The 72,089-nt window shown below is 42.8% G+C and overlaps 1 protein-coding gene across 1 annotated transcript; it reads left to right on the forward strand.

Moving 5' to 3' along the window:
* Window positions 1-5,342: 5,342 nt before the first annotated feature.
* On the forward strand, window positions 5,343-60,018 carry LOC126347400 (proline-rich protein 2-like). Its single transcript, XM_050002272.1, has 4 exons — window positions 5,343-5,414; window positions 28,796-29,569; window positions 49,696-49,912; window positions 59,987-60,018. The coding sequence occupies exons 1-4, from the start codon at window positions 5,343-5,345 to the stop codon at window positions 60,016-60,018; spliced, it is 1,095 nt and encodes a 364-aa protein (XP_049858229.1).
* Window positions 60,019-72,089: the final 12,071 nt, after the last annotated feature.

The raw sequence follows: 72,089 nt of genomic DNA on the forward strand, positions 1-72,089 counted from the left end.
TCTATGTCTACAAATGCTAGAAACGTAGGTTTGCCTTTTCTTAATCTTTCTTCTAAGATAAGTCGTAAGGTCAGCCTATCACTGCAAAATCTGAGGATGTCAATGTTTTTATGTTTGTATTTCTCCTTAATGTAAGTGGTATCTCCGGCTTCAACTTGACTTTTCAAAGTGGTTTGTGCTCCCTGAATAAATATGTTTCAACGTGAAGTTCTTACTCTAAGCGGGCATAGCTAAATGAAATAAATCTACATAACAACACTTCATACCCAGAAATGATCGCGCCGGGGCAGTCATACTGCCCAACGTCGCATGCGATTCACCGATTTCCAAAGGAGTGACAAACGACTAGCGATTGATCGCTGCAATCTATGATTCGCGCATAGGCGTACGAGGTGCCGTGGCTTTGTTTTACATAATATTGCTACCACATAAAGCCATGTCCTTAGAGCTTCACTTGTTGTATGCAACTAAAAGAAAAGAAATAGGAAAAATTAGTAGATAGACAATGAAAGCTTAGATTTATTATTTTGATCCCGATTTGCTGCGGTAACCATGCATTTCTGTTTCATCTAGATGATACCTTGAATGACTTTTATTAGAATGACGTAGGAGCTTAATATGTTCCTCTACGATTCTCAATGCATGTCCAGTGTTTATAAAGTTTGTTGATGAAACCAATTTTGTGTAATGAGTGTGGATTTAAATGTTAACCTGTTTAAAGTATTAAATTTGGAAAACTTCTCCCTCTCTGTCTTGTATATCAGGTAGAAGGAACTGAACTTGTTGTTTTGTATCTTCCTAAATCCATGAGCTGTTGTCCCTTACTGGTCATGTTTTGTCACTCTATTTAGATAGTTCAAGGAGGTCGCCCCGATGTTTGAGAAATTTGGAAAACGATCGTCGTGCGTTACGGAAACAGTTGTTACCGCAGTTCATTACTTCCACTTCTCGAATTTTTCAAGAGTTTCGGAAACTGTTTTTAAATTTACAGGCCTCCCAATGACTCCACATACAGAGAGATGTTAGGACCCTCCACGAAAACGGCTGTTAGTAAACAACCAGGAAGCCCCAGATTCTTTAAAGAATACAACTCCCATGTATAAAACAGCTTCAAAGTCTGAATACTTTACAAATGATTTAATGTGTTAAACTGGAAGGAGTGACAAACTTTTCCGTGTTCTATGAAGTTTCAACTTGTGCAGGTTAATGTTACACACTGTGATACACATTTGTGTTGAGTGAAAGAATGCTTTCAGTTTCTCACTTACTTCTGCAGGGCCCCAAACAGAAAATGATAATTTTCATCTTCATCGTGTTTATATTCTGAAAACAAGTGTTTCTCTGATAGTAATCGTTGCACACTATGTATTACTGCCCTTTTTATAAGACCTTCTTTGAAATCGTTTGAATCACCGGAAGTGAGGTAATTTCCTCTTTTTATAAAATGGTTTTACTAACAAGCACTTTACTTTATGACGAAAGTGGCTCTTCTAAAGACACCTTGCGTAGGCGACTGTGTACAGCAGGGGAGACTGCTGTACCTGGAGGATAGTGTACGTAGGAACACATGATGTTCCTGGGTGGTATTTCAGTCCAGTGACCGATGTTAGAATCACATGAAGGAACGCACACTAAAGACCACTTTAAGCAGTTTCCGGCATTGTCTACTTTCCTCTTTTTTTAAATTTTACAATTTGAACATAGTTAAGTATCGTATAATATACATCGGTGTGTAAAACTCAAGAACGAAAGTAGCTTTAGCATGATGAGTCACTGCCAAGTGACGTAGCTCGCTGAAACTCGGAATATACACAGAAAGAACTGCTTCGGTACAGTATAGGAGGTAACTGAAAGAAATACACAATGAGACGGAAAACATTACTCTTTCACTCATAGACAATAACTACAGTGAAGTCACCGTAGATCATGTTGGTCTCCTGCACATTACAAAAGTTGTGACATGGTTCTTGAACAGGGTGTGTGATCAGGTCGGCGAGCAGTGCATGTTCTGCAACGGGTTACTATGCTGTCCACTAGGTTGGTAAGGTGTTCCTCTGGTAGGGAGTTCCATTCCTTCACCGCTGCCCTTGCCAGCTGCTGGATGGTCGTTGGTGCATGTGGAGGGACTGCAGTACGCGTACCTAACGCATCCCACACGTGCTCGTTGTGATTTCAGTCGAGAGAAATGGCAGGCCAGTCCATTCGCCAAATATCCTTTCGTTCCAAGAGCTAATCCACCTGCACTGATCGAAGCGGTCGCGCATTGTCATCCATAAAAGTGAAGTCAGCGCCGAATGCACTCCTGAAAAGACCCTCATGGGAAAGGAGTATAACGTCATAGTAACTTTGACCTGTGTGTGCACTGCTTTTAAAGATTGCAATGACAGTACACCCATGCAACATTGTAGTACCTCCCAACACGTGGACCACCAAAACGATCACGTGCTACAGTGTTCCTGGGTACATTAGATGTTCCCACCTCTCACCGTAAAAGAGTAAGTTCAGTATGATCGCTCGTTCGTGGCCTAATGTTCGTCCAGTAAAGATGGCGACAATAAAGCAAGAGAATACGTTTTGCCATATGTGTTTTAACAGATTACAACTGTGCGGCGTGTTTGATCAATGATCTGACCCAACGATGGATTGGTCGTAAGGAGCCTACGGTAACCGAATTCCAAGATTGGACTGCAAGGTCGTCACAAACTTAAGTCTAACTTAAAACTGAAGTCACGACAGCCTGTGTTTTCATTTTTAAACACTATATGAAATGATCAGACACAAATTAAAACCTGATTATTATTTGCTATAAAACACAGTTTGTTACTTTTGAATTCTATAACTTCGGCCTTCATTTCCATAGTTTCTGAGCTATTTACAATTGTTAATATTGGATGATGACGACGAACAATTGATTAATGCCGCTTTAACCTCAAAACTCGTTATGGTGTAGCAAAATAAATACAGAAATCAAACGTGGCTGAGGAATATTTATACCCTGAAACAGAAAGGTATAATTAATGGGACAGACAAAGATTTTAATATGTGAAAACTTTGTCGAGAAAGTTAGGCATATAATGTGTATATACATGGGAAATTAGTACAGGATGAGAAAGTGAGAAGGATGGAATCAAATAAGCTATAACAAAAGATGGACCCGGTTTGCTTAATACTGTGGCAGGTCTCTATACGGAGCGTATGTATCATGAGGCAATGTAATCATTATAGCTGTTCGTAGATAAACTCCTCGTCACACAAAATGAAGTATGAAATATGTAATTTATTTACGAGAATTTGTGAAAGTCTCCATGCATGCGCCTCCCCTTCCAACAACTTTGAACTGCAACGCTGCGTAGCAAGGAGCAGCAGTGAATGCTGTTCCTCCATACATACTCATAACAATACGGGACGGCGTCTTAATGCATGACTTACATCCACTGGAGGGCTTATTACATATTTGTGAAAGGTAAACGAAGACATTGATACTAAACGTAATTGCAAAAAGTACGCCGAGGATGTATGTGCATGCATTTGTAACTTATATCCATGTAAAATTGGAGGGAGCTTCTGAAAAAAAAATGTAGTGCTATTTAACTAAATTTCGATATTTATTCATGTAGAAGATACTTTATAGTCCTGTGAAGCTGAGAGAATTTTTTGGAACATCATGTACAATTCACGAATTTATTAAAGCTCAACGACAACTCCTATATGGAATAGACTAGATAGGGCTATATCTACATCTATAATGTGTAAACCATTTTACGGTGTGTGTGTCGTAAGGTACATTGCGTAGTACTTTCACCTTCCCCCCTATTTCCTCCTCCAATACCTATTAGTGTGCGGAAAGAAAGACTGTTGGTAATCCTCGATGTCAGCTCGAATCTCTCTAATTTTTCCTCATAGTGTTTCTGCAAGATATACGTAGGAAGGATGAATATACTGTATGACTCATCTAGATAAGTACGTTCTCGAATTCTCAACAGTAAAATGATGGTATGGCATTACTGGCTAGCAGACTTCATCTGAAGTTGTTCGGCCGCCTGGTGTAAGTCTTTCTGAGCGCAGACGATCTTCGACATGGCCGGTACACGAAGGTGAGACATTGCGACCTACTACCCCCAACTACTGACTTTCATCACTAAGCCACACCGTGGTGCACGACGCTTGCTAAACGATCCTGCGGTTAAACGTGCTGCTCTTTTTTGGATCTTCTCTCCTTCCTGTATACGTCAAGCTGGAGAACAGCTCTCAAGTATCGGTCTGCTGAAGGTTTTGTAAGGTACCTTTTCTGTGGGTGGATCCTTAGAATTCCTCCAATGAATCTCAGGCATCTGTCTCACCTGAAGTTAGTTTTATGTGGCCGTTCCATTTAAAACAGTGTCCATATATGTAACGGATATGACTGCTCGAGTGTTTGTTCTGCCATCGTGGAATCATACAGTAATGGGCTTTACCGCCTATTCATGATTAGTACATTATACAGGTGTTCCAGGAGGAATGGACGTTGTTCAGGGATATGACGAGGACAGTCATTCGAAGCAAAAATTGTAAATATGGGCTCTGAAATGCAAACCTTAAGAGCTATGAGCGCTTCCCCACCTTCTATACTGTGAATCAAATCTCTCCTACTGCAAGCTCTTCGCTTTCCATATTTTGAGAGGTGGTAGTATGTAACAAAAAATAAGAAACTTTCCAGTAAACAGGGGCTCTAAAGAGTATGACAGAAGAGGTATGAGCTCTTGTTCAACTTCGCTTCTGTGAAACACATCTCTTCTACTGAAGAAGTACTCAAAGCTCATGTTTGCTGGACTTCTTTGTTTCGAATGATCGATCCTGTGGTACCCTTAAATGTCGACCATTTCTCCTGGGACACAGTGTATTTGTTTATGAGGGAGGTCAACTGCCAATTTCTGCAAACAAGTGCCCACCCTCTCCACGTCTTTCTCCATTTCGTTGTAATTTTCTAGCATTCCGACTTCTCTGTACACAACAGCAACATTATTAATGCTGTGAACTGGCGTGTAAGATCCCTTTCGGCACGTCTGGACTCACTTTAGTGTCAGAAGATTTCTCTCCTTTAAGAATGACGCGCTGTGTTCCATTTCGTAGTAACTCTTCATTCCATCACGGAGTTAGTCTGGTAATCCGTACGCTCGTATTCTGTTCATTAGGCGCCTATGCGGATCCGTAGTGAACGCATTCCGCGGCCAACGCTTGAACCGAGGGGATGGCGGAGATGCGAGTACGGAGGGCGCGTGGAGCCTGACCGCTGATGGTGACGTCTGCAGGACTGGCCGCTGCCGCCGCCTATATACGGCGCCTGCCCCGATAGCCGCCAGGAGATGGCGACCCGTCAACGCCCGCGGCCACCCATGCTGCTGCCGCTGCTGCTTCTTCTCGCCTCCGCCCTCCAGGTATTGTCTCTGCCTCCTCACACAGGCCACTATCACTTTATAATCTTATAAATACTTCCTATGCTTGGAAGTTTATTATAAATGTGCAGGGCTTAATTTCGGCCTGAATGGCGTTTCGTTACCTCCCAGGTATTTTTTTTGGAACAAATCAGCACCGGAGATATAACATAGTACCCCGGCATTAAACTGAGAAGTAACTATAATAGCTGAGATTCGCTCCTTAGTTGTTATCGGCACATATCGGTAATCTTCGTGTAGGGCTATAGCTGTATCTTGTTTACGACTGCCAGCAACCTCAGACATCTACAGAATAACCAAGCTAAGTTGAACTTCGTTCATATTATATGGACATTTGCAGTGATGGATATGAACTTGGATCAGTCCTTAGTAATAACGCCCAATTTGTAGAAGACTAGCGACATTTATAGCATTTACTAAACATCTAACTTGGTATCTCTCACGTCACATCGTGTTTTGGTTTTCCTGACTTTTCGGGAAGTCGGAATTGTACGAGACCTCGAGGGGCCAGGAATTTCTTCATCATCAATCATCGCTAAATACTTTATTAGGTCATGCTGGACACACGCTCACCGAGCAACTACAACGCAACTGTTTGAAGTTTACGCTGGCAGCAGTTGGAAACGTGACGTCAGAAGCACGAAGACTGCCGATTTGTGCCAATACGTGTCGAGCGGAGCTATGGAGTAAAGTGACTCTGCTATGGGGACAGACACCTATTGTTTATATTAAATCTTGTGAGTTTATTGTTTAGATTCCAAGAAACTACATTTCACAAACCTGAATTTCGGAACTGTATTTTGTAAAAAATGATTTCTTATTGTATCCTTTAATACAAGTTTTTAAAAATCGAAATTTGTATTTTAACGACTGCAGGGGAGGAGTGGACGGGAGGGGGTGGGGGTGGGGGGGGGGAGGTAATATGGTTGAAGAGATGCGTTCCGATACCTAAAAGTTGTAGAAATTAAGCACTGTAAATAGGTATAATAATTTCATTAGATGCAGATATAGGCCTACACTCGCTTTATAGAGGTCTACCGTAATCTTGTTAAGTAGTCATTTTTTGTTGTAGCTTCTTATAATCGCCAGTCCTTACTACGTTTACTGAATTCTCCGTCGCTGCCCGACAGAACACGGCAATAATGTTAAAAAGGAAAATCTGACCTGATGTTTGATCGCGAATTGGCTTTCAGCTTCTTAGGCCATGGACATTAACAACTCAATTCCGAAACCACCATGGCGCACGACGTATAGAGATATTACTAATATAGCTATAAAACATACATGACGAGATTCAGATGCTTACAAACGAAAAGAATAATTTTTGAATGTTTTATGGCAATCATTACTTTTAACAAGAAATGAAAAGAGGAATTCACTGTTGAACTCTAAAATTTTCGTAACTCAAATATGATTTAACAGGTGGGAGGGATATTGTGTTTGGCCATTTGAAACTAACCTAGCATTCTACGCTTTTCTTGTAAACAATATACGAACAGTCTTAGTTTTAAACGATCCAAAACAATTTCCTGTTACATACTCTATTAGTTTAAGTTACGTAAACGTTAGATTTAAATAGTAATTTCATCTTTCCTTGTCTTTCTTGTTAAATGTGACTACTTTCATACGGTATAAAAAAGCAATATTTTCCTAGCGAAACCTCTGTATTTCATCATGTTATGTATCTTCTGTGGCTATATCAATAATTAATGCATTAATCGCATGCCTTTGTGTTTATAGCTGTGACATTCAGTTATCACCTTACCATGGCATAAGAAGCCGAAAGTCACTCCGTCATCCAATAAATAATTGAACAGCCAACCGGTTCCGCTTAAACGGTGGGTACATTGGCCTAGGTTTCGATATCTACTAGGGGTGTCTTCATCAGAATAATATATTCAGAATATTTTATTCTGAAGAAGACACCCCTAGTAGGTATCTAAACCTAGGTAAATGTACCTACCGTTTATGTGCAACGGGTTGGCTGTTTAATTCTATGTTGAAACTAGTATACGGTTGCTGAATATCAGCCTTGTTCAAAACTGTAAAATAAATAGTATTTGCAGAACATATCGAAAGTGTTTCCTTTTTTATATTCGTTAGTCTGTACACCCTCCCTGTTTTTTCACTTTGTGTTCTAATCTTGTCATATTCATATACATTTTGTGCCTAACGTCATCGATAATGTTTTGTACATTTTCAGGCTTTCTCTACCTTCACAATAATTGCTTCCTATTTCAGGGAATAAATCCTCTTTAGCTACAGTTGAGTCTTTTGTTTATTTATTACATCATAGCCAGTTTCGTGGCTTAAACCTGTATAATGATCATCATACAACCTCAACAATTGTAAAGAGCCCAAAAAGTATGAAAATGACAACTAGAATTGCAGCTAATTTAAAGCTGGAAAATCTAGTCTGAACCACACATCCAATAATAAAATAAGCATCATATTACATAATTCCATACGACTATTGTACATGGGTATATGAACTGTGGGCACCGTCTTCAGTTTGATGTTATGCTTGGGTATGGGCACAGCCTGTGATTTCTTCAGCTTGTTGTGAAATGTAAATTTGGCCTTCGTTTCCTTTTTTTGAGGCTTCTTCACAGTTGCTAGGTCTTTATGATAACGACGATCAATTAAAGAAAGAATAAATAATAAAGTAGTCACCGTAGCTGTAGAAGTGTTATTCCCTGAAATGTTATCAACTGCGTAACTACGATGTTTTTTCCTGGAAGAATAGAGAAGATTATGAAGCATTATCGGAGAAGAATTTCCATAGGCTTCTTTCATTGCCTCATATTTTTAGTACTTCTTCGTTTACTGTCTTCCCTGTCGACCTACACTTTCAAAACGGCTCTCTTGCACTACTTTTCAAAAGTTTTCAGTTTGTTTTCTGCAACTTTTAGTTATCAAAGTTTCATGTTTACTCAGTTCTGTGCTCCAGATTTATGGATTGCTCAAAGACGTATCAATATCTTTCACTTGTGCAGCTGCTTTATTGCAGATAGTTTCCTTTGGTTACGCCAGTCTTCTTTTGATGCCACCTTTTATAGTAGAGCTATGTCACTTGTGGTGTCAAAGATTCGTTTCTGCCTGCCTTGCAATTCCTTTCTCCTGATTTGAAACTTTCTTTGACTGTCTTACTTGTGTCTTCGGCATAGAATCTAAGTAATAATAGTGTTAGACGGCAAACCTCTATCACTATACTCACAATGTGACTTCACACGTTGGTCGGGGTTTGCTGGGATCGATTCTCGCCTCTGTCGAACAGTACAGTTTACATATTTTGGCACACTTCCCTGATACTCACGCGTAGCACGGAAAGATTTAATCCTCAAAACATGTAATAAGGCGGTACTTCCTTGTAACGAATTGAAATGTAGGAAAGGAAAGTTAGAACCTGGGTTGTGAGCTGTGAGCTATCATGTTTCATCTTTGTTTGTAAACGTATTACCATTCCGTTCATCAACAGTGGAAACAACCATCATTTTTCCAGTCTCTATTTCGTTACTGAACTTTCCGTGCCCCCTTTCTGTTGCTTGTAAGTACTAGCACTCCATATTTCATGTAACGGATACACAGTTTTAATCGCTATCTGTCTATTAAAACTGATTAAGAAGGCCGCGTCCAGTATGGTGGACCTTTCTTATTATTTCCCTTTGGGAGTAAAGTTCCGTCTGTTAAATAAACTGCCGTATTTGAGAGACGGCATTATACACTAAGCGAGTGTGTTAGAAATATCTCAAAAAGAGATCTGAAGTAGACATTGTAGTTTGGTGGACATCGGACTTGTTTCTCGGTTAAAGTTTTGTTTTGGACGAGTAATAAGAATCGAAGGGAGACGAGAAGGAAACTTGGTTCCTGCACATATCCTACGTCTCTCGAATTGCACCGAATGGGACTACGATCTTGACGTCCGTGTTTGTAGAACTGGATCATCAGCGACACTTTTTTATGTTTTCACTATAGTATGTAAGGTCATTTAGATATGTCTGGAGGGAAGTATTTTTTACCCTCAATCATCATACCAGGTGCATTCTAGCTGAGAGCCATTATATTTTTAAGGTTTTCGACGTCAGGCCTGGAATAATATGTGGCGCTATGTACTTATTTTACAGTGAAAAGCGACAACAAACTATTTTTCAGTTTCTTGGAGAAGTTTAGGATTCTCCCAATACTTGGACTATTGAAACTAGCTTAACTTACGAAATCCGTTGCTGACATCAATAACACTTCTCATTTGCGCCTACATTTGTTCTGGAAATAATAACTTTGTTTCTCAAGAGATTTTTTAAATTGATTAATCTGGTAGGCGGTGTCGCCCTTTTTCATCAGCACCGTGCAAATGAGTAACATTGCTGCTATAAAGGATGATTCCATGATGATGTTACAAACTTCCAGGGATGATGAGGAATGGTAAATCTACCAATTCGAGGTAAGGAACACCGGTACAGAAACGACCGAGTCGGAAGTTCGAAGAGAAAATTGTTCTGATTCCTCTCGCAGTGGAATACATATACCAGTACTAATATACTAAGACTATATGTTGGGGAACTTTCTGGGATGGAGGTGTGGACCAAAGCAAGATAAAAGCCTAGTGAAAATGGGCTCTTAAATGCATACTTTAAGAGTTATGAGCACTTGTTCATCCTCTATACTGTAAAACACATCTCTTCAGCTGGAAACTGTTTTTCCCCATATTTTAGGAGGAAGTATTGTGGACAAAAACAAGAAGAAATTTTCCAGTAAATATAGGCTCTAAAATGCGTATCTTAAGAACTATAGTTTAGACAAGAAGAGAATAGACGCTTTCGAAATGTGGTGCTACAGAAGGATGCTGAAGATTAGATGGATAGATCAAATAACTAATAAAGAGGTATTGAATAGAATTGGAGAGAAGAGAAATTTGTTGCACAACTTGACTAGAAGAAGGGATCGGCTGGTAGGGCGTATTCTGAGGCATCAAGGAATCACCAATTTAGCATTGGAGGGCAGCATAGAGGGTAAAAATCGTAAAGGGAGACCAAGAGGTGAATACACTAAACAGATTCAGAAAGATGTAGGTTGCCGTAGGTACTGGGAGATGAAGAAGCTTGGACAGGATAGAGTGGCATGGAGAACAGCATCAAACCAGTCTCTGGAATGAAGACCACAACAACAACAAAACAAGAACTATGGGCACTTGCTCGATAGAAGAGATGTGTTTCACAGTAGGAAAACAAATAAGTGCGCGTTGCTCTTGAGGTACATATTTTAAAGCCTATATTTATTGCACAATTAAGTCCCGTTTTTGTCCATACTACCACCTCTGAAAATTTGCTACCCAACAGCCTTAGCAACAACAGTACCGTTATATGTATTCCAACGACAGCGGTATCAGAACGACTTTCGCTTGTAGCTTTCGACTAGATCGTTTCCGGGTCAGGGTCCCTTACTTCGGATACGTTTACCCTCTCCATCATTCCTGAATATCTGTAACATCATCAAGCAGTCACACTGTACGGTGTACCATGTGTGTGACTTATATTGCTGCAGCGAATCAAACAACTATTCCAGGAAAACATATGTTCCGTATGATTAGAAGGGCTGGGAGCTGAAGAAGGTGTCACAAGGGTGACTTGTAAGCAGTCCCGTTCACTTTGCCGATTTTGCATACCATGAGTGATGAACAGTATAGGGTGGGCAGGAAGGCAGTGAAAAAGGTGCAATCGAGCACCGCGATGTCGCAGACGATCGATGCTGACATGAAACTTTCTGCTGCCGACGACACACTCTTTGTAACGGCTCGGAAGACGATAAGCGCAGCGTAACCTAAGCGCTGGCTGACAACGGTCCTCTCGACTGCTGCTTGACAAACAACGACTTTCATAACGAGAGCACTCCTCAAACGTAGCAGCTTTTCATGCTTTGTGATCACCACGTGGTGACTGAAGCACCTCTTATGGTTGTGTGAGTTGCCCGTGTAGTCGGGACTCCTCCACTCAAGCCCATGTGAAAAAGACGTGAGGGGGACGTTTAATATGCACCTCTGTGCACTACATGATCAGGGAAAATTCTTGTATACGTGTAAGGATTAAAACAGAAAGGGAAAGGAAAGAACTCATTCGAGAATCTTTAAAAGAAGCTGTGTCAGTATGGACATGCGATAAGACATTAGTGATCAGCTAATATGGTGACGGCGAAACGTAGCAAACATACGTTTCAATGGGCGTTGTGAGAGAGGGAACAAGCAGAGCGCATTACATTTAGTGCGCTGTTTGTTTTAGCAGTGTGTATGTTAACAGGGACAACAAGACACGAAAAAGCACCAGAGCTACAGCGCTGCTCGCTTGTCAGTCGCTGCTATAGCACCAGCTCTTCTCCGTGCTTTGCTGCTCCCGTTGACACACACTGCTAAACCGCATATCGCACTCTACTGCTTTGGGAGCACTCTACCGGATAGGCACATGAAATTTTAGTTTAAAATGCGTTGTATTTGCAACGAGAAACGAACCGATTTTTATTCTCGGCTATAATGACTATGTTTGTGAATCGTGACTGTCTGGGATAATTATCTATTTGTAATTTCTGCAGGTTAGAATCCTGCCTCGGGCATGGATGTGTGTGATGTCCTTAGCTTAGTTAGGTTTAATTAGTTCTAAGTTCTAGGCGACTGATGACCTAAGAAGTTAAGTCTCATAGTGCTCAGAGCCATTTGTAATTTCTGCTACCAGTCACTTTTTCAGTTTTTGTTTTATGTTTAATCTAACATACACCATTGGCCATTAAAATTTCTACACCAAGAAGAAATGCAGATGATAAACGGGTATTCATTCGACAAAATATTATACTAGAACTGACATGTGATTACATTTTCACGCAATTTGGGTGCATAGATCCTGAGAAATCAGTACCCGGAACAACCACCTCCGGCCGTAAAAACGGCCTTGATACGCCTGGGCATTGAGTCACACAGAGCTTGTATTGTGGTTGGCAGGAGAGCCAACACCGTATTGCTAAAGGAGGCCGAAATGCACGCGTCTCAGCTCACGCAGGCTGGCGTGAGGTCTGGAACATGACAAGGGAATTAGAATTGAGAAAAACGGACGTAGCTGGTCGAATACTTAGCTTTAATCCATTAATGAAGAACGTCGCTCGTGACAGTACATGATTCACAATATCAATGGTAACTGAATATGGCACCTTGCTACGTCGTAGCAAATAACGTAACTGAAGGCTATGCAAATGAGAACGTATTTTGTCAGTGAACCATTGCTAGCAAAGTCGGCTGTACAACTGAGGCGAGTGCTAGGAAATCTCTCTCTAGATCTGCCGTGTGGCGGCGCCCGGTCTGCAGTCACTGATAGTGGCGACACGCCGGTCCAACGTATACTGACGGACCGCAGCCGATTTAAAGGCTACCACCTAGCAAGTGTGGTGTCTGGCGGTGACACCACAGCTTGGATGGCGTGTACAGGTACAGCTGCCCATGCAGCTTCAACACGATACCACAGATCATCAAGAGTAGTGACTGGCGTATTGTGACGAGCCAGTTGCTCGGCCACCATTGACCAGACGTTTTCAATTGGTGAGAGATATGGAGAATGTGCTGGCCAGGGCAGCAGTCGAACATTTTCTGTATCTAGAAAGACCCGTACAGGACCTGCAACATGAGGTCGTGCATTATCCTGCTGAAATGTAGGGTTTCGCAGGGATCGAATGAAGGGTAGAGCCACGGGTCGTAACACATCTGAAATGTAACGTCCACTGTTCAAAGTGCCGTCAACGCGAACAGGAGGTGACCGAGACTGTAACCAATAGCACCCCATACCATCACGGCGGTTGATAAGCCAGTATGGCGATAACGAATACACGCTTCCAATGTGCGAGCACCGTGATGTCGCCAAACACGGATGCGACCATCATGATTCTGTAAACAGAACCTGGATCCATCCGAAAATAATGACGTTTTGCCATTCGTGCACCCAGGTTCGTCGTTGAGTACACCATGGCAGGCGCTCCTGTCTGTGATGCAGCGTCAAGGGTAACCGCAGCCATGGTCTCCGAGCTAATAGTCCATGCTGCTGCAAACGTCGTCGAACTATTCGTGCAGATGGTTGATGTCTTGCAAACGTCCCCATCTGTTGACTCGGGGATCGAGACGTGGCTGCACGATCCGTTACGGCCATGCGGATATGATGCCTGTCATCTCGACTGCTAGTGATACGAGGGCGTTGGGATCCGGCACGGCGTTCCGTATTACCCTCCTGAACCCACCGATTCCATATTCTGCTAACAGTCATTGGATCTCGACCAATGCGAGCAGTAATGTCGCGATACGATAAACTGCAATCGCGATAGGCTACTATGCAACCTTTAACAAAGTCTGAAACGTGACGGTACGCATATCTCCTCCTTACAGGAGGCATCGCAACAACATTTCACGACGCAACGCCGGTTAACTGCAGTTTGTGTATGAGAAATCGGTTGGAAACTTTTCTCATGTCAGCACGTTAAAAGCGTCGCCATCGGCGCCAACCTTGTGTGAATGCTCTGAAAAGCTAATCATTTGCATATCACAGTATCTTCTTCCTGTCGGTTAAATTTCGCGTCTGTAACACGTCATCTTCGTGGTGTAGCAATTTTAATGGCCAGTAGTGTAATACAGTGCGTTTAGAACATGTTCGTCTTCAGGCGTTTATACATACAAACATACAGATAAATGTTACTTTAAAATAAAAAGTCTTAAACTAGATTAATCTAGAATTCTTTGTCGAAGGCAGTGATGTCTCCTGCTGCTTTTCTTCCTTCTGGTTGACTACGTACGAAATCACAGCCTGAATTCTTTTCAGTGGACGGTGGGCTATTCACAAAATAAGTGAAGAGCAATATTTGATCAGGCTGACCATTTCAACACGTTCCAAAACTAAATTGCAAATATCTGCTGAATTACTTGAGAAAAGGTGCCTGGAGACTTTTGGAGAGGCAGATAGTACTTAGCTACTCCATCTGCCTCAACCCTCGTCATCAGCTGCTCACAATGACTTAAGCGCAAGCCCGATTGAATCTTCTTGTTTGAAGGATTTCCAATTTAATTCTTTCCTTGCTAATTTTATCAGACGGCAGGGGTGGCCGAGCGGTTCTAGACGCTACAGTCTGGAACCGCGCGACCGGTTCGCTCGCAGGTTCGAATTGTGCCTCGGGTATGGACGCGCCTGACGTCCTTAGGTTAGTAAGGTTTAAGGAGTTCTAAGTTATAGGGGACTGATGATCTCAGAAGTTAAGTCCCATAGTGTTCAGAGCCATTTGAACCATTTTTGAACATTCTGTCAAATCGTCATAATATTAGCTTCCCTAACTTTTCTGTCCTTTATAAATCTCGTCGACTTGCATCTTTATCAGTCTTCTACTGATGATTGTTAATTTCTTTAAACAGTTAATAACTATTTAACACAGCTCTGTCGAGTTTATTTTCTAGTCCATATAAGTTTATTGTTTTAAATGCACGATAATCAGTTTGTAGTTAGTAATTTTGAGAAATTGTATAACACACGTCAGCAGCTCACGTATGCGGTGTAACAAAAATTCACAAGTGGCATAACAGAAAACTAACATAGTAATTTCGCAATTGAAATGTTACATGATGTCAGACTGTTACAGACATAGAAGTTGGTGTATCGAATGACGCGTGGCTACTGATCCGTACAGAACTTTGTATGTTTTTGAATGAAGTCATTCCACTTTACATGTCGACTTCCGAATGTGGGCTAACTAACATAATAACTGTACACCTTGACTACTCAACCACGACATACTGCCATATTACGCGCCACCTATTTATAGATGCTTGTGATACAGAGGTTACAAAAGCTATCACTGTTTATATTTTCACGTAAAATGTAAAAAAAGAAATGCATAAATGCACTAGGAACGAAGTAAATTTGCATAACAATAAATTGTATCCTCTTAAACTACTAAATATAATGGTTCTATTTTATGAGGCGCATGTTTTGGCACACACCTGTGTCTAAAAATTCCCATCAAAAATTTACTGAAAGTTAAATTTACTAATTCGAACTATTTCCTAAATTAATATGTTATTTTAGAAAGGTTATACATTTTTGTTGACCCTTAAACATTTATTAGTGTGATGGGTTCTGAAGTGTACGAAGTTCGCGTGATTAAAATTGTGAATATCTCTTTAACTATAATTTTACAATATAAACTAATTGTGCCATTATCATCAATAGTGTGAAAACTATGCTGTGTGTAATGAATTTTAGCGAAGTACAGCTTGTGAGAGAATTAGGATATTTTATGTATTCAATGTCCTGTTTTGTGTACGGAACAGAGAACACGACAAAATAATTTGAGTGGAATGATAGTGACTGAATCTAATCCAGCTTGCTACATTTCAGTAAGCACTGCTGATTTCATGATCTCAGTCACCAACAATATTCTAATCGTCAACATCATCAGTCAAATGTCTCTCACTGCTCGATAAAGGCGTTATTTAGATTATCCAAGCATTTCGTTTGCCACCGATACGGATCCATAATGCTCTTGCATGTTTTCTGTCATCTGTCCATCATCCAGTAGGTCGAGATTGTCTTGAAGTTCAGGTGAGACCTCAATTGGTCCCTCTACCATTTACAGCTAATCCTCGTGACTGTATATCCTTTAATACCTAAACCAAGTCCAGGCAGAACCTAGTGTACTGACGGACGGGCACCGTCGAACATTGCGGGAAGCGGTTAAAGGCCCATTAAATCTGCGGTAGGAATCACTCGCGAGCTACAAAGTGCTATCAGCAGTCCAGCTAGTACAATGATTCTGCGTTGGGAGTTATAAATAATGGGGTACAACGGTCGAGCAGCTACTCATAAGACACATATGTATGCAGTCAATGCTAAGCGACGCTTGAGGTGGTGTAAAGAGGGTCGCCAACTGGACAGCGGATGACTGGAAGCTAGTGATTTGGAGTGTTGCCTCACGCTATACCCTGTAGCAATCCGATGGTAGTGTTCGGATTTGGCGAAAGTCTGGAGAAGCTCACCTGCCACAAAGTTGAATGCGAAGAGTGAAGTGTGGAGGTGGTTGTGTTACGCTATGTGAGAGTTTGTCGTGTTAACGGTGTGGTCGCTTTACTGTGCTTAAGGAAAGACTAAATGCTGAAGGATACGGACGAATTTTGTTGCATTGTGTACTGCGTAGAGCAGAGGACCAGTTCGGAGACGTGGTTGTTTGTATCAGCGTGACAACGCTTCGTGTCATAAGGCAGCATCTGTGGGGCAATGTTTGTGGACAATAACATTCCTGAAGGGAAGTGATCCGAACCTGAACACAATGGGACACTTTTGGGATTTAGAACGTCAACTTCTGTCCAGACCCTAGCGAACAACGTCACTACCTCTGCTGGTTTCATCTCTTGGGCAATAATGCGCTGCCGTCCCTCCGCAGACATTCAGACAACTCGCTGAGTGTGTCTCCAGCAGGCGAAGGATGGGCAGAACCAATGTTAATGTCCACTAACAGGTGTCCTATTACTTTGGTCACATAGTGTATTTGACATCAATTATTGGATAAAGGCCTCCTCAATAGTTTGTCATCGAATAAGTGTTTCAGCTATACGCATCTTTGTCTTTTCTTATCTCTTAGAATCCTTGGTCCACATGCAATATTCATTCGCCTGGTTGCATGTCCCGCCCAAATTCTTTTTATTTTCTTTACAATCATTATTACGTCTTCCGTATCAGTCTGTTCCCTGTTCTACTTGTTAGTTCTGTTCCCTGTTCTGCTTGTTAGTTCTCCTGTCTCTTCCAGTAATTCCAAAGACGCATGTCTCCATTACTCACTTCGCAAGTCTAAACTTTTCAATGATTTTTGTATTAAAAGTATATGTCTCATTGGCATAATGCCTGCATTAGGGGAAACCGGAACACAGTCCAGAAGGACTGTTTTCGAGCGTTTTAGAGCTATAACTATTATTTGTGAAAATATGAGCATTCTGGACAAGATAAAAAATCACTGGCAGACGAGTGATACCTGGCATTTACGTGCAGCTAAGTGCAGTTTCCAAGGAATTTCGAAGGCAACAAACGATTAACCATTCGGCAATTTTAAAATAGTGTCATAACATCTCTAACAGTCTTCAGTTCCATAACGAAAAGGCTGTGAAAATTACTGTCACACAAGAAATGAATTTTTTGAGCTCATCTGTCAATTATAAAATGTTACAATCGAAAGTGTCATCATTCTGTCTAATTTATACCTGCAGTTGCATCAACGAGTGTCGAAATATGTTCAACGGAACTGTGCCTGGAACATTGTTGGCATAATTCTGAAACTAAGGTTACAGATTCTGATCTTGTCTTTTATACTGAACCTGCGACTTAAGTTTCAGGTGCATTTCCTCTGTGTATGCTGATGATATCTAAATTTTTGCAGCGCAGTTCTCCATTTTCCAGTACTTGATTTCTGTGTTTATTGCAAGATAGCCTACACTGCATAATTTTGAACTGACTTTCCGGATACTACTTTAGAAAAGCCTTCATTAGCAGTCCATAGGAAAGGACGCAAAAGCGGATTCATCGGTGTAAATTAGATAAGCTAGAAAAATTAAGAGGAGTAATTTGTAGAAAACACGAGTCATATATTCATATGGCATGCACAAGTATTTAATATTTACTTTGTTTCTTACCAGTAAGGTCACATCGTGTAAAGACTATTTCTTGCAAATTTAGTTCGCTGCAAAAAATAGATTTTATAAATTCCTCAGGATAAAATAATTAACTTTACTGGAAAACAATTACCAATAATAATAATTTATTTTATAGGGGAAAATATGCTACATAAAACAAGGACTATGAGTTCTAATGTAAAATAGAGTTACTCCTTACGTCACCTCTCTCTTACATGGGCTACTATAACGGTCTGTTGCTTTTATGATGGCATTATCTTGTTAAGTGAGTAAGAATGAATTTATGTAGGACCGTGGTGCGCGAAGAAGGACATGGAAAACAAAATACAAAAATCAAAGCAATATGAGAGTAACAAAGTGTTGAACTCTAATCAGACAATCCATACGTATTATAAAAAATGGATGCATGTACGTGTGTTTTACACATCTCTTTCTAAACCACTTGACCGATTTCAACCAAACATGGTACACATATCCCTTACTGAGATGCAAAAGTCACTTGGGGATAAGAACCGCTTACCTATCAAAGTTCAGAGATCTGACGTCATAACCAATGCGATGCGTGAAAAACTGCTGCATAACGCACGACCGTTAAATCTATTACTTCTTTGCTACTAACTCTATTCGCAACACATTTCGCAGATAGTATCCATATCTGCTGCTGAATGTATCGATACGATTACATCATCGTAAGACATATAATTCAAGAATATGACGTCACGAACACTGAGATGCGCGAAAATTGCGCATCACGCATGAAGTTGTAATACATTTTTTCTTTATTACTAAGACACTTCTACAGTCGAGTCAGTTTACGGAAATTCCTGACACCTAACAGTGCTTTTGTCATCTTTCAACTGCGACGCGCAAGGAGCTGTAGGGGAAAATAATAGCTGTAGGGGTATGAAAAGGCGTTGCAATAGAGGCGTTTACGAAATGACGTTGTAGACACGGGAAACAGCTGCGCCCAGAGTTCAGAAACTGTCTGGTATCATCTCACACCGAGTTTACTGCATCATTTCGAAGGTGTTTTCACAAACACAAGTAAATGAAATTTTTTCAATATTACACTACAAACACAGTTCATTCTTGTTTTCTATGCTAATAGAACATTGACAAAATGGATACTCGGGTAATGCCAGGTTTGTCAGCTGATAATCTGTAATACATAACTGAGCAGGACCTCAACTGCAGAAACTGTTAGACGAACTTTCAGTAACCGCAATATGGTGGGAATGAATTATTGTTCCTTGCGTTACCCGGCTTTGTACGTAGTCCAACGACGCACTGATGTGAGTTACATTGAAGAAAATACTCAAAAGCGTTTTTGAAACCTCATTTCTTTCAGAAGTATTCACTCGTCAGAGAATTTTTTTGTGCCCAAAAAAGTATCACTGAGTTGAAGCAAATAACACAACATTAATATTTTCCAGTTTAAGAGACATAAAAATTTTAATATATTTCGTGCAATGTAAATGGAGTTTTTACCAATTTTGGAGAGAATAATAAGCGCTTTGTCAAGCGGCCATATCATCTTTACAGTGAGGGACGGATATACACATAAGAGGAGCCTTGCCAATAGTCCGAATGGCTTGAAAAAATCCGTAAGTATGCAGCTCAATATTTACTACAGAAAGGGCGTTTAGACTTTAACTTACCATCGGACATCCATGGGACAAAGCTGACAAACGAAATCGTCCATGTTCTCCTCAAAGAAACTACTACACCATTCGCTTTAATCAACTTAACGGTGAACCTGTGATTGGCTGGCTAGATAGGAATTTGAAACTCGCTCACACAAGATGCGAGTAGAACGTTGAAACCTTAAACATTGGGCCAAAATTCTATACTCTAGCCATTTACTAGGATGTATAAATAGGTGACAGGGGATTCGAAATCGGAGAGCGTGCATCCGGCGGGCGGCAGTGTGTGGTTGAGCCCACAGGTTGCGCAGGGTCACCCGGATGCAGACCCCTGTGGAAACGTAACCACAAGTGTGGAGTCATAAATTTCTGCTCTTTTCAGCCACATATGTACCAAGATCTTCTCCCTGAACGCTGGGACTTTCCACTCTCCTCTTCATCGAGAACATTTGTATTGCTTCCGTAAGCCCATAACAGGACACTGTCTTAATTGAGGTCTCTTACTCGATAATAAGTGACTGCCTCCATTCCCATAAAGTAGACACGTTGATTTGTTTGATACTGAGCTCTGCAGCAAATCCTGTAATGACGAAAATTATATAATGTTTGCCATGCAGATAAGAATAAATATTATTTGTCTTTTGTAACTGAATGTTCATAACTGTTTTCAACCTAACACGTTTCACCTATTCGTATTAGTCGTCACCAGTGGTATATATAAAAGAAAGGCACACTAGTTTAAATATTTAGTTACGTTTCCTATCAGCGCATTTATGTTATCTCACTATTTGCATTATTGGGTTATGATTTAGCAATTGTGTAGGCACTAGGTGGGCACAATATTAGTTTCCGTTAACCGTATTTCACAATTGGGCATTTCACTGAAAAACAGCCTTTTTTTAGTTTTAACTCTTTGTTGGTACAAGAGCAGCAAACTTGTTAATATTTCATGAAGCCTTTAATTAACAAATCTGTCGCGGTTGTAGTATGTATGTTTGACGACTAGTTTTCGAACCAACTGGTTCATTCTCAAATCTATCCTACTGAGGCTCCACTGAAAATGCCTTATATTAATAACGAACATAAGAATGGTAATAAATGCTTTATAAAATCTTCGCAGATGACAGTCGCAGTCAACATATGTCTACTTAGAAGTCACAATCAAACTCAACGTTTCATTCTGATGTAAATAGGCACGTGCTGCTTGTGATTACATGTCATGCATATTTCTTGACTGTCCCGCTTCGCTGACGCAATTTGCAACTTTCTGCCGCTAGAGGACTCCGAATTGCAGAGTGTACCATGACAGTGTGTAACGTAACTATACCGATGCTTGAGAAACAGCTTGCTGTAATCGAGTTTCTAATCGAAGAGTTCGTCCACGCATGGATCACCTTCTTCTTTAGCATGACAAAGTCAGTATGAGAACTAAGACTTCTGCAACAGTCCAACGCTTCGGGTTCACTGTCATCGACCATGCTCTGTTTTCATGTGTTTCCAAAACTCAAAGAAAACCTTCGAAGACTTCACTTTGAGAGTGATAGAGCGGTGCAAGGAGAGGTGAAGTTGTTCCTGCAAATATCAACAGCATAAAATTATATAGATGAATATACTTTAGACTACTTTCGAATAGAAAACAGCCAGCATAGAAGAGCCAACTGAAGGAGAGCATCGTAGATACTTGTCTGACTGCAGTGATCAGCAGTCACTTGCGGCGTAACGTACTCTAATACTTCTTCCAAGTGTAGCTACAAATTCTCAAACTAATGATACTTTACCTCAGTGTAACAGCAATCTTAGCCGAACGGCCTAAGGCGCTACAGTCATGGACTGTGCGGCTGGTCCCGGCGGAGGATCGAGTCCTCCCTTGGGCATGGGTGTGTGTGATTGTCCTTAGGATAATTTAGGTTAAGTAGAGTGTAAGCTTAGGGATTGATGACCTTAGTAGTTAAGTCCAATAAGATTTCACACACAAACAAAATAACACCAATTTAAAAGGTTTGCAAGAAAAAGTACGAGTAATTCCACACTGTGTATATTATAATAATATACTCTATTTTTCAATACGAATGGACGGAGTGTAGTCACCACAAATAGTGGGATATTCATGGCGTTGAACAATGAGAGCAGTCATATCATTACAGGCATTCACATTTATCGCCTACCAGCACTTATTTTTAATATACACATCGTTTATGAGCGCATCTTCCTTAAATTTTTGAGCTGTGCTAACTGTTCCCTCCATATAAATTCTGATATAACGAGTTCGGCAATATAATTTTATTCATTATGTAAATATAATGTGCTACGATTCTCAGAGAGTTTACCATACAAATTAACCGAATTATTCTAGAATAATGGAACAATCAATTTTTCGCAAAATACTTCAGTTACTATATGATGTACATACTACAATATTACCGGAAGAAAAACGAGACAATAATTATACTTGGCGGCTCAATGCAGAATATGGCAGAACTAAATAACGCTGATATTTACATACAGCTATTACACACACTGAGGAAATGGTTGTACGAACACAATCACACGTTTGAGTGTCACTCAGTGCCGCTTCTGTTTTACAGCTACAGGAAAAGCCAGGGGCTTTGTGCTTTCGCAGTTCCTTTTCTACAGGGACGGTTTGTCACCTACTGCGAAGCCTTATCAAAGTAGTTTAAGGATTATTTCACCGTAAGGCTGGCGTTATTTCCGCGAACGGACAGGATGCAACGGCAGGGCTGTGTCCCCACGTCACGGTTGTGACTGTCCGGTGTATGCTCAGCAGAGGTGTAAGGCAGTTGCACAGACAGCTGTGTAGTAGCGAAACACTAACTCGTCCACACACACGACTCAGAAACTTCCTCTCAGTATCATTCCACACAACCATATAGGATGAAGCAAAATTCGCGCACTCGGATTTCGCATACTTGCAATACAAATGTGTCGCTCACAAAATTTCGGCCTGCGCATATTTCGGGAAGTAAATGGATGTTAAAGATGGGCAATCTGGCAACACTGTACTCACGTGTACGGCAACTACCTGTGTCAGGATATAACAGCAGTGCTCTGCAGTTGGTGAAGTAGATAGTGTTTTGGGTAAGGATGCTGGAGGCCGACAGTTCGATTCTGGGTAGAGGTTTATTTGTTTTTATTTGTTAAAAGTAGTGTGCGTAGTCCTCTTAATCGTCATACAACGTTTACAGTGGATCTTCTGTAAAACATTTGCAGTTACGTACTAGGAACACAGAAATGGGAATGTTTTCATAGAAACTTTTTGCAGTCTTGCACGCGAATCGTTTCACACCACTGCATCTACTAGATTCCAAACTATTTTGGATGTATCCTCCATCGATGGTCCCATCGATTAATAATTCTTGCCAAGTTCAGGTCCGTTACTTTTTGTTAGGTCTTTACATCAACAGTAGGGCTAGCAACATCCTTTGCAAAAAAATTTCAATTGGACAATTGGGTGAGGGAACATAGCAAACAGATTTGGAATCTAGTAGATGCAGTGGCGGAACAATCGTGTCTATGACCTGCAAAAGGCTTCTTTAAATCTGACTAATAAAAAGATTGTATTTTCATTTCTGTGTTCAAAGTATGCAATTGGAAACGTTTTGTATAAGACCGACTACAGTCGCTATTTTATTATTAAGATGCCAAATACTGTACAAGCAGACTACTTTTAGCAAATAAAAGCAAATAAGCCTCGATCCAGAATCGAACCATCGACCCTCGACCTTTTGCATGCTAACACAGAATGCTATTCTCGCCACCAAGTGCACAGCACAACTGCTTTTGCTGACAGATGTAGTTACTGTACTTGTGATTATAGTGTTGCCACACTGCCAATCTTTAACGCCCTTTTACTGCCCGAAATATGCGCAGGACGAAATTTTGTGACAGACGTTTTTGTATTGCCCGTATGTGAGGAATCGCGTTGCGAAGTCCAAGTGCGCAAATTTTTCTTCAGCCTGTATGTCGCTTGTGTGGAAAAATGTTCTCGAACTAGCTAGCACTGGTCTCACTTAGTAAACAATAAATTAACTGAACACTATGGAGTGTACTGTCACTACGCCCTAAGATCATCTAACGAACCAAATTACATTTCATAACACAGCATTGTATTTCGCGACTTAAAAAGGCTAATTTTTAATGTCATAATATTTAAATACCTCATTTGCGGAATAATATTTTCTGGGATCTGGTTCTTTGGATGCGAATGATAAAATGAGGTGAAATAAATGGACACAGAAAAGTAATATATTACATTTACTTCACTCCAGCGTCTACGTCTAAGGCGCTGAGTCATTGACTGTGCGTCTGATCCCGTAGGATAATTTAAGTTAAGTAGTGTGTAAGCTTAGGGACTGATGACCTTAGCAGCTAAGTCCCATAAGATTTCACACCCATTTTTTTGCCTACGTCTAATGCGATGTGCCCATTCTTCAACGACGCGTTCTTACTGCAATAACACGAAAACCAAATCGGAAAATGGTCTGTCATCGTCTCAAAAAGGAACAGAAAAATAAACCAGATCCACATCTACATACTATTCAGCACTTCTAAAAGGGGGAAACATGTCTCGACAGGCGACGCATATACATTGATTGTAAAATAAAATTACGGCTACTAGTACTGTTTTAGGACTTAATTGCAAAAAAAAAAAAAAAGTTTCAAATGGCTCTGAGCACTGTGAGACTTAACCGCTGTAGTCATCAGTCCCTTAGAACTTAGAACTACTTAAACCAAACTAACCTAAGGACATCACACACATCCATGCCCGAGGCAGGATTCGAACCTGCGACCGTAGTGGTCGCGCGGTTCCAGACTGAAGCGCCTAGAACCGCATGGCCACACCGGCTGGCACATAATTGAACATTTGTAGATAGTGACAACTACTTTATATCCATTTTATATTCCATAAGATGCTGATTAGTAATTAAGTGCTACTGACCGCAAAAAATGTGGCTGAGGCGCTGAGATCGTTAGGTCATTCGACAACAGACGCGCTGGATCCACAGGTATCTCGTTTGAATCGTAAAGAGAGAAAAAATTCATCGCACTTTGGGTGGAAAATGATGGAAAGGTATTCTGTGAAATTCGTTATCACGAGACAATAACAATGTCCTGAGACAAATCACACACTTCATCCCAAGCTCATGATAATATTAGCTGTGATTCGTACTTCGTGTTTTCTTCCTGGCAATTCCTTCCTTCTATGTGGTAGAGTAGTCAATAAATCATAACCATTTTTATTCCTCGCTTTCAATTCTGTAATTACAACAATATATAACAAAACAAACAAATACGAATAAAAATTTAACGTGAAAAAACATGACAGACGGGAAACACATTATTTCAAAATTCCAAACAAACAGTTCCAGTTAATCGGCTGGCTCCTTGCTTGTTCACCCTAGTGTATGCACGCCGATTAACTCATGTTTAAGGATCTCTAAGTCATATCTTTTTATTTTATTTATAACATTATGTTCTCTAACTATTCAATGAATATTCCTCGCAAGTTCTATGCTTAGCACCTTCACTTAGTAATTCGTCAGTCGTTGGAATTTGCCTCTGGTTGCGTTTTTTGATACTGTAACAACTAATTCTGATATATCACTAGCAGTAATATTACTTGGGCGATAGATATGCACACTCTTGTGGATAGTGTTTCCGTAAGAACTACGGTGATTTTCATGAATATGAGCTATACAAATTTTTTACGTAAAATGAAGACTAGACAAGCATTTTCGTTTGTGCGCCCGATTTTTTATAATGTCTGTTTTTCGTTTTTGGTGATGTTTGAAATACTCTATTGTAACTCTTCTATTTCAAAATAATTGCAATCCCTAACTACTATGTGTACATATTCTGCTTTCTTACGTTTCGTGTGCAGGTAGTCTTGTTAACGCTAGTTGCTGCATTTTGTAGGTTGAAGGAGTTTTATTATTACGCTCCATTTCCTGTAATGTCAACCAGTGTTATAGCTTGAAATATACTGCGCGTATACCCGTCGTTTGTAACTTGCAGGGGCATGAAGTTTGCCTGAATGAGATGCCGAAATTAGTCGTGTAATTGAAAACATATGGATGTATCGTGATTTTTTTGGCAAAAATTCTCAGTGTAAGCCAGCATCCTACACGACTGGCCATTAATATTGCTAGACCACGAAGAAGACGTGCTACAGACGCGAAATTTAACCGACAGGAAGAACATGCTCTGACATACAAATGATTAGCTTTACAACGCATTCACACAAGGTTGGAACCGGTGGCGACACTTTTAATGTGCTGACATGAGGAAAGTTTCTAACCGATTTCTCATACACAAACAGCAGTTGACCGGCGTTGCGTGGTGAAATGTTGTTGTGATGCCTCGAGTAAGGATGAGATATGCGTATCGTCACGTTTCAGACTTTGTGAAAGGTTGCATAGTAGCCTATCGCGATTGCAGTTTATCGTATCGCGACATTACTGCTCGCATTGGTCGAGATCGAATGACTGTTAGCAGAATATGGAATCGGTGGGTTCAGGAGGGTAATACGGAACGCCGTGCCGGATCCCAACGGCCTCGTATCACTAGCAGTCGAGATGACAGGCATCTTACCTGCATGGCCATAACGGATCGTGCAGCCACGTCTCGATCCCCGAGTCAACAGATGGGGACGTTTGCAAGACAACAACCATCTGCACGAACAGTTCGACGACGTTTGCAGCAGCTTGGACTATCAGCTCGGAGACCATGGCTGCGGTTACCCTTGACGCTGCATCAAAGACAGGAGTGCGTGCGATGATGTACTCAACGACGAACCTGGATGCACGAATGGTAAAACGTCACTTTTTCGGATGAATCCAGGTTCTGTTTACAGAATCATGATGGTCGCATCCGTGTTTGGCGACATCACGGTGCTCGCATATTGGAAGTGTGTATTCGTTATCGCCATACTGGCTTATCAACCGGCGTGATGGTATGGGGTGCCCTTGGTTACACGTCTCGGTCACCTCTTGTTCGCATTGACGGCACTTCGTACAGTGAACGTTACATTTCAGATGTTTTATGACCCGTGGCTCTACCCTTCATTCGATCCCTGTGAATTCTTACATTTCAGCAGGATAATGCACGACCGCTTGTTGCAAGTCCTGTACTATCCTTTCTGGATACAGAAAATGTTCGACTGCTGCCCTGGCCAGCACATTCTCCAGATCTCTCACCAATTGAAAACGTCCTGTCAATGGTGGCCGAGCAACTGGACCCTCACAATACGTCAGTCACTGTGGTATCGTGTTGAAGCTGCATGGGAAGCTGTACCTGTACACGCCGTCCAAGCTCTGTTTGACTCAATGCCCAGGCGTATAAAGACCGTTATTACAGCCAGAGGTGACTGTTCTGGGTACTGATTTCTCAAGATCTATGCACCCAAATTTAGTGAAAATATAATCACTTGTTATAGTACAGAGTGGCGCAGGGAAACGGGAAATTTCGGAATAACGTCATTTCCATGAATAAATTCATAAAACTAGTAATTTATTAACGAAAGTGAATGTATTCAGTATGCCATTATTCAGCATGTCTTAACAATCAAAATGTCCAAAAGTGTCTCTTTACATTTTAAAGATGACATCGGAAACATGTGCTCCCATTCGGCGTTCACACTCTAACAGCCTGTTATGAAAACTCTGGAATGAGCGGTGTAGCAAATCTTGGGAAATGGCAGTGATTTCGTTTTCAATGTTTCCCTTCAGATCATGGATTGTTGCAGGATGTGTACGGTACACCTTGCCTTTAAGATATCCCCACAGGAAGAAGTCGCACACACTAAGATCAGGGGATCTCGCAGGCCATGCTATGTCACCGTTACGTGAAATAATGCGTCTTCCAAACAATTGACGATCTGCTGCCATCGATTGTCGAGCAGTGTGTGACGTGGCTCCGTCCTGCTGAAACCACAGGTTTTCGACGTTAAGATTAAGCTCGTACAGCCTCGGAGTAAAGAATGTTTGAAGCATTTCAACATATCGAGCGGATGTTACTGTCACTGCACTACCATCCTCACTTTAAAAAAAAAAAAAGGGCTGATAACACCATGACATGATGCAGCACTCCATATTGTGACCTTGGCACTATGTAGTGGTCGCTGATGAAACTCACAAGAATTGTCCTGTGCCCAATAACGAAAATTCTGTTCGTTCACGAATCCGTTTAGGTGGAAATGTGATTCGTCTGATATCCATAAGTTACCAAGGACATTCGCGTCCTCGTTGATTTTAGCCAATATCTGGCTACTAAACGCCATACGTGACGCTAGGTCTCGTTGATGTAAGTGTTGCACAATGTGCAACTTATTGGGATGGAAGTCTAATTCGTGCAGTATTCTTTGTAAGCTTCGTCGTTTAATCCCTAGCGAAGATGCATGCTGTCGAACGGAGCGGCGAGGACTTCTCTCGATTGCAGCTCTAGCAGCTGCAATGTTCTCTGAGATACGTACCGTTGGAATGCCACCTGGAGGTTTCTTCAAAATTACGCACCCACGTTGTAATCGCATGCGCAGATGGGACACGTCCATGACGTCCAAGCTGGTAATGCTGTCGAAATGTTGTCTGCGCGGCAGTCGCACTATCACCATTTTTGTAAAACGCTCTCACAGCTACTGCACGTTCCGCACCAGCCCAATTCTCCATGATTACTAAATGGCAATGCGTTCACATCAGTTGTGCAAAGTTTCGAACATCTGCCGGCGCTACAGTGCCGCCAACTGTAACGTTCAAAATTTCCCGTTCCCCTGCGCCACCCTGTATAATACATTTGTCCAATGAATACCCGTTTATCAACTGCATTTTTTCTTGGTGTAGCAATTTTAATGGCCAGTAGTATACTTTCATAACACGATGCTGATTCTGATGATGAATCAAATGAGGCGAAACAGGCAAACTATTGAAGTCCAACGAACGCGATCAAATCAGTTGTGAAAAAATAGTAAATTTCAGCAGTGACGTTGCGGAAACGTGTACAATGACATCCCTGCCTGGTTTCAGGGGCAGGCGTATCCCCAACCACTGCCCGCCTACCATGCGGACGATATGGGCTTTGGAGGCGAGGACGGCTACAGAGCGGCGCAGAGCCCTCTGGGGTTCCCGCAGAACTTCTTCATGCCTTCGGCGTTTGGCCCAGGCTTCTTCCAACCGCAGCGGCAGACGGACCCCTTCGGGCTGCCGCCTGGGCAACCACTTCCGCCTCCAGGGCCGCCACCACCACCATCGGCGCCAGCGCAGCCTCAAGCACCGCCCCCTCCGCAGTCACCGCCACCGCCGCCTCCACAGCCAGACGGCCCTCCGCCACTGCCACCACCACCGCAGCCCCAGCCTCAGTTCCCACCCGGAGCTCAGTTTCCACCGTTTCCTCAGTGGCCACCGGGAGGGCAGTTCCCTCCGGGAGGCCAGTTCCCACCCGGCCTACCGTTTCCACCGGGAGCCCAGTTCCCACCAATGATGCCGCAGTTGCCTCCCGGCTGGCCCTCTTCGGGGTCTGGGAACCCTCTGTCGGCGGTACCGATACTGTCGCCGGTCCCGACTGGGTTCGTGCCTCTCGGGTCGGGCCCCATCCTGCCCATGTCCCTGCCCCCGCAACAGCTGTCGCCGCCGCAGCTCCAACAGGCTCCTCAGCCGGCGCCGGGAGCGCGCTCTGCAGGCCCGGACCACGCAGAGCACTCCAGGTCGTCGCACCTCCTGGAGCCGGCGAATCTCTTCAAGACTGCGCGCCACTGGCACCGCCCTCCCACCACGCTGGTGCTGCCGCCGCCCACCACCTACGTCCTCCCTGCGGCGCCGCCGCCGCCGCCGCCACAGCCTCAGCCGCAGCCACTGCCACTGCCGCAGCCACTGCCACTGCCACTGCCGCACCGAGGCTGGTGGCAATTCTGGCCATGGTAAGCGAACGCTCAGCTATCCGTACCACCCAGGTACTAAGCCTTTTTTCAGCTAATTTTGATCTAGTTCTCCCCTGCTAGCTACTGCAGAGTCTTCTTCATCTTCTTCAGTGTATCTGCTTATGAGAGGTTTCAACTGGAGGCTCTCCATTCTGTCCTGTTCTGAGCATCTCCATTCATCAGTTTGTACCAGGTGATTAAAAAGTCAGTATAAATTTGAAAACTTAATAAACCATGGAATAATATGGGTAGAGAGGTAAACATTGACACACAGGCTTGGAATGACATGGGGTTTTATTAGAACCACCCATATTCCTAGACGCGTGGAAGATCTCTTGAGCGCATCGTTTGCTGATGATCGCGTGCTCAGCCGCCACTTTCGTCGTGCTTGGCCTCCCAGGTCCCCAGACCTCAGTCTGTGCGATTATTAGCTTTGGGTTACCTGAAGTCACAAGTGTATCGTGGTCGACCGACATTTCTAGGGATGCAGAAAGACAACATCCGACGCCAATGCCTCACCATAACACCGGACATGCTTTACAGTGCTGTTCACAACATTGTTCTTCGACTACAGCTATTGTTGAGGAATGATAGTGCACATATTGAGCGTTTCCTGTAAAGAACATCATCTTTGCTGTGTCTTACTTTGTTATGGTAATTATTGCTATTCTGATCAGATGAAGCGCCATCTGTTAGACATTTTTGAACTTTTGTATTTTTTTGGTTTTAATAAAACCCCATGTCATTCCAAGCATGTGTGCCACTTTGTACCTCTCTATCTACGTTATTCCGTGATTTATTAAGTTTTCAAATTTATACTGACTTTTTGATCACCCAGTATGTTCGTCTCTTGTAACGTCAATCATTATTTCGTGTCTCTTCCTACCTCATACTCATATTCTTTCCCCCTTTACCCTCTACGACTCTTTGCTTTAGACAGTTCCGACGCAGTTATGTGCCAGCCAAAATTTCTTCCTCTGTCTGGTCACTACCAACAATCTTCCTTCTTATCAAAATGAAATTCCTCCAGCTGAACTTAAGACTCTTTATTTACTTCGCTACTAGTTTCGGCGTTGCGTCAACGCCATCTTCAGGCCCGTACACTTTCATGAAATCAGTTGTGTGTGGCTCAGTCTAGACTGGTGGCACTTCTGCCCATGTTAAGCACACGCTTAGCTACCCATACTACCCAGGCACTAGTAGCCAAGTAAATAAAAATATTAAGTAAAGCTGGAGGAATTTCATTTTCATAAAAATAAAACCAACTGTGTCCCACCTACATCCAGTTTAAATATGGAGGCTGGGTACTGATTTCTCAGGATCTATGCACCCAAATTGCGTGATAATATAATCACATGTCAGTTCTAGTATAATATATTTGTCCAATGAATACCCGTTTATCATCTGCATTTCTTCTTGGTGTAGCGATTTTAATGGCAAGTAGCGTAAATTCATTCCTCGGACACTCATACAATGTAGTGGTCATAGAGTGCGCTCGACGCTTCTGAACCTACAATCAGACTTTATGCCACGAAGATGATAGTATTGATTAGTTATGTATGTCTATCTACCTTTTTCCTTCGAGGTCATAGACTTCTGAAACGAAAAGAAGTCTGATGGTGCATGAATGTGAGGGTTCTGAAGTCAGCGCAAGCGGCGTGTATTGTCTGCAAGAATTTCACAGGCTGTTTTGTGGAGATATCATATTGTTAAAACCATGTTCCATCAGCGACATTATTCTTCAGGATATGGTGTTATAAAAAAGCGAATTCAATAAGGTTCGCCGATATTGTCACCCGTTGCTCCAGGACTGAGAAATGCAAGGCTCTGCAGATATCCGAATATTTATATATCGTCTGTAACGAGACTTCTCCTCTAAGCTCCTTCTCAAAGCATGTAATGCGCTGTTATCGTCTTCGAGTATAACACATCTGTCTTTAGAAGGCTACTGGCAAGAAGTTTTTTATCGAACGTGTTTTTCATGGACTGAACTGGTTGTAATGAACCTTTTTCTCTCAGAAAGTAAAATGTTATGTTGTGACACTTTTCTTTTCGCAGCTAAACACCAACCCCCCTGCCAATCCCTGCGGCGATATTCATGGAGTTAAAAGAAATCCATAAGAAGAGCAACGTTCTGGAACAACGCGCACTTGTAGAGGTAGCAATCACATATGTGTTGCATATAGATGCTGCCTCTAGCACACCTAGAAAAATGTGAATGACCACAATGGAAAGAGCGACGTGGCGCTGTGGTTAGCAAACTGGACTCGCTTTTGGGAGGATGACGGTTAAAACCGGCTTCCGACCATCCTGATTTAGGTTTTCCGTGATTTCCCTAAGTCGCTTCAGTCAAATGCTGGGATTGTTCCTTTGAAAGGGCATGGCCGACTTCATTCCCCATCCTTCCCTAATCTGACGGGACCGATGACCTCGCTGTTTGCTCCCCTCCTCAAAATCAACCAACCAACAACGACAATCACAATTGAATTGTTCCAAAAAACGTTGTTGTTGTTGTTGTTGTGGTCTTCAGTCCTGAGACTGGTTTGATGCAGCTCTCCATGCTACCCTATCCTGTGCAAGCTTCTTTATCTCCCCACATCCTTCTGAATCTGCTTAGTGTATTCATCTCTTGGTCTCCCTCTACGATTTTCACCCTCCACGCTATCCTCCAATGCTAAATCTGTGATCCCTTGATGCCTCAGAACATGTCCTACGAACCGGTCACTTCTTCTGGTCAAGTTGTGCCACATACTCCTCTTCTCCCCAATTGTATTCAATACTTCATCATTAGTTATGTGATCTACCCATCTGATCTTCAGCATTCTTCTGTAGCACCACATTTCGAAAGCTTCTTGTCCAAACTAGTTATTGTCCATGTTTCACTTCCATACATGGCTACACTCCATACAATTACTTTCAGAAATGACTTCCTGACAAAAAAAGTATACTCGATGTTAACAAATTTGTCTTCTTCAGAAACCTTTTCCTTGCCATTGCCAGTCTACATTTTATATCCTCTCTACTTGGACCATCATCAGTTATTTTGCTCCCCAAATAGCAAAACTCATTTACTACTTTAAGTGTCTCATTTCCTAATCTAATTCTCTCAGCACCACCCGATTTAGTACGACTACATTCCATTATCCTCGTTTTGCTTTTGTTGATGTTCATCTTATATCTTCCTTTCAAGACACTGTTCATTCCGTTCAACTGCTCTTCCAAGTCCTTCGTTGTCTCTGACAGAATTACAATGTCAGCGTCGAACCTCAAAGTTTTCATATCTTCTCCATGGATTTGAATACCTAATCGAAACTTTTCTTTTGTTTTCTATTCTGCTTGCTAAATATACAGACTGAATAGCATCGGAGGGAGGCTACAACCCTGTCTCACTCCCTTCCCAACCACTGCTTCCCTTTCATGTCCCTCGACTCTTATAACTGCCATCTGGTTTCTGTACAAATTGTAAATAGCTTTTCGCTCCCTGTATTGTACCCCTGCCACCTTCAGAATATGAATATATGCATTATTAATGAATTATTAAATCGTGTTCCTGCATTACGTGTTGTGTTGTTTCTGGTGAAAACTAACTGTACTGCTCTTATAGAGATGACGAGAACTTCTGGGTTCTAGAAAATGGAGAGCCAAGTAGAAATATCGTAACATTTCCGACATATTCTTGTGTTTGTGTTCAATAGAGGGGTGACAGCAACGGAGGCAGCCAGAAACATTTGCGCCGTTTATGCGGATAATGCCATTGGACAGGGCACGACAAGAAAGTGGTTTTCTCGTTTTAAGAAGGATCATTTTGAAGTTGGTGACTGTCCACGTTCAGGAAGACCTTCGGGGTTTGATGGAGATTGTTTAAACGCATTACCCACAATGATCCATGTCAGTGTACCCTAGAACTGGCAGATGTGTTGAACTGTGATCATTCCCGTATGATGTATTCGTTCTCTTGAAGCTATTTGAAGCATGGCGCTCCTCGAACAAGAGTCACTGTTACACAGCTTAATGATTATTATGGTTCACCGTGAATATGGAGAAAACTGTACTTCCCGTTCACGTGTATTGGTGCGTCAGAAGCTTGTATCACGACGTGTACGTCAAGATAACGAACACCAAAGTGTCTTCGAACAACCAGCTGGTTATATCAATGTGATGCTAAGATCGCACATTTTGGAGCACGAGTCAGTTTTCAGCCACAATACTGATCAAATGCGTCCAGTGGTGTAAAGACTATATTTCGCCGGATACTAAGGCCAACCCATTCGCTGTGTATTTAGTCACGACCGACACAAAGTGTTTCAATATAACAGGAACAGAAATATTACTTACAAACTTATAAGAACGAATCTCTTTGTCACGTACTTCAATGCGATCTAGATATTTTTGACCACATTTGCCAAGGAATAATTGCTGTAATACACAAAGTGATATGAAGAAAGAGCGGTAGAGGAGTGTTGGACGAGATATAAACTCAACACTGTGGAATATCTAGTGTAGTGGTGCCCTTCTGTGGCAGCAAACTGCGTGGAACATCGCAAACTAGAGCATAGCATGAGGAGGTAGCATTTATTTTCCCTCTTTTTTCACTATCTGGAAATCCAGAGCTGACTATCCGACTAATGAAACGCATTTCCGCCGCCCATAAACTGGAGCTTACAGATAAGGAATGCCGATTACGTGTTCCAACTACACGAACATATGGCTAATGGATGTCGATCGTATCTAATGGAAATGTTTCGTGGAACAATATAAATGTTTCAATGAAATTCGTTTTCCAGAAACTGCGTGAAGTGAACATAACCCAGAGCGACTGCAACAAAATGTTCATAATGGTTCACCTGAGTCATCGAATGAGGGGACAAAAATAGCTTTCTCACTTTCGCTTTTCATGAACTGTGTCTCTGTTACGGATTGAGTTTTATAATTTTATAGTGCAACGTCGATTATTGACCGTCTTTCACTGTACAACTGGAATATTCTGTACCTTTTGTTTGCATATATTACGGGTACTTTATTGGTATCTTTGGATTTCATTGACGACTCGCTAGTGGCTCATGTAAACGGCAAATAATAGTCGTTGTCGTTACTGGATGTCTACATTTACATTTAAATCGGTTCTCCGCGAGTCACCTGACGGTGAGTGGTGGAGGGTACTTCTGGTACAACTAGCTCATCCCCTCTTCAATGTACCACTCGCAACGGAGCACTAGCGGAAATGGGCAAAGAATAAGGAAGTAACTGGTTGTTCATTGTTCTTAAAATCACCGTAGCTTTCCTTTTTAGTAATTTAGAAAAACGACGAGAAACTTATCTCATGTACACGAAGATTGTGTTTGGTCTTCTGTCCCTTCATGCAGATAAGGCTTACCAGTCCATTACCGTCTTCAGTTCGGATGCACTCACATTGCTCAAACCCTTACGGGAATCGGTAGATTGACTGCCACGAGAGTATAGTGAGCAGGGGCACTACGAATGTAGTGTGAGGACAGTAAGTGCTAGAGGTAAGTCCCTGCAGTCGCACTGTCCTCCCTGTCCACGATGGCTGAGTCGGACAGAGCGACTGCCATGTAAGCAGATCACAGGTTCGAGTCCCAGTCATGGCACACATTTTCAACTATACCCGCTGAAATTTATCAACGCCTGTAATCAGCTAATGGTATGGATTTCATTGTAATTTCATTGTCTCATCTAGTCCAAACATTGTTCTTTCAAAACACGAGTCGTTTGCTTAAATCACATCACCATTTGGCTTGGTGTCGCGTATGGTGAATGATGCCCCTTGACAAATTGACAAATGTTTTTTTAGTACAATATACAGGGTGTTAGAGATATATATGTATATATTTTTTTAGTAACGGAAGATAGTATACTAAACAACATTACATCAGTATTTACTTCTTTTGAAGACTAATAATTATACCTATTGCGAGTAGTAAGCGTTTAGGATGGTTAGTACCTCCAAGTACACGTGGCATAGGCGAGACGTCAGAGCTAATTTTCCCCTTGGCAGCAGGTATGGACACGAGGACGCAAAATAGAAAGTCTATACTGACAGATGCAATGCACCTCAGGGCGCAGCAAAATACGCATAGAAAGCATCAGGTAGTACGTTATATGATTTGTCTGCGGGAAGGGCGTTACACGCAGAGAAGAAAACAACTAACCCACCGACGTTGTATTAAGGGAGCAATTATCACAATATCTGTACGTACATCTCTAACATTCTATATATAGAGCTATGTAACATACGTCTTCTTATAGTTAAATTCTATGCCGCAGCACTTTTAATTCAGAGTGTAATGGTAAATGAAGAAGTAAGCAGTTCGTCGGATGATTATGTTTATGTCGCTCGGCCGGCCGGAGTGGCCGAGCGGTTCTAGGCGCTACAGTCTGGAACCGCGCGACCGCTACGGTCGAAGGTTCGAATCCTGCCTCGGGCATGGATGTGTGTGACGTCCTTAGGTTAGTTAGGTTTAACTAGTTCCAACTTCTAGGGGACTGATGACCACAGCAGTTAAGTCCCATAGTGCTCAGAGCCATTTGAACCATTTTTTATGTCGCTCAACGAGAAAAAATGTTAAGACTGTTACTTCATTGCAACAGTTGATAAGCACAATGTTTTCGGCAGTCAGTTGATAATTTTCTTTCATCAATAACACTTTTGAAACTTTCCGACAGATTTGTAGTTAAGATAATCCAATTTATGTTTCAGGCACCCATGGATATTCGTGCAACATCTCCCCTATGGAGTAGTGGAGGCGTGAGCGCTGTAAATACTTTCATTTAGATCAACATATGTACAGTTTTCACAATAAAACATTCATTTCCCTCAAAAACTATAGTTAAGGCATGTGGTTGTTTATTTATGATATGTGTTATCGCGTAATGTACAGCACCTCCACTCCTATTATTCCTTACACAGCAATATTTCTGGAGAATTTTAGTTTCGCCTGCATTCTATTAAATTTAAGACTCTTTTTTTTCTCTCCCAATTGAAATCAGTCTGACATTGATAATATATACGCATATTAATCGAAGAACGTCTTTTAGATCCTGATTTGGGAATGTTTATGTTTGAAACATTTCGTCCTTAAAGATTTAAGATGAAATATTCTAGACACTAAGGAGATACTGTGATGTGTGAATTGAAGAGCAAAATTGTCTCTTTCAGCTTCACAACATATCAGATATTCAACCAGCTGTACATGAACATGAATTTATGATCCAGTTTTATGGAATTACGATGCTACGATTACAAACTAGCAAACCATTTTACCGAGCTATCCTTAACAGAAACTAATTGTTTGATTCACATAGGGCAACTATGCACACAGGACAAAAATTGCTCACCGCCAGGAGTCATCGCGCCAATAACCTGTGACACTGCCTGTAGTCTCTATAATGGCCGCAATTCCATAACTTTCTTCGGATATGCCACATCCAGCTGAAGCTGCTAATACTGATGATTAGATACCGTAGAGCTATCAGATTGCGGGGATGTTGATTGCTGCGTTTCACCCACTGTTCCAAACAGTCGCAAGTATTTTCTATAGGATTAAGATCAAGTAATTAAACAAGCATTAGGAGAGCAGTATGGTGCATGAGTGTTAGTGAAAGCAGAAACGAACAAGTGCTGCTTTATGAACACGGCTGTCGTCATCTTGGGAGACGTGGGTGTTAGCAACATATTCATCATAGGAATGTTGAAGAAAGAGCAACGCTTGGTCACCAAGAGTCTACATCTAGATCATACTCTGCACCCACCCGATGGTGAGTTGCAGAGGACACTATTTGTGCCATTAACTGTCTCTCTTGTAAAGTCTGCCAATGGAGTTTGTTGAGCATCTCCGTAACGCTCTCTGCCGACTAAACGATCCCGTGACGAAACGTGCCGCTCTTCATTGGATCTTCTCTACCTTTTCTATCAGCCCTACCTGGTAGGGATGCCGGACAGATAAACAAAGCTCAAGAATTAGTCGAACAAGAGCCTTATAAGCCACTTTCTTCGTGTGTGAGTTACATTGCCGCGCTGGGTAGCCGTGCGGTCTTAGGCGTCTTGTCACGATTCGTGCGGCTCCTCCCATCGGAGGTTCGAGTTCTCCCTCGCTCATGGGTGTGTGTGTTGTCCGTAGCGTAAGTTAGTTTAATTAGTGTGTAAGCCTAGGGACCGATGACCTCAGCAGTTTGGTCCCATAGTCCCTACCACATATTTAAAAAAAAATTGAGTTACATTTACTTAAGATTCTTCTTATGAATCAGAGACTGACATCTGCTTTTCCTACTATTTGCTTTATCCCGTCATTCCACTTAAGGGCGCTCCGGATAGTTACTCCTGTTTCCAGCGATTTGTTATCAAAAGTGTAGCTGTACAGTAGTGAATTACTTTTCCTTTGTATGCGCAATATGTTACATTTATTTATGTTCAGGGTCACCTGCCAAAGCCTCCATCATTCATCAATTCTCTGGAGGTCATTCCGCAAATCGTTATTCTCTCTGGCGTTGCTACTTTGTTATAGACAACCGCATCACCTACGAACAACCTTAAAGAGCATCCAACGCTTTCTGGTAGATCAGGTACATATTATAAACAGTGACGGTTCTTTGAGGTACTCCCGAAATTACCTTTACATCAATCGATTTTGTGCCATTAAGACGACGTGTTGAATTCCATTTGCAAGGAAACCTTGAATCCAGTCGCAAATATGCTACGATACTCGATAAGCTCATATTTTTTTCACTATACGGCAATGCAGGCCAGAAGTCAAGGAACACAGCATCAACCTGAGCGCCGTTGCCTATGGCGCTAGTGATCTCGTGGAGGAACAGAGCGAGCTGAGTTTCCCAACATCTCTGTTTGCGGAATCCATGTGGACTTTTATAGAGGAGATTTTCGTTTTCCAAAAACGTCGTAAGTCTTGAGCATAAAACATGTTCCATAATTCTACAATATATTGATGCCAACGATACGGTTCTATAATTGTGTGCATCTGTCCTGCGGCCCTTTTTAAAAACGAGAATGATATGTGCTTTATTCCAGTCACTCCTTACCTTTTCGTGCTCAAGCGATCAACCATAAATTATTGCTAGAAGGGGGGCAACGCTGAATGCTGAAGAAACATCCTGATAACTTGAATGAGGAGGCCCAAGTCATGGTAAGAGCACACCCAAAAGTCACACGGCAACCCCCACCCCCCACCCCTATCCTAAGTACACCCTCCACACACTGCGGGCTTAACGCTTCGCTCTGTCGTCCGTGCTTTCCGCACCTTGCGTCATTTGATGGAAGTCAAAATCAGGACTCTTCTGCTCACTCAATACGTTTCCATTCGATTACTTTGCAATGTCTGCGTTTGTACCTCTATCTGGTGCTGTGAGCAATGGCATTTAACAGACGCATCCGACTCCAAATGTAGGCTGTGTGCAGTCTCCACCGCAATATTTGCTCGGAAAGATTTTTAAAATATCATTCATTACTTAGTGTAACAATGAACCTCCCAGCTGGAAGCATCTTAACACTCTCCACAATGTGGCTACAACCACAAACATGTAACTAGGTTTGTTTGTGTCGACACAATTATTTCCATTTTTTTGAACTTTAATAGTTTTTCCTTGCGTACTTCTAAGATATCTGGAGGACACCGAGTAGTGGATGAACTGAAACATGTATGGAAGACATATCTCTATCGTGCTACGAAAACAAACACGCAAGGCAATATGTGCATCCTTCCCCTCCTATCTCCGCTAGGGAGAAGAACGATAGCAATTTATTGTGACTCTGGTACTTAGTACGTTTTCAAATAAATAATAACTGTGCTATCAACGCCCAATGCTGACGACTCTGAAACAGTAGAACAGAAACAGATGGCTACTGACAGAGGTGTGGACTTTGTCAATGAGGCTGGTACCGGATTAGTTAGATGTTTGCAGATGACATCCTTTCCAGAATCACTGTTGCTCTCTTATTTTGTCAATAATACAGACTACATCTCTATTAAAACTTTTCTTTATTTATTACTCCACTTCGGCTACTGCCATCATCATATATCCGCTCGTGAGATAAGAGGAACATAAAGAGCGATACCACTTGCTATGCAGCAACAAGGTACAAAAGATGAAAAATTACGAGGTTAAAAAAGTTTCAAAATACTTCTTATAAAATGCACTCAAAAAGAAGCTTAGAACTTTCAGGATAAGTTTCAGTGCCAGTGTTCAAACCTATGTCTAACTGGGGCATCAACTAACAGATGGTTCAAAAATTTTGTACCAAGATACAAGTTCCAGGTGCCTGGTGGCGCTAGTGTGGAGGGGCTGTAGCATTAAAATTTTATTTTATTACTTACATTTATCTCTCTCTTCATAGCTGTAAAATATGGATAGTTTTTGAAACATAAACATTCAAATTCAAATGTTGAACACAATTCTAGTGAATATAGTTGCATACTCATTAGATTAACTTTTCAGATGGTGCCTATTAACTTATGTAGAATCAGTTAAATTAACAATTACTCTCTGAGTTTGATAGACATTGTTCTGTAGAACAGCTCCATAACTTTATTATTAAATACGTTTTGCACTGAGTAATATAAAAATAAACTTAGCTGTTATAATTACAGCTGTCTGATAAATTAAAAACTGTGGCGTATCATTTATCATTGAAATTATGTTTAATATATGATTTTTAATGTGTATGTTTTAAAAACTATCCATCTTTTTACAAATATGAAGAGAGCGAAAAATGTAAATAATAAAATAAAATTTGAAAGCAAAGTCCCCCCACACTAGCGCCTACAACTTTTATCTTGGTACAAAAATTTTGAACAATCTGTAATGGCCACATGTTTGTTTGACCTTCAGGAATGTTGTAGCGCCCCCAGAATTTTACGAAAGTCTGGAGACATTTGTGTTCCAGCCGTTTCGAACACGCGTTATTTTAAAGCAGGGCGTAAGAACGAGCATGGGATACTGCACCCACTAATTGTTTGTGCAGGCGAAACTGGAAGGGAGATAATTCGTCGTCGCTGGCAAGTGTCCAGCACGACCTGCCAAGAATAACCAAATACGGACCGGAAGCTCCGTGGCCGGCTGCAAAGAGTAATGTAGCATTGTATTGTTAAAAAACAAATGGAGTGACTCGAGATAGTGACTGTTTAGTAGACTTTGAACTGCTGTTGAGAGTACGTGGACTGGACGTGGATAGTCAGCCACGATAAAAGCTTATGTATTAATTGTGTTCAAAAATGTGTAATTAACTGATCTTTGGTGCCCGGTAATGTGTGGCCTTACGTCATAAAGTTTAGTTGCTTTTTGTACAAAGTGGAAATAAATATGTTCTGGTGCATTGAAGGATATTCCAAGAGTAGCGTATTTTTTAAATAAGAAGAGGGAGGGCGAGGGAGAGAAAATTTCCCCTTCCTAGCAGTGAAACCTTCGGAGAAGCGTCCGGTGCTAGCAGAAGACATCGGTGCTGCAAGAAAGCAGAACCAGCATACTTCAAGACGTAAGTCCAGGAAAACGCTTAACATTATACCGGGACACCGCAATGTGTCATGAAGAAGTTGAAACAAATGAATTGACAGACCCTTGAAGATGAAGATAGACGTAAAGCATCTCAAAAAAAGCCTACTTAACAAAGTTTCAGAGACCCGCTATGGATGATGAATCTAGGAATATATTACAATCCCAAACGTATGGTTCATATATGGATCGTGAGGACAAGATCAGACTATTTACAACACTTCTACATCTACATGACTACTCTGCAATTCACATTTAAATGCTTGGCAGAGGGTTCATCGAACCACAATCATACTATCTCTCTACTATTCCACTCCCGAACAGCGAGCGGGAAAAACGAACACCTAAACCTTTCTGTTCGAGCTCTGATTTCTCTTATTTTATTTTGATGATCATTCCTACCTATGTAGGTTGGGCTCAACAAAATATTTTCGCAGTCGGAAGAGAAAGTTGGTGACTGAAATTTCGTAAAAAGGTCTCGCCGCGACGAAACGCGTCTATGCTGTAATGACTTCCATCCCAACTCGTGTATCATATCTGCCACACTCTCTCCCCTATAACGCGATAATACAAAACGAGCTGCCCTTCTTTGCACCCTCTCGATGTCCTCCGTCAATCCCACCTGGTAAGGATCCCACACCGCGCAGCAATATTCTAACAGAGGACGAACGAGTGTAGTGTAAGCTGTCTCTTTAGTGGACTTGTTGCATCTTCTAAGTGTCCTGCCAATGAAACGCAACCTTTGGCTCGCCTTCCCGACAATATTATCTATGTGGTCCTTCCAACTGAAGTTGTTCGTAATTTTAACACCCAGGTACTTAGTTGAATTGACAGCCTTGAGAATTGTACTATTTATCGAGTAATCGAATTCCAACGGATTTCTTTTGGAACTCATGTGGATCATCTCACACTTTTCGTTATTTAGCGTCAACTGCCACCTGACACACCATACAGCAATCTTTTCTAAATCGCTTTGCAACTGATACTGGTCTTCGGATGACCTTACTAGACGGTAAATTACAGCATCATCTGCGAACAATCTAAGAGAACTGCTCAGATTGTCACCCAGGTCATTTATATACGTAGATCAGGAACAGCAGAGGTCCCAGGACGCTTCCCTGGGGAACACCTGATATCACTTCAGTTTTACTCGATGATTTGCCGTCTATTACTACGAACTGCGACCTTCCTGACAGGAAATCACGAATCCAGTCGCACAACTGAGACGATACCCCATAGCTCCGCAGCTTGATTAGAAGTTGCTTGTGAGGAACGGTGTCAAAAGCTTTCCGGAAATCTAGAAATACGGAATCAACTTGAGATCCCCTGTCGATAGCGGCCATTACTTCGTGCGAATAAAGAGCTAGCTGCGTTGCACAAGAGCGAAGTTTTCTGAAGCCATGCTGATTACGTGTCAATAGATCGTTCCCTTCGAGGTGATTCATAATGTTTGAATACAGTATATGCTCCAAAACCGTACTGCAGACCGACGTCAATGATATAGGTCTGTAGTTAAATGGATTACTCCTACTACCCTTCTTGAACACTGGTGCGACCTGCGCAATTTTCCAATCTGTAGGCACAGATCTATCGGTGAGCGAGCGGTTGTATATGAGTGCTAAGTAGGGAGCTATAGTATCAGCGTAATCTGAAAGGAATCTAATCGGTATACAATCTGGACCTGAAGACTTGCCCATATTAAGCGATTTGAGTTGCTTCGCAACCCTAGGGTATCTACTTCTAAGAAACTCATGCTAGCAGATGTTCGTGTTTCAAATTCTGGAACATTCCATTCGTCTTCCCTGGTGAAGGAATTTCGGAAAACTGCGTTCAATAACTCCGCTTTAGCGGCACAGTCGTCGATAACAGTACCATCGGCACTGCGCAGCGAAGGTATTGACTGCGTCTTGCCGCTTGTGTACTTTACATACGACCAGAATTTCTTCGGATTTTCTACCAAATTTCGAGACAATGTTTCGTTGTGGAACCTATTAAAGGCATCTCGCATCGAAGTCCGTGCCAAATTTCGCGCGTCTGTAAGTTTTAGCCCATCTTCGGGATTTCGCGTTCTTCTGAACTTCGTATTCTTTTTCCGTTGCCTCTGCAACAGCGTTCGGACCTTTTTTGTGTACCACGGGGGATCCGTTCCATCTCTTACCAATTTATTTGGTATGAATATCTCAATTGCTGTTGCTACTATATCTTTGAATTTGAGCCACATCTCGTCTACATTCGCATAGTCAGTTCGGAAGGAATGGAAATTGTCTTTTAGGAAGGCTTCTAGTGACACTTTATCCGCTTTTTTAAATAAAATTATTTTGCGTTTGTTTCTGATGGATTTGGAAGAAATGGTATTGAGCCTAGCTACAACGACCTTGTGATCACTAATCCCTGTATCAGTCATGATGCTCTCTATCAGCTCTGGATTGTTTGTGGCTAAGAGGTCAAGTGTGTTTTCGCAACCATTTACAATTCGCGTGGATTCGTGGACTAACTGCTCGAAATAATTTTCACTCACAGAATCATTCAAACAATCATATTTCTCCATACGTGAGCGGAAGGGGAAGATGCTCTAATAAATTTTACAATGGGAAGTACCCTCTGCCATTCACTTCACAGTGGTCTGCAATGTATGGATGCAGATGTACTGTAATGCATTCCATGCACGCCATGTGCAGCCAGCTACGAGATGCCGCAGTAGTTGGGACACGACTCGTATTCTGGAGGAATGCAGTTCAGATTGGAGTCCTGGCCTGATTGTTTGGGTTTCCTGTTTAGTTTTTGTGAATTCCGTCATGATTTCTTTGAGTAGGGTAGACTTTGATTCCCGCCCCAGTGTGAGTCGGTATTAGGCCTCGATGGACCTGGTCAAAGTACAGTTCTGACGTCAAAACTGCAACAGCAAGAACGATAGTATAAAACGACATTTTAGTTATTGTGCGCGTGCAGTAGATTAGGAAGAATAAATTATTAAATTTTCAGGTGATAGAGGGGTGTACTGAATGCGAAATTTAGTACAGACCTTCCATCTCAGGCAGCAGCGGTGGCTGTAACTGGGATGGCAGCGTGTACGCTGTTTCAACTTTGTGCCATATTTCAACAATCGCCGTGGTTGGTAAGCAGTGGCGAACCAGTCTCTCGGAAAGTCATGATAAGATGTTCTCAATGGGTGAGAGGTCTAGAGGCCAAGGCAACAGTCACACAGCTTCTGTACTGAGGTAAGTGAAGACAATATGTGCAATGCGCGGTGAGCTTGTTGAAAGATAACGTTAAGGACCTCGCAGATAGGGCACTGCCACCGGACTTAAAATGTCAGAAACGTAGCGACCGTAGTCCAAATTACCACCTATGCTAAACAGAGGTAATCGTGTTGAATATCTAGTAAGATCCATAAGATACCATCGAACCAGTTGCTGGTCTCTTACGACGAAGACGAATACAATGTGTGAACGTTTGTTACCGTCGGAGCCTACACACGCGGATGCATCCGTCGTGATTATGTATGCAGATCCATGACTCGTCTGAGCACACGCCTTGGTGCAGGACATAGATGGGTACTTTTTCAGAGGCTACCCAATTCAGTCCCTGGTGAATATGCAGTACCAATACCGCTCAGCTGTTTCTCGAGGGCCAGCGGATTGTTGTTGTTGAAAGACTTCACTTCATGTAGTATGAGTACCAGACTCATACAAATATAGTTGGTGGTGACTTCAATTTATCCTCGATATGTTGGCGAAAATACATGTCAAAATCCGGAGGTAAGCATAAAACATCGTCCGAAATTGTGCTAAGCGCATTCTCTGAAAATTACCTGGAACTGTTAGTTCATGGCCGGCCGGGGTGACCGAGCGGTTCTAGGAGCTACAGTCTGGAAACGCGCGACCGCTACGCACGTAGGTTCGAATCCTGCGTCGGGCTTGGATGTGTGTGATGTCCTTAGGTTAGTTAGGTTTAAGTAGTTCTAAGTCCTAGGGGACTCATGACCTCAGAAGTTAAGTCCCATAGTGCTCAGAGCCATTTGAACCATTTTGTTAGTTCATGAGTCCAAGTGAATAGTAAACGGTTGTGAAAACCCACTTGCACTCTTAGCAACAAATAATCCTGAGCTAATAACGAGCATCAAATCGGATGCAGAGGTTAGTTGGCGTAGCAACACTGAATTTTGTAACCTCCAAATCCTTCAAAAATAAACGAAAAAATATACCTATTTAAAAAACAGACAAAAAGTTACTTGAAGCCTATCTGAGAGACAATCTTCGCTCCTTCCAAATTAACAGTGTAAGTGCAGGTCAGAAGTGGCTTGAATTCGAAGAAACAATATCGTCAGCAATTGAGAGATTTATTCCCACCAAATTAAAAAAACGACCCCTTAATATAAAAAACGGGTTGGAACACTGTTGCAGAAACAACGAAAAAAGCATGCCAAATTGAAACCGACGCAAAAACTCTGATCTCTCACAGGAGCTCGAAATTTCGCGCAGACGTCAATGTGAGGTGCTTATAACAGTTTCCACAGCGGAACTATCTCGAGATCTGGCAGTAAATCCATAGATATTCTGGCCGTATGAAAAGTATGCTAGTGGCAAAACACAGTTAGTGCCTTCTCTGCGCGATAGCAATGTAATTACTATCGACGACAGTGCTGCGAAAGATGAGTTACTAAACACAGCCTTTCGAAATTCCTTCACCGGTGAACAGCATAGAGACGGAAATGATGACACTTTCTGTAGGACCTGACCATCATTTTGCAGGACAACACTCAAGCACATATAGTGTAAGCTGTTATTGATTTATTTGACTGATGGCGCTACTAAGTGCTATACCACCTGCTGCAATTCCCTGATTTAAGCCCTGGTAAGTTCAACTCGATTTCTAAACTGAAGGAAACACTTCACGGCATTTGCTTCAGTACTGCTACAAATTCGTCGGGCAATAGACCGCGCCGCCCGAACTATCGACACAACTGGCACTGCTAAGAGTACCCTAAGACTTCCACATCGCGGTTTTTTAAACATGCAACGCAACTAAGACTCCTGCAAGCTCCACTGACTGTAATTTACCCACGCGCAGTAGCCCATTGGTGTAAGTCGCGCATATCCATCCACTCCCAGCTACTCTTTCTCACTCATTCCGCTCAACTCTTGTTATTATCTCTGTTTCTCTCTGTCGTTGTCTCCTGTCGCCACAGCTAGAGTACCCTTCGTCCTGTCCTACTACTAGTCTCCTCGCACTCTTACTGTCTCCCTCTTGCTCTCTCTTAATGCTAATATCTCATTCCTTTCTTCCTATTGCAGCTCTTCTTATTGTCACTGTCTCTCTCTTCGTAGTTGTCATTGTCATATATTCTGTCTCTTATTATCACTAGTTCTCACCTCACTTCTACTTTCCCTCTATCTTTAACCGCCCCCCCCCCCCCCTCTTTCTTCGCACTGTCACCTTCACTCTTTTCGTAGCACTGTTGTGTCATTGTTAAATATGTTCCACAACACTGCGTCCATCTCTTTCTTTCACACTGACATTGCCTCCTCCGCTTTTCCATAACACAACAGTGTATGAGCCAGTATTCATTAATTTTCCGTCTCTTTGCCACTGCCACTGTCTTCTTCTCCTTCAACATAAAAAACGTGAATATGTTAGCACTGCAAATTTCTTGGGAAAATTTTTAAAGTCGCTGAGGATGGTAGAATGAGGCAGCCAGTACCATACTTTTCTGTCACAGTCTTTTAAATAAGCGGGAAGACATTCACATCTTTTGTAATTCAATACCAGCATTTTTCCGCTGGTTCCCTTCTTTTCCCTGTCACAGCATGGCATGTCACTGATGTGAAAAGAACTTGATGGGTCAATGAAAATTTTACTTATGTGAAATTGAAATAACGCAAAACTAATCGTAGACCTCGTACCGCACTTTATGTCCGCCAAGTGGAGACAACTTACAGTATATTTCTGCGTGTTATGACACTTTATACGCTACGTCTTCGCCTCACACCTGATTTTACGTGCGTATTTTACGTGTACAATTAGCGTAATTTTAAATCTCTGTACTTCGGAAACACATAAAAATGTGAAGAAAATTTTCAATATTGTTCGAGGTCGGGATCTTAGGAACACATTGTAAAAATGACCGCCGTCTTCTGTGAATTTCGGAATCCACAGCTGCGTCTTGGTACAAAAATAATTGTTATTTGTTATGTAAATGTTGGCTCATACTGGCTTTTACGTGTAGAAAATGGTTAACTTTGAGCCTCCGTATCTTGGAAACGGGTGAAGATATGAAAATTTTCAAGGTTATTCGAAATCGAGATCTTAGGAATATACCCTAAAAATTTCAGTCATTTGGAGTACTCGGCTGGGTTTTTGTCCGCTGGCGACGGCGAAAATATACTGAAAAACCATTTAAAAAACAAATAAAAAACTTTTTTTGCGAATCTTTCCGAGGAACCGCCCATGAAATAATAGTGCCTCCATAAGTCCCACCATGCTCACCGTACACCACATAAAATGCAAAAAGAACCAACCGGTTTTCTCCGTTTGCCTAAGGAGGAGGAAGTACGTAACACTCACACTTTGACACTGTCCTGTAAGATCGAGACACTAAGACATCCTTCTGTTGGGCGTACAAATGGTCCCTAGCCCAAGCGATGATGATGATGTTTGCGCGGTTATCAGCGCCCGTACAAATTCCCAACCTTTCTTCATTCCAATCTCACCACTTTCATGAATGACGATGAAATGATGAGGACAACACAAAAACCAGTCATCTCGAGGTACGTGAAAATCCCTGACCCCGCCGGGATTCGAAAGCGGGACCGCGTGCTCGGGAATCGAGAACGCGACTGCGAGACCACAAGCTGTGTACCCGAAACAATTGACTCTGCCTTTCTATCACCAACAGAACCCGACTCAGGAATTACTCTACTGACCATTAAAATTGCTACACCAAGAAGAAATGCAGACGATAAGCGGGTATCCATTAGAGAAATATATTATACTAGAACTGACATGTGATTACATTTACACGCAATGTGGGTGCATAGATCCTGAAAATCAGTACCCAGAACAACCACCTCTGGCCGTAATAACGCCCTCGACACGCCTGGGCATTGAGTCAAACAGAGCTTGGATGGCAATTACAGGTACAGCTGCCCATGCAGCTTCAACACGATACCACAGTTTATCAAGACTAGTGACTGGTGTAATATGACGAGCCAGTTGCTCGGCCACCATTGACCAGAAGTTTTCAATTGGTGAGAGATCTGGAGAATGTGCTGGCCAGGGCAGCAGTCGAACATTTTCTGTATCCAGAAATGCCCGTGCAGGACCTGCAACATGCGGTCGTGAATTATCCTGCTGAAATGTAGGGTTTCGCAGGAATCGAATGAAGGGTAGAGCCACGGGTCGTAACACATCTGAAATGTAACGTCCACTGTTCAAAGTACCGTCAATGTGAACAAGAGATGACCGAGACGTGTAACCAATGGCACCCCATACCATCACGCCGGGTGATACGCTAGTATGGCGGTGAAGAATACACGCTTCCAATGTGCGTTCACCGCGATGTCGCCAAACACGGATGCGACCATCGTGATGCTGTAAACAGAACCTGGATTCATCCGAAAAAGTGACGTCTTGCCATTCGTGCACCCAGGTTCATCATTGAGTACATCATCGCATGCGCTCCTGTCTGTGATGCAGCGTCAAGGGTAACCGCAGCCATGATCTCCGAACCGATAGTCCATGCTGCTGCAAACGTGGTCGAACTGTTCGTGCAGATGGTTGTTGTCTTGCAAACGTCCCTATCTGTTGACTCAAGGATCGAGACGTGGCTGCACGATCCGTTACAGTCATGCAAATAAGATGCCTGCATCTCGACTGCTAGTGATACGAGGCCGTTGGGATCCAGCACGGTGGTCCGTATTATCCTCCAGAACCCACCGATTCCATATTCTGCTAACAGTCACTGGATTTCGACCAACGCGAGCAGCAGTGTCACGATACAATAAAACGCAATTGCGATAGGCTACAATCTGCGCTTTATCAAAGTCGGAAACGTGATGGTACGCATTTCTCCTCCTTGCACGAGCCATCACAACAACGTTTTACCAGGCAACGCCAGTCAATTGCTGTTTGTGTATGAGAAATCGGTTGGAAACTTTCCTCATGTCACCACGTTGTAGTTGTCGCCACCGGCGCCAACCTTGTGTGAATGCTCTGAAAAGCTAATCATTTGCATATCGCATCATCTTCTTCCTGTCGGTTAAATGTCGCGTCTGTAGCACGTCATCTCCGTGGTGTAGCAATTTTAATGGCCAGTGGTGTAATCAGGTCGGCACGCTGTCGCATGCATACCGATACACAGTGTTACGGCAGTAGTTTTATCGGCTGCATAGTTAGCAGATTCTCGCGCGACGTGTCGTTGTACTGATGCCTGGCGGCTAATGGTGTGGGGTGAGGTGCATTGCGTAAGAGCGGTATGTGGGGCGGGTGCAGGCGCGGCCACGGCTTGTTGCGGCGGCAGTGATGGCTGCGCCTCGGACCCTGCTGCTGGTGGCCGTGTTGGCGGCGGCTGCTCTGGTGGCGGCTGCGCAGGTGCCGTACGCCGGCGTCCTGCCGTGGCACATCTACGCGATGCCCCGCTCCTGGATAGACCGGCCCATGCACAGCCACTACCGCCAGCACATACGCAAGAAGAAGCTCCCGGGCTCCAGTGAGTATTAACCTGTCTCCCTCTCCCGTCAACGTGGCTTGCATGTTTGGTCTCGTCCACAGTATTCTTATTGGTTTGCTGCCGCTCGCCACAATTTTCCTTTCCTGTGACATTCTCTTTGTATCGGAGTATTTTTATTTATGGCGTACGAATTACACTGCGGTGGCAAAAATCGTGGGATGTGGCTTAACATCATGTCGGACTTCCTTTTTCCCACCTACATCTACATCTGCGTGATTACTCTGCTATTCACAATAAAGTGCCCGGCGGAGGGTTCAATGAACCACCATCATGCTGTCTGTCTACCGTTCCACTCTCGAACTGCACGCGGGAAAAACGAGCCCTTAAATTTTTCCTTTCGAGCCCTGATTTCTCTTATTTTATCGTGACGATCATTTCTCCCTATGTAGGTGGGTGCCAACAGAATGTTTTCGCAATCGGAGGAAGAAATTGCTAATTGAAATTTCATGAGAAGATCCCGTCGCAACGAAAAACGCCTTTGTTTTAATGATTGCCACACCAATTCACGTATCATGTCTGTGATACTATCTCCTCTATTTCGTGATAATACAAAACGAGCTGCCCTTCTTTGTACTTTTCCGATGTCATCCGTCAGTCCCACCTGATGCGGATCCCACTCCACACAGTAACATTCCAGAATAGGGTGGACAAGCTCTTTGGTAGACCTGTTGCACCTTCTAAGTGTTCTGCCAATCAATCGCAGTCTTTGGTTTGCTCTACCCACTATAGTATCTATGTGGTCATTCCAATTTAGGTTATTTGTAATTGTAATCCATAAGTATTTAGTTGAATTTACAGCCTTCAGATTTGTGTGACTTATCGCGTAATTGAAATTTAGCGGATTTCTTTTAGTACTCACTTCACACTTTTTCTTATTCAGGGTCAATTGACACTTTTCCCGCCATACAGATATCTTATCTAAATCATTTTGCAAGTGGTTTTGATCATCTGATGACTTTACAAGATTCTAAATGACAGCATCATCTGCAAACAATCTAAGACGGCTACTCAGATTGTCTACTATGTCGTTAATGTAGATGAGGAACAATAGAGGGCCTATTACACTTCCTTGGGGAACGCAGGATATTACTTCTGTTTTACTCGATGACTTTCCGTCTATTACTACGAACTGTGACCTTTCTGAACCCGTGCTGGCTATATGTCAATAAATCGTTTTCTTCGAGGTACTTCATAATGTTCGAATACAGTATATGTTCCAAAGCCCTACTGAAAATCGACATTAGTGACATAGGCCTGTAATTCAGCGGATTGCTCCTACTTCCCTTTTTGGGAATTGGTGTGACTTGAGCAATTTTTCAGTCTTTAGGTACGGATCTTCCTGTGAGCGAGTGCAGCAAGGCGACGTGACATGCGCTCAACAAGTCGCTGGAAGTCCCCTGCAGGAATATTGAGCCATGCTACCTCTGTAGCCGTCCATAATAGCGGAAGAGATGCCAGTGCAGGTCTTTGAGCACGAACTGACCTCTCGATTATGTTCGGTGGGATTCATGGAGGCGATATGGGAGGGGGAATTATTCGCTCGAATTATCCAGAATGTTCTTGAAACCAATCGTGAACAGTTGCAGCCCAGTGATATGGCGCGTTGTCATCAATGTTTGGGAACATAAAGCCCATAAATGGCTGCAATGATATCCAAGTAGCCGAACATAACCATTTTCAGTCAATAATCGTTCCAGTTAGACCAGAGGACGCAGTCCATTACATGTAAACACAGCCCACACCATTATGGAACCACCACGAGCACGCGCTTTATGGTGACCACACCGTGGTACAGGTCGAAAAAAATCGATTTGCGGTTTTCATCATATTTCGATAGAATGAGGTTTTATTTAAGTAGTCTTAACAGGATTGAGCTGAAAAATTGTCTTTCGAGAATTTAAAGAGCATTTTCCTGCCACGTGTGTTTATGTGCCTTGCCCACTTTTCTGTCACCTACCTTTCTGTGTAAGGTGTCAGGCAAATCCAACACCTTCCATGAAAACCCTGACATGATAAGCAAATCCAGTAGTATGTCACATAGCTCCGAATAAATCGTGACATTAAATTAACCAAAGTAATACGAGTAACGAGTGAGCAAATGGAATACCACAGACTAACTCAAGAATGCCTAAATGCATGTCGTACCTTCCCACCGTGAGGCAGACGCAGTTCCGAGGGGAGAAACGAGGACAGAAGCTGAGAGCAGAACCGTGTTAAGCTAGATAAGGGAGCGGCTGGGCACCCACGCCGCGAGCCTACCTGTACAACTATACAACCCGCACGTTTTAGCGTGAGGCTTTTTCGCGTCTCAGGTACGTCAAGGATCACCCCCAGCCCATGTTAAAAGCTAGAGCCCTCCAGAAAAGCAGTACAGATCTTACGATAACACAAAATGGGCCACTACCACCAGCAAGTTTTAGCGTGAGACTTTTTCGCGTGTCTGTTACATTAGGATCACTCCCCAGCCCATGTTAAAAGATAGAGCCCTCCAGAAGAGCAGTATAGATCTCACGATAACGCTAAAAGGACCACACTAACTGCAGGCTTTAGCGTGAGACTTTTTAGCGTCTGTGCTACGTTGCAGACTTTAAAAACATTGCCCCACCACGAAAAGTATAACGTTTCTCATTCGATAGACAGAATTTTTGTAGGCGGAGCTTAAGGTTAACATTGAGACCCTGATTGGTCAGATAAAAACATAGCCAGATAGTTTTTTTAAACTAACTTCAGTAAATTGTAGTAAGGAGAAGTTAGAGGAGAGTTGGTTCCGAGACGGCGAGCTAGATGACTGCTGCGCCGGCCGCTGCCGCCCTGACGCTGCTTAAACACCGACAAGGTAATGAACGCACGCGATGCCGCATTTTTTTTGAGCGCATAAGGCTTCACTCAGAACTGCAGAAGTCTCATCTGTTACAGCCCCTTTTTGCGTAATACTAGTGTCGATCGTTAATTAAAACTCATGGTGTTCACATTTGCCACTTGAAGAATAGATCTGAAACGCGATGATTTTTCTTTTATATAGTTATTGAGAAGGCACATCAGCCACTGTAATTTACGACAAGTTAGATAAGTTATTAAAGATAATTGAGGGTCACTGTAGACCATTTTGATAGTTTTCTCTTTTGTGAAACTTAAATTAAACCTAGATTATAGATGTGATATGGCATAGGTCATTCTTCGATCGATTGTAGAACTTGGAAACCCATTTAGGGAATATTCGTTCACATTTTTGTTGAACGCAGTTGGTTTTTACCATCCTGTATTAAAACATTTCCTTTTATCAATAGTGCGATTTATAAACGATGTTTTGTGATTAGAATAAATTTCCAGTGGTAAACTTAACTGCTTTTTCGACGTTATTTTACCAGCTAACTAAAAATAGGAAAGCCTTGAACCCTTTCCACTATATTTAGTTAGAATTAAGATTCTTTTACAGGGAGTGCAGTGGAGCTGACGGTGAGATCATTTAGTATTTGGTTATATCATCGCTAGTCTCACTGAACTCTTCTGAATTCTACATGTCATGTGTGGTCTGGCGTCTCCTTACCAGCAACAGGTCGCAGGTTCAAACTAGTTAATTCCCTAAAAAACACGCTCAGAGCGTCGTTGCGCGAAAGTGGTAGGGAGACACGATATAGTACAAACAGACACCACAATGAATGTTTAGATCTGCATATATTTTAGTTCTTTATATCCCCTACATTGCACGCTAGGGATTTTGTTTACTCCCTATTCTTGGCTATCCTTGAAATGCAACGTTCGGCATTGTTTTGTTTCTGCTGTTTGTAAACAACACGCTTTCAAACACGCGGTTAGTTTTGTTCAAGTGTGATTGTGAGTAGTCGTTATAGAAAAATCTACTCATGATAAGCCATCTAATGGATTGCGCCCATCAGGAGAAAATTCGTGGTGCAAATACAACAGGGCGCAGGCAACTCGAGAATCTTATTCTCACCAGCATTCTCTTCCTGCTGCTGTCATTACAGCAATTGAACCTATTTTCAGAAACTTGGCTCAATCTGACCTTCTAAGGAGATGTCTGTATGGGCAGACACAGAATTCAAATGAATGTTGCAACAGCATAACTTGGAACAAACTTCCTAAAACTGTATTTGTAGGCATGCATACAATGAAACTAGGAGTTCATGATGCTGTTATTACATTCAGTTGTGGTAATATTGGAAAGTGTTGGATACTGGAAAAGCTGGTTATTAATCCTGGTGAAAATATGATCACTGGGCTGCAACATTGCGATGAAATGAGGATAGCCGATGCAGACAGGTCTGTATCTAATATGGCCAAGAAAGCAAGACAAACATCCAGGAAGGTGAAAAAGAAGCTGGAAGACCAGGTAGAGGGTAAAGAAGGCCGTCATATGCAGCCGGACAGTTTTTAATTAACTGTAAGTAACAAATTTCAAAAGTTTTCTCTTTAAAGTCAATTTCCCGCAAACTAACATTTTCAGCGCATATGCCCCATTATATCAGAAACTATCACACATAAATAAATGAAATTTTCAGAGACTGCATAACATAAAAAGACACCTTTAGTACTACATTCTTCAATATACCCCCATTAGCCGGCCGGAGTGGCCGTGCCGTTCTGGGCGCTACAGTCTGGAGCCGAGCGACCGCTACGGTCGCAGGTTCGAATCCTGCCTCGGGTATGGATGTGTGTGATGTCCTTAGGTTAGTTAGGTTTAATTAGTTCTAAGTTCTAGGCGACTGATGACCTCAGAAGTTAAGTCGCATAGTGCTCAGAGCCATTTGAACCATACCCCCATTAGGAAGTTCACAAAAAATATTTTCTGCAGAAAAAACTTAATATTTTTGTCAATAAATTTAAAAAAAGTATTTCTTAAAAACTACAAAACGGATAAAGTAGATTTTAGTACAGTTGGCTCTATTAGCATCATGTAACATACCGTAATAATATTAAGGTCCTGCATCAAATACTTTTTTTTCAGAAATGGATCAAATACTTGTCTATATTAACATGGGTTAGATAGGCAAGGTGTGGTCCCCTTAACTAGTTGACAACTTGGGTGTATAGTTTCGTGGGGTCTGCGCCACACTAGAACCCCACATCAGCTCCTGTCAACTGAAACCAGGACTCGTGTGACCAGGTGACGGTTTTCCAGTCGTCTAGGATCCAACCGATATGGTCACGAGCCCGGGAGAGGCGCTGCAGACGATTTCGCGCTGTTAGCAACGGCACTCGCGTCGGTCGTCTGCTGCCATAGCCCACTAACGCCAAATTTTGCAGCACTTTCCTAACGGATAACTTTATTGCACGTCCCACATTGATTTTTGGGGTTCCTTCACGCAGTGTTGCCTGTCTGTTAGCACTGACAACTCTACGCAAACTCCGCTGCTCTCGGTCGTTAAGTGAAGGTCGTCGGCCACTGCTTTGTTCATTGTGCGAGGTAGTGTCTGAAATTTGTATTCTCGACACACTTTTGAGATTGTGGATCTCCAAATATTGAAGTTCCTCATGAATTCCGAAATAGAATGTCCCACACGTCTAGTTGCAACTACGGTTCTGGGATCAAAGACTGTTCAAATGGCTCTGAGCACTATGGGACTTAACATCTGTGGTCATCAGTCCCCTAGAACTTAGAACTACTTAAACCTAACTAACCTAAGGACATCACACACATCGATGCCCGAGGCAGGATTCGAACCTGTGACCGTAGCAGGTGCGCGGTTCCAGACTAAGTCGCCTAGAGTCGCTCGACCACAGCGGCCGGCTGACGTTTGTCACCTCAGTGTATTTAAATCGGATATATTCTGTAAGAAAAGTACAACGACAGACTTCGAAGGGTTATTGAGGTTATCTCGAGGAAGAAAGATATGGCAGAAACCCATATCTAGAAAAGCACTCCAACAACGCTAGGGAACATCGAAATTAAAGAAGAAAGTGAGAGGCGCAAACGTTATTTGTAACACTGCCGCCCTGCCGCCACTACCCTTAGCAGTCTCCACAATGTTGTTGTGGCTGTCGACGACACATTAAACACCATCTACCGTCTTGAATGCTGCCAGGTCACTGCGAGAAGTTCGCTATGCGGTCCGTCACCATTGCAACTCAAGTTTTCTGCAGGTTTTACATCGTCGAAATCGAAATTTGCATCAGTTTCCTTCATATCGAGTGCCACAGCCACAAACTTATTAAAAGATAATTCCACTTTCTATCTTGACTGCAAACTCTTTTGTTTGACGAGATCGGATAATTTCGGCGATGTGTCATTTTCAGATGCTTGCTCATAACCTAATTCTACAGTCACCTTGTACGCATGCTATTTAAATACACAATTGCTGCCGTAGTAGACTCGAACAAGAATCACGTTTCACATTGTCAATCAGCTGATCGTGTAAAATAAATGATTGTCATAGAAATACAGCCATAATTCGGATCTGTAATTCCTTGCAAACGTATATCAATCGATACATGTTAGTGATTTAACCAACAAACGCGGCAGATGTAACGGTGTTACTCCGTTGCTCTGCTGGATGATGTTTACGGACATGGGTTCCTATCGCCAATATCCTTCTCGACACATACCCTGCCAATCCTCGAAATTGAAATGAAATTGAAATTTCATGAAAAGCTCTCGCCGCGACTGAAAACACCTTTGTTTTAATGATTGCCACCCCACTCCGCTTATCATATCCGTGACACAGTCTCCCCTATTTCTCACAAATACAAAACTAACTGCCCTTCTTTAGATTTACTCGATGTCATCCGTCAATCTAGTCTGGTAAGGATCCTATTCCGCACAGCAATACTCTAGCAGAGGACTAAACATGTTACGAAATAGCTGTTTTAAAAATTTGTTGAATATACTGGGGCGGGGGTGGCACATCTCTATCCTTTCGTCAATGTGTGTCCGTTCTAAAGGCGACAGGTTACCTATTAGACATCCTAAGACACAGATCAGTATGATCATTATGTGGTGAAATGTTTGGTACGATCCATTCACGGTTATGTGGGGAAGCCACAGTACAAGTTCAAGGATATGTAATTTGATGTAGGATGGATATAGTATATTTTTTCTCTGATAATGCTTTCTCTATACAAAAAGATGAAGTTGCAGCGTGATTTTGATTTCATGTAAAACTGTAAGTCGTTCTGCAACAGCCTTGAGTCAACAGTTGCTCCTCTTAGTGGAGAAAGGCAAGGAGATGTCATCACGAGTACGACCACACTTGGTAAAAGGCTGTAATGTTATAATCAAACCTCGGATTGATAACATCTTTACTGTGACTTACGTTAGTGTGACCAAAGCCTTGCATCACCTCCACAAACTGCGAATACTGGATGAGGCGAAACGTTTCAAGGGACAATGCTTTTTTACAGTTAATTACAAGTTAAGTATGTAACATTTTTTGTTCGTTCAGGGGCACGTCCCAGTTTTTATTTAGTTCAGGGGCACTTCTCATTTTGTATTTATCTTTTATTATTCTTTTTTACTTGGCGCCACTTCCGTGGAATGCACGTGGAATGTAATGTCATGTTTGCGATGTTGATGTTATGATACAAAGACTAAATGATGACATTTGGTGCTCTCAAATAACAGCGTTTGGAGCGCTGAGTTTAATGTCCCCACGTGATGGGTGGATGCACATCAACAGCGCCGTGAGACGCTGCTGAGAGCTGCATTTAATACCCATACATTTCTGCGTTCCCAGATCAAAGTTTTCTCTCGTCTTGTCCGACTATCCTGAATACGTCACTTGGAAGAGATGCATATCTATTTATTACCACGAGGTGCTTCTCCATTTCTATCAAGCTGTCAGCAGTTCATTTACGCTCTTGCTATATTTTCACCATTTACTTGATATCCTGTTGCTCATTTCTCTTCTGGCTGTATCCAGTGTCCTGAATTTGTTTGGTTCACCCTACCGTCACGAATATTAAACAGCTTCTTCCTTTGATATCCATAAGGGAGCATCAGCAATGCCTTTTTCAGGCTACAGTGATATACGTTTAGACTTCCCACTGCAAACTGCTGTACGTTTTTACTTACTTAACTGATAGCAGTTGGTACACTAGTACATTAACTATGGCAACGACTATTTTGATGTTACGTATTGACAAGCAGAATTCGGCAGTCACTATGTTAGCCACCTTGTGCGTGAATTTGAAGTTTTTTCGCGTACTTTGGTTATGTGCTATTACACAGTGGTCCTTCATCGAAGAAGACCACAGAGCATCGATGCAGTTCGTTGTATATAATATAGATGTAAAGTAGTTTTAAAATATTTCTGCTTCTAGAAAGAATACTTCCCAGCATAAAATATGTTGTCTTCCTAACTAACATCTGAAGTTCATTTGAATCGCTTTATCTCCGTATTAGTCCCAGAACTTAATACGTGCTCTCGTCAAACAATGTCCTCACCTGCCAGATGTTATCATCGTTACGTCGCTAGAGGATGCGAGTACTCGGACTGCATTGGAGTGCACCTCTTATTTAGGGAATCTAGAAGTGGTTTAATCATTATGGCCAAGAAATCTGAGAGTAAGTTGACCGTTGTGTACTGCTTTATTGACACAAGGCGAGGTATTTAACAGAACACGGGCTCATGAGCCATAGCTAAAGGAGATGTTCAATATGGTGTCCATTCATAGCAAGGTATGCTTCTGTACGACGCCCTAGGGAATCCTACTCTCTGGAAAACTCAAGGTTAGTCACGCAGACGCTAGCAGGAATTGAAGACGCGTTTCTATGCTGTCTGAATATGATTAATGGGGCCTGCATATACAAAAGATTTCAAGTGTCTCCGCAACCAAAAATCCAAGGAATTCTGTCGAGTGAAGTAGCTGGCCAACGCACTGGACTTCCTGGACCAATATATTTCCCATTAACTGTCTGTGTGAGGTGCTCTCGGACATTTCGGAGAAAATATGCTGGCGCTCCATCATGCACTGACCACATCTCCAGCCGTTGTTGGGATGGCACCTCCTTTAGCAGGACAGGTAAGTCATTTGAAAGATACTGACGGTTCACTATACGTGTCAACCTATTTGGTAGTATCTAAGCTCCTATAAGTATATAGCCAATAGTTCCTGAAAATCGGCGAAAATGTACAAGTCACCATAGCTCTTAAACTACACTTTTTACAGCCTATGTCCACTAAATATTTTTGTCTTGTTTTGGTTCATACTAGCACCTCTCAAAATATGAAACACTTTTATTTTAACACTCTATATATATCAGACTATTAAAAAAGAATCTTGGCACTTTTACAGAAACTGTACGAGTTAACGTTCAGTCAGCGACGAGGTTAGGCGCTTTCAGTTCCCAAAGTTTCGAGAAAAGTATGGCCACAACATATTGCCGAAGACGCCGGTGACGTCAGTCACCACTCCACTTATGTATTTGTGTTCGCTGTCTTCCACTGTATTACTGACGTGCATTGAATGAATTTAGTTTATCACTTTCAGTGCTCGGCAGGCTGTAAGCCTACTGGATAACAGTCGCTCCTGAAGTTTTTCTACGTGTTTTACAGAAAAATCTCTCTGAATGGCTTAGGTTACGTTTCTTACTTCCACCTTCTTCCAGAAGGAGATTTGACCTAGTGTTAGGCAGTTTTTCAACACTTCAGTTAAGTAGGAGGTGATCATTTGATTTGCCTCATGTAGCGGTCTGCTCCTCGAACGAGATCTACTAAGATTCTATAAGATCTCATGTGCTTTTTCTCTTTTTGGACATTCATCCTCACTAGCATGGTTTCTGTTTAGGTCATACTGTAACAAATTATTGATTATTTTGTGTTTGGGTTTCACTGTGTCGCTAGTTAACTGCAGGTAATAATTCCAGTAGACATGTTGCCGATTCCCAGCGATGTGCTGTCACGATGTTGCCTACATTACGCTGCAGGATCGGTTTATTCTGTACCCTGTTTCAACAACAGCTAGTTGACGAACTTCACCCACTGTGTCCTCTACTCTCTGAATGCCTGCAATCGTAGTCTTCTGATTGAGAGTAGTAGCATTTGTAGTTGACATAGGCTAAGCGGCATTTTGATGTGAATGTGATTTGATTTTTAGGTATAGACTTCCTTTGCATCTTGGCTGTTTGACAATGTCTTCACCGTCAGAACCCACATTACTCACGCCCCTACAAGTGTGTTCTGTTGTTTTTCAGATCTGAATTTATCATCGTTTATTTCCTTAAGCCCGCGTCCATAGCCGAGTGGTCAGCACGTCTGACTCTCACGCAGAGTATCCGCGTTCAATTACCGATACTGGCGGGATTTATCCTTCATGTGAGGACTAGAATGGGGAGCACTCACAAGGGAACTGTCTAATCTGACGTATTGATGCCTGTCCTGAATTTTTTTTATGCACCGATAGGAACACAATGTCGAAATTTTAGTTGCTAAGACTCACTGTAACTATTTTAAAAAACTGAAAATTGCCAAACATATAGTTCGCCAGGTGGCTGGAGCAATCTATACTCCTATGGCGTTCCGTTCTCTTGTCATTCGCCTGTTCGCGGACCAGGCAGGAAGAGCTGTAGAAACTGTTGTTATAAGCTGTTCTACGCGCGGAAAAAATGAGCAACTTCACCAAATTTTTTAGAGCGCCTTAGCAGGTACAGGGTGTTTCAAAAATGACCGGTATATTTAAAACGGCAATAAAAACTAAACGAGCAGCGATAGAAATACACCGTTTGTTGCAATATGCTTGGGACAACAGTACATTTTCAGGCGGACAAACTTTCGAAATTACAATATTTACAATTTTCAACAACAGATGGCGCTGCAAGTGATGTGAAAGATATAGAAGACAACGCAGTCTGTGGATGCGCCATTCTGTACGTCGTCTTTCTGCTGCAAGCGTGTGCTGTGGACAACATGGTTTATTCCTTAGAACAGAGGATTTTTCTGGTGTTGGAATTCCACCGCCTAGAACACATTGTTGTTGCAACAAGACGAAGTTTTCAACGGAGGTTTAATGTCACCAAAGGACCGAAAAGCGATACAATAAAAGATCTGTTTGAAAAATTTCAACGGACTGGGAACGTGACGGATGAACGTGCTGGAAAGGTAGGGCGACCGCTTACGGCAACCACAGAGGGCAACGCGCAGCTAGTGCAGCAGGTGATCCAACAGCGGCCTCGGGTTTCCGTTCGCCGTGTTGCAGCTGCGGTCCAAATGACGCCAACGTCCACGTATCGTGTCATGCGCCAGAGTTTACACCTCTATCCATACAAACCTCTCAGAGCCGCTACCATTGCTGCACGAGAGACATTCGCTAACGGTATAGTGCACAGGATTGATGACGGCGATATGCATGTGGGCAGCATTTGGTTTACTGACGAAGCTTATTTTTACCTGGACGGCTTCGTCAATAAACAGAACTGGCGCATATGGGGAACCGAAAAGCCCCATGTTGCAGTCCCATCGTCCCTGCATCCTCAAAAAGTACTGGTCTGGGCCGCCATTTCTTCCAAAGGAATCATTGGCCCATTTTTCAGATCCGAAACGATTACTGCATCACGCTATCTGGACATTCTTCGTGAATTTGTGGCGGTACAAACTGCCTTAGACGACACTGCGAACACCTCGTGGTTTATGCAAGATGGTGCCCGGCCACATCGCACGGCCGACGTCTTTAATTTCCTGAATAAATATTTCGATGCTCGTGTGATTGCTTTGGGCTATCCGAAACATACAGGAGGCGGCGTGGCTTGGCCTCCCTATTCGCCAGACATGAACCCCTGTGACTTCTTTCTGTGGGGACACTTGAAAGACCAGGTGTACCGCCAGAATCCAGAAACAATTGAACAGCTGAAGCAGTACATCTCATCTGCCTGTGAAGCCATTCCGCCAGACACGTTGTCAAAGGTTTCGGATAATTTCATTCAGAGACTACGACACATTATTGCTACCCATGGTGGATATGTGGAAAATATCGTACTATAGAGTTTCCCAGACGGCAGCGCCATCTGTTGTTGACAGTTGTAACTACTGTAATTTCGAAAGTTTGTCTGCCTGAAAATGTACTGTTGTTCCAAGCATATTGCAACAAACGGTGTATTTCTATCGCTGCTCGTTTAGTTTGTATTGCCGTTTCAAATATACCGGTCATTTTTGAAACACCCTGTAAAATTTTGACAGTGGATTTCTTCCGGTGTAATCTTTTGACATTAAAAATTTGAGGTTGAGTTTCGATATGTCGGATTGGACCACTTCCTTGTCAGCCTCGTGATAGCACTTGAGGACCTACTTGGATGAGAGGTAGCCGCTCCAAGGCCAGACACGTCGACAACGGCCGGCAGAGCAGTATACCGAGCCACAGCTGTATACCACACCCGCACGACGCCACGTGGGTGAGGATGACGCAGCGGTCGGTCGACTTCTGACTGACTGACTGCGGAGTTTAGTTTCCTTTATTTGTTTTCTTAACGACTCGTAGAGTTTTGAAGTTTATTTTCTCCTCCGTCGTCATTTTGTGTGTCGCGACTCACGATCGAAACATAAAACGAATCAGAACTGTGACGTCAGAACTGTGGCTTCTCCTGCTGTGCTCTGACACGTTCCACACTGATCAGGTACGTTTAGATTATTGTTCTCCTACTTCCGCAACCAAGCTCTCCATTTCATTCATCAGTTCAGTGGCCATGCCAGAGACATTTTTCTGTGGTGTTTGTATGTAAAAAATTTAAACTAGTGGATGTAAAAAATGGTTCAAATGTCTCTGAGCACTATGGGACTCATCATCATAGGTCATCAGTCCCCTAGCACTTAGAACTACGTAAACCTAACTAGCCTAAGGACATCACACACATCCATGCCCGAGGCAGGATTCTAACCTGCGACCGTAGTAGTCTCGCGGTTCCGGACTGAAGCACCTAGAACCGCACAGCCACCACGACCGGTGTGGACGTAAAAGTTCTACATAAGATCGTCCTGGTGAAAGATGCGCACTTGACTATATGAACAGTGACAGTTCGCAATTTTTCACAAAGGTCACTTCTAATTTTCCACAAAGGTTCGTGGTAACACACACACACACTAGCAAGAGTCCAATTCCGAGACGAAGACGTAATCTTCCATGGCCGCAGTACACGAGGTTGGCATCTGGCGTGAACTGAACTTCGGGCCTGGTTCTAGCCCCTAAATGGCTGTCTCCAGCCAGTCAGTTTTTGGCGTAGTGATACTTACTGCAGGCCGTGGCTCTAGCTTTCCCTGCAGGAAGTACTCCTCGGCATGTCTGTTTCCACTGTCGTGTATGTAAATAGACGGTGTTTACCATGGTCCTTTTGGGTACGCCTTGGGGCATAGACAACCTCGTCCTCTGTGGTGATACGGGTTGCCAGCCCTCAGGGGCTACCCTGGCTCCGGTATAACACAGTGCCCCCAAAAAATAAAATCGTGATACGATCTGACTGCTCTTCAGGAGTAGCTTGATTGCAAACAGACGTACTAAGGGCAACGGATATCCACTGGTGGAAAAAAAAGTCACAGCATCAAGAACGAGTTGTGTGATATAAACAAAAGTTGGCAGGTGTGTTTGTAACTTTGAAGGATGATGTCTACTAAAATTTCGCAGCCAGTTAGAGAGGCGTTAGTAGGGCGTCTGTGGGGGTGCAAATCAGGTTTGCTTTAAATACACGCTGTAATGGCTGTGAGCGTTAATTATCTTGGAGACTGAATGAGTGATTTGATGCTAGCCAAGAATGCTTTTAAGGCGACAAGATGCCATTATCAACACCTCACTGAGACTGAATGAGGTAGTGTAATGGTCTATGGAAAGATGGGTTTGCTTATGCGATATTGCAGAAAGAGGTGGAAAAAATGTAGTTACTGTATACGATTCTTGGCAGAGGTTGTCACAAGAATGTACGGTTGCAAGAACACTGGGCTCCGGAGGACCTCATGGCACTACCGAGAAGGAAGACCGTCGTGTTCGGCGCATGGTGCATCGTACTGCATCTGCAGCAGCAGTTTGAGCAGCAGTTGGCAACACAGTGACACAACCAACTTTTGCAAATCAGTTACTTCAAGGACAGCTCCGAGCCAGTCGCCCTGTAGCGTGCACTCCATTGACCCCAAACCACCACCAATTGCGACTTCAGTAGTCTCAAGCGAGAGCCAATTGGAGGGCAGGGTTCAGATCTGTTGTGTTAGCTGCTGATAGCTGGATATGCCGCAGTCCCAGTGATGGCCGTGTGTTGGTTAGTAGGAGGCCAGTTGAAGGCCTGTACCCAGCCGGCCAGCGTGCTACACGGACTGGATCTGCACCTGGAATTATTATCTGGGTTGCAGTTTCGTATGACAGCAGGAGCACTCTTGTGTATATCCCATGCAACCTGACTGAAAATCTGTACGTACATCTGGTGATTCGACCTTTATGCTTCCTTTCACTAACAGTATTCCAGAGGATGTTTTCCAACAGGATAACGCTCGCCCACATACCACTACCGTAACCTAACATGCTCTACATGTTGCCTGCTCGATCACCAGATCAGTCTACAATCGACCACGTACGGGACATCATAGGAGGACAATTCCAGCGTCATCTACAAACAGCATTAATCGTCCCTGCTTTGACAGACCAAGTGCAACAGACATGGAACGCCATCCCACAAACTGACATTCGACACCAGTAAAACCAAATGCACGCATGTTTACGTATTTTCATTGCACATTCTGGCAGTAACACCGCTTATTAATGTCCAGGAATTCACAATTGCAATGGCTTATCTCGCTCTTACATTTAACTGTGATCTTTCAACGTTAATCACTTAGATATGTTACATAGACAAATGTTTTCCCGAAATTTCATTGCCCTACACTATTTAGTTCTTGGCGTTGACATTTTGTTCCGTCAGTGTATTTTGGCATCTGAAATTATTTACTGTTGTTTAATGAGGAACTCCTCATCACTGAATCTAACATTCGATTCCACGAACATTTTCTAGATTACGCCTAATAGACGAAACCTGCGATATGACTGTGTTATCGACCATAATTCTGAACGCCTTAACGTAAAGAACTGATCATACAACGTTGAATGGATTCATAGCCTAAGAACTGCCGGTCCGAAGTTCTCGAGGTAAACTTAACTTCTGGAGCCTGAAAACAATCTATCTGAATAATGCAAATGACTTGGTTCTTTCATAACTATTTGTAAACATGACAAATGTATCCTTCGTCACTGCTGTACGGGGCATGTTTATGTAATTTGATTTAATTTGATGAGGGAACGGAGTAAAAACAAAGAGTGAAAACTTAATGTTAATTTCTGATTATTAAAGTCCAAAGAATACAGTTGGTTTACATAGCATCAGAATTAGTATCATATGAAATACATGGTGCTTATGCCACTATCAGACGAAGACTTCTTTTGCAAATTATTCTTGAAACCATTAAAAAGCAGTAAAACGCTAGATAAATGAGAATTTCTCCGCTCATTTCCGGTACTCTATAGAAAGCACGAGACTGGCCCACTTAAATCGAGAGCTTCTAGCTCCTCGCTAACAGTCGTTATGGCTCGATTCGAAGAAGAACAATACATTTCAAAACATGGCCCGCCAATATCACAAATTGCTGCAGCTTCAGCTGCTTTATGCAGATAAAAAATGACTCGCAATTGTCTTATAGTTATCAGTGATACAAACCCTGGCTGCAGTTATACATCTCTCTATTTCGTTTTCAGTGTATTTCAAAGCAGCGTCATTTCTTATCATACCACATAACAGAACCATCCAGAACGAACATGGAAATTACTGCGTGTCTTCAAAATTGCAGGCCACTCTGGCTCTACAGTCGCCTTGCAATCTAATTGAATGAATCCCGATTGCCTCAAAGACCTTAGTTAAAATAAACGTGTGTAGCACAACATCAGCGATTACACAGATAGTCGTCTAGTGCGCGCAGATATTACAGCCGAAGATTGCTACCGAATATAACGCGCGTAAAAATTGGCAATACAACAGACAACGTGCAAATTGACTTTGCATTCGCTTCCATCGTGAACACGTGCACCTTGTCCCGTCCTCGGCCGCTTCTACGTAGTTTGTCTCCAACCTGCTTCAGTCCAAATTACTTCACAGTTAGAAGGATTGTGCCTCGTGAATGTGGCAATGAAAACAATGTTCGAAACTTTTTCTACAAGTTATCTTAATTTTAAGGTTGACGCAAAAGTTACATTTACGAAACTGACATCGATTTCATAATACCTCTTTTTTTCATACAACCTTACCAAGATTCATTAACACACAGAGAATTTTTCACAATTCTACAATCTCATATCCTTATGGCTGAGTGATCAGCTCGTTTGATTCGAACTTGGTGGACGTGGCGTTGATCTCCGATGCAACAAAGCAGTTTTAACAGGGCGCAGTCAGCCTCGCAAGAAGAAATCGGAAGCTAATTCGAAGTAGAAGTAGCAGAGCGGGTGCAGCCACAAGCTCTCATTAAATGCGGGTCCCTCGGCAGACCATCATTATGCCGCGAGCGTGAAGGGTAAAGCACCATGGTGCAGCTACGATAATTTGTACCCAAGGCAAAAATCGACTTTCCAACCTCCCCTGTCCCTCCCTATCGTCATGTATCCATTTACGTTTAAGCCTCATCGGTGGTTATTCTGCTTATTCGTTTATAAACAGTTCAAAAAGGCACTAAATTAAACAACAAGGCGATTCTTCTTCAATGTTTCATCGCCAATCAATGAAAAGCCGTAAGAAACACAAAACAAATATAAAATACACCCGCTACACTTTGGTTACGTTGGCAGATTTTACATGAAGTGAGTGTGTCTCACCGAAAACAAGACACAGTCTCGTGGTGTCAGGGGGAGGCAGATCTTATGGAACTCTTGCTCAACATACAGCAATACGAATTTCCTCATTATTTCCTTTCATTCAATTCAGCTTCCTTTTCATTTTAGAGCCCTTCAGTGTTATCTCTTCTTTCTTTTCTTCCTTTCCTCCTTCTTCAATTCTCCAACTTTGCTTTCCATCTTCCCCCTTTTCTCTTATGCTTCTTCATTTTTTTTCACCTGTTAAGAAATTGCGGTCCCAGGAAATCGGCGCCCCGGGCACGCGCTACAGCTGCGGTGTCCTTGTTTTGTCGCTGCTTGCCCCGTCAGTCCAAAAACCTTCGAGGATGGATTAACAAAAAATAGAGGAACATTAAGGTGGTGGTTTTTACGCTTCAGGTGTTCTACGTAGTCTCTCGCCAGTTGAGTGCAACGCAGAGAATGTTTATACAACCTTCTTTGGAATGTTGTTCAACTCGCGTGTCACATCGACGTGAGTACCGGTTAAGTCGTCAAAGCGGTGACCCTTCATGTGAATTACTGCACTTTGTCGTTTTGTTGTATGTATGTATTGATGATTTTTTTCCAGAAAAAAACTCTTCACGTTTTACATTTCAGTCAAGTCGCTGAAGGCGTCCATGCGAGTTGTTCATGTTCCGGTGTCAAGGTGTGCAGGACAAACTTTGCATACACTTTTCTCTTCTTCGAGATATTTAGGACAGGGTCTTCATTTAGAGAAGTTGTTCCATTGCCATTTGTCACATAACCTTACGCCACAGCCGAACGTCCAGTACTCAACAGTGCCAGCTCACAAATGACTGTCGAATGCGCATTTTTTGTTTACAGCTGTTGGTTCAAGCTGGCACCGTGTTTACTGCACTGACGTCGCTCGTACCCCAGGAATAAAAATCAGTCTTGGAACTTTTTGGAGACCTATGTATGACATTGACCATCAAATCATTCATACCGAATTGTGAATTTGAGGTTCGAGAGAACATGCGGTATAAATGATTCTCATGGCAGTGCGTTACGCGTTTCGTTTCAGTAGATAAAGCAGCATTGAATCTTTAATTCCGATATTTTAATTTAACTCTTACACTGATCCGCCAGTACGCTATGACCATCGACCTACTATCGATATAAACCCGTCCAGGCGATAACAGCGTCACTTGGCGAGTAATGACCCCAGGTCAGACACACGCACGGTACATGTAGTGTCAATAAGCGTGCTGCCCGTGTGTAAGAATGGGGAAGGCGCGCGATCTATCTGAGTTTGACCGAGGTCAGATTGTGGTGGCCCAGAGTTTGGACACGAGCATTTTGGAAACTGCACGAGTTGTCGCGTGTTCGAGGATTGCTTTGGTGAGTACCTTCAACATGTAGCGAAACCAAGGTGAAACCACGCCCAGACGTCGTTGGGTTTGACGGGCACCCCTCCTTACAGACGTCGGACGTCGTAGGCTGGCGGGAACAGGCGGGAACTGTAGTGGAACTAATATCAAACTTTAAATCGCAGCAGAGTACAAGTGTGTCTGAACACACAGTGCACCGCACACTCCTGCCGACGATCCATGCATACGCCAATGCTAACACGACAAATTGGCAACTACGGCCGAAATGATCACGTGGCCACTGGTATTGGACGATGGCGCAGTGGCAGTGTTGCATGGTCTCATAAATCCCGATATCTTCTTCACCATGCCGATGGGAGTTCACGAATCCGTCGTCTTCCATGGGAACCGGTCCTTGGCACCTTTACTACAATATGGAGACAAGCTGCTGGTGGCGGCATTATGCTCTGGTGAACATTGACCTGGGCATCTAGGAGTCCACTGGAGCTTATGCAAGACACAATGATGCCCAAGGAGTATCGTACACTGCTTGCAGACCACGTACATCCTTCCAAGGCGATCGTGTTCCCCGACGGCATTGGCATTTTTCAACAAAGTAATACACCACATCACAAGGCCTGGAGTGTGTTGGAGTGGTTCGAGGAACACAGTGGCAAGTTCAAATTGACGTGCTGGCCCTCAACTCGCCAGTCTGAATCAGATCCAACACATCTGGCATGTGATTGAACGTGGAGTCTCGGCTCATCCTTTCCTTCCGCAGAAATTACGAGGATTAGGCGACTTGCAGGTAACAGAGAAATGAATCTTCAGATTGTATGTTCGCACCGAAATGGCAGCACGTCATTCTGGAAATAAAAATGTAGTTCATGGGGAGAAGGTTCACTAATACAGTGTTGTCGTCGTCAATTTTTAAAGTATTGTAAGAAATCTCTGCACATATTTAACTAATGACGCGCGTGTTCCTCGAAAAATAAAGAAGAAAAGAAAAAGGGAGATGTAGCTGCTGTAAATGTTAGTTTCAGTAGTTGATTTTCTGTTTCACATCTCAGTGTGCTAGCTAACAATACACAATATTTTCCTTTTTGAAGATTGCTAGGAAACAACGAAATTTCGATATACGTCACCTAGGTGTGTCAGTGTAAAGTTTATGGAAATTCGTGATCTGTCACTGCAAAAAGCGAAGGAAAACAGAACAACTTTGAGCACAGATTCTGGATAAAATACTACCTTCTATCATTTTTAGGTTATGACTTACCATTCTAAGTAATTGCTCACTCGTACCTGTAGTTTTACTGTATACGGCTTGACAACCATTACGATCATTTCATTACGGATGCACACTCGACACTGAACTGTTGCAGGGATCCAGCGTAATGTGGCGAGCAATGAGTGTGGTGGGCAGGGAGCGCTACGTAAGCAGTGTGCGACAGGTAGGGAATTAGGGTTGGATGGAAAGCGTACTCAGGTAGGCGAATACAGTGCGTCTACGACGTTGTGGCGGCTCGGACGTGCCTAGCGCTCCAGCCGTGTTCCTGTAGCCCGAGCTTTGTTCACATACACAAGGCTTCGTATAGCGGTGCATTGTCTGCTATAGAGCAAGGTATCTCTTTCTTACAGGAAGGCGGGAGTCCAGTTCACATTCGATGTACAATAACCAACAAAGCTCACAAAAAGAACGTTTCATATGCGATGTGGAGAAGCTAGATTAGCTGATGGGAATCCTCCTGTCCTCAGTGTCCAGCGTCGTATACGTCAAAGTTATAGACAAAGCAACCAGCGACGTCATTCGTCGATCCAACGAAGGTTACCGTTTTTGTCACGTCGACGGGATAGCGGATGTGGTTCCTGTTGACCATGATGGTCTCGGAGATAGAACGGTATGTATATTCGAACTTCCATTCGAAGTTCCTGCGGACATGGTTATTAGCACCCAAGTAAAGATCTAAATGCTGCGAGTTATGCTTCGGGCAGCCGACGTCGACATAGTTTTTCTGTAGGGGATCGAAATGGAACCACAATGGATTTTTATGGTTATGACGTCTATCGTTTAACAGGTTTCGACAGTAGCGGATCGGAATGGTAACACAATGGAGCTTTATGGTTATGACGTCTGTCGTTCAACAAGTGCCGACAGTAGCGGTGGCATGGCCATGCTGTAACGAGGAGGAATATTGACAGAAGATGAAAGTTTAGCATCGATACGTGGCGTAGCCCTGACTGTAGGGGATGTCCGTTTAGTGAATGTTTACGCGCCATCAGGCGCGGCGAAGAGACATGAGCGCACAACATGGTACGCAGAGGAAGTGTCGCCTCTCTTTCGAGGACGTCAAGGGAATTACATTGTCAGTGGTGACTTTAACTGCGTTCTGCGTCCCGAAGACCAACCCACACTGTGTCACCTGCACGGCTGGTTGGCGACTGTGCGCAGCATGACACTTTGGAAATGAAGCACAACGACAGACTTGGATATACAAACCATACGAACCATTCAGCTAGTCGATTAAGGGTGTATATGATACGTGGGCTACGCACAGCGACGTTTGCAGCTGATGTGTGGCCTACGGCCCTTACAGACCACAAGGCTTACATATGCACCATCGCTCTGACAAGAGAAAAGACATGTCGCAGCAGGGGTTTCTGGAAACTCAATGTTACCCGTCTGCGTCATGAGAACGGTTTCCTGGAAGTTGAAGACACATTGTGTCAATTTCAATGGCATCAACATACGTACTTTTCAACGCTTAAATAGTGACTCTGTTGTATCAAACCGGCTTTACGCAGAACATTCACATGTTATGCCCAAATAAGTCACGATGGCAACAGACGACTTCTGAATTTTATTTCAGAGCCCTACGTGATATGATGATGCAAACGACTGTCAGCGGGCTGATCAACATATCAAAGCACAGTACGTGCGAGAATGCTCGATGGATTACGCAACGACCGACCCTCATTACACTATATGGTGAGAGAAAGGCGCCTGCGGCGAAGTACACATATACGGAACGTGGTCGATGGACTGCGGTTCACGTTACATAAGGACATCAGACGTACTTACACTCATCACCATCGCAGTTGGTATGCGCAGGACCGACTGGACAGAGCAGGATTCGCAGGCGTGCAGAAGTGCCAGCGGCCGAGCATTATCCTGAAGTGGACGATCTTACAACTAAAATTACCGTAGACGATCTGCACACTGCGCTAAAGTGTGGTGCGGTAAACAAATTTCCTGGAACGGACGGATCCCCTCTTGAGTTCCACTTCATCTTTCCTGCTCTCATAGGACCGACGTGGATACATATGTACAATGAACTCTTAACACATACCTTACAGGTCCCTACCGAATTCACACAGGGTATTATGATACCCGTTCCAAAAGCAAGTGGCAGTCGTAGACCAAAAGACTAAAGGTATTTGACATTATTGAACGCAGGGTAAAAAATCTTTGCACATATCCTTCGCGAACGCCTTCAAGCGGCAATAAAAGGGAAAATACATTTAGATCAAACGTGTCTAGGTGGGAAGAGCAACATGTACACTGCGCTAGGGGCATGCACGGATGTCATTGCACTGACGTCGTCATGCGAGTTACGAGGAGCACTGTAGCAGAGGATTTCGACCGTGCTTTCGGCTGGGTGAACCATGTGTTTCTCCGTGAGGTCATGAAACGAATGGCATTTCCCGTTACGTTTGTGGACACGAACTTTCGGTTGATTCTCGGCGCGCACTCGAGAGTGTTGGTGAACGGTCCTAGCTCAGAACCTATGACGATCCATCGCTCAGTGCTGCAAGGTTGCCTCTTTCGGCCATCTTGATTTCAGTTGCTCTTGAACCTTTACTACACGGCCTCTGACGTCGCCTTGAAGGCGTCCAAGTACAGACCGTATCCTTTCAGTGCCGCGCGTAGGTCGACGGCGTCGTCCTTTTGGTCTATCAGGAGACGAAATCCAGGTGGTGCTGGAATGGCTTCAGCAGTAAGGAACGGCTGCGAGTAGTGTCACTAATCTACGAAAGACCGATGTATGGAA

This window comes from Schistocerca gregaria, chromosome 1 (genome assembly GCF_023897955.1).
Source record: "Schistocerca gregaria isolate iqSchGreg1 chromosome 1, iqSchGreg1.2, whole genome shotgun sequence".
NCBI classification, from domain to species: Eukaryota; Metazoa; Arthropoda; class Insecta; order Orthoptera; family Acrididae; genus Schistocerca; species Schistocerca gregaria.

What these genes read in the sequence shown, in the direction of transcription:
- LOC126347400 (XM_050002272.1), top strand. Translation starts at nt 5,343, where the DNA reads ATGGCGACCCGTCAACGCCCGCGGCCACCCATGCTGCTGCCGCTGCTG. An exon ending in TTCTCGCCTCCGCCCTCCAG is followed by an intron (nt 5,415 to 28,795) that starts GTATTGTCTCTG and finishes GCCTGGTTTCAG; the next exon opens with GGGCAGGCGTATCCCCAACC. An exon ending in TGCCGCCGCCCACCACCTAC is followed by an intron (nt 29,570 to 49,695) that starts GTCCTCCCTGCG and finishes GGGCGGGTGCAG; the next exon opens with GCGCGGCCACGGCTTGTTGC.